The 71,145-nt window shown below is 48.7% G+C and overlaps 2 protein-coding genes across 5 annotated transcripts; both read right to left on the bottom strand.

Moving 5' to 3' along the window:
• Positions 1–15,116: 15,116 nt before the first annotated feature.
• SLC35B1 (solute carrier family 35 member B1) lies at positions 15,117–21,534 on the bottom strand (the record flags this gene model as incomplete). 2 transcript variants are annotated; one of them, XM_079725007.1, is made up of 9 exons in its annotated part: positions 15,117–15,280; positions 15,976–16,129; positions 16,297–16,403; positions 17,150–17,276; positions 18,836–18,993; positions 19,587–19,617; positions 19,911–20,041; positions 20,626–20,729; positions 21,416–21,534. In XM_079725007.1, the coding sequence occupies 9 exons, from the start codon at positions 21,517–21,519 to the stop codon at positions 15,228–15,230; spliced, it is 969 nt and encodes a 322-aa protein (XP_079581133.1). In that variant the 3' UTR covers positions 15,117–15,227. The 2 variants fall into 2 exon arrangements, with proteins under 2 accessions (XP_079581133.1, XP_079581134.1); XM_079725008.1 differs by lacking the exon at positions 21,416–21,534 and having other exon boundaries at positions 19,911–20,016; positions 20,626–20,657.
• Positions 21,535–24,980: 3,446 nt separating this feature from the next.
• On the bottom strand, positions 24,981–67,194 carry FAM117A (family with sequence similarity 117 member A; the record flags this gene model as incomplete). Of its 3 annotated transcripts, XM_079725912.1 has the most annotated exons (9): positions 24,981–25,281; positions 28,085–28,235; positions 29,620–29,821; positions 31,023–31,154; positions 31,576–31,686; positions 32,949–33,044; positions 41,476–41,645; positions 56,080–56,103; positions 66,999–67,194. In XM_079725912.1, the coding sequence occupies 9 exons, from the start codon at positions 67,192–67,194 to the stop codon at positions 24,981–24,983; spliced, it is 1,383 nt and encodes a 460-aa protein (XP_079582038.1). The 3 variants fall into 3 exon arrangements, with proteins under 3 accessions (XP_079582038.1, XP_079582039.1, XP_079582040.1); XM_079725913.1 differs by lacking the exon at positions 56,080–56,103; XM_079725914.1 differs by lacking the exon at positions 56,080–56,103 and having other exon boundaries at positions 31,594–31,686.
• Positions 67,195–71,145: the final 3,951 nt, after the last annotated feature.

The following is a 71,145-nucleotide window of genomic DNA, read 5'->3' as shown; positions in this document are numbered from 1 at the left end:
GTTACTGTGCCTGCCCCCCTTAAAACAAGAAGCACTTTCGTCACCTATTAGGCTGGTGCCTGAAACTTTCCAATTAGATTTCACTCATCATCACCAACAAACATTTCATTCTGTTAGCTGAAGCCAGCGAGGTTTTTGGTCCTTGGGAAGAATCAGAGTGCCCCACAGGCAACCCAGTAACCAGTTACAAGTAACTGATTCCTAGTGTCACTGAAACTGTTCAGTTCCTGTTCTTTTGACTTCAGATTTCAGAGGATGGCAGGGAAGAAAGAAAAGGGGTACTGCTTGGAGGGAGGAGCATGGAGGTGGGAAGGGGTACAGAAGGAGGAAACTGGACGCACGGACAACATACTTTAGCTACCTTACAATTGGGGCTAATCATTACAGTTTAGTCAGACTCTGCCTGGGACCTGGGAGGTGACTCCTCGGAGCTGGTGAGTCTGCACCAGCAGCTTGTCCAGGCTGGCCCTGAATCTCCAGAGAGCTAGAAGGACATAAGAGTCCTATCTCCATCTGTAGCCTGGTGTGATGAGGCTCCCATTCTACTGTGGGGACCATACCGCCCACCTGAGATGTGATCCCACCAGCCTCTGTACAAAGGACTTTGATTTGGTGTGGATCTGATTAAACGACTGTAGATGTCCTTGGAAGCACCGTGTGGAAGAATTTTAAACAGCTTCTCCTTTTTAATATGCACTTCCTCTTCAGTTTTAATTATTTTGTTCCTACATTTTCCCTTTCAATTTACTAAAATCTAGAAATGTAATTAGAGCAGAGGCTGGGCTCAGAGAAAGCTGCCAGGATTTCTACAGCATGATTAAATACACTAGGCATCCCTTTAGTGTGAGGCTGAAAAATAGGATTCTCATTATTATCTTTCCTTATCCAGGAAAGAATCAGTACCACGTACAGATATGGATTTATTGAAAACGCAGCACTAATTAAAAACTCACCCAACCTCTTGATGAGGTTTGGGGGGGAAAGTGCAGTTATTTAATTATTTCCTCCATTTACTGTTTCGTTGTTGTAACCACAACAAGCAAGAAACCCCCTCTTCTCTCCCCTCACGAGGGACTTAATGAGGCTTTTATCTGTGCAACAACAATCAAGCTTACAATGGCACCAATTCAATTCACTGCTCTTTGTGATGGTAGGAAACATACAGAACTTGTTTTCTTAATCCAAAACACAAATGACAAAGTGTTCTTTGGCCATCATGAGCCAGGTCTGGGCAAGGAATCTGTCCCAAAGACCCCTAGACATCTGGTATTTATTCTGCCAATGAGGATCTTCAGCTCCATTTTACAGTCCAATAAGCAAAGGCATGGTTTCCCTTGAAGGTGTAAGGGAGGTAGAGGCAGGCAGGAATGAATAGAAGATGAGTGCCTGGATAGGAGGTGGAAATTCAGGAAGGAAGATCCTTAGTAGGGGCATGGTCCTGTCTAAAGTGACAGATGACACCCCCTGGGATACAGATGTAAGACCACACTCAAGGAAGCATACCAACAAGAACACACTGATGAGGTTGTGCTAGGGCTGTGATGGGGTTAGTAGAAAATTGGCAGCGATGAAACATTTATTGATTGATTAAATTTCATAGTGAAGCAGCTGTGGCTTAATGAATGAGCTCCAGCCACCTCGGAGACTCAAGTTCAAACCCAGCACTATCGCTTTCTATATACAAACTTGGACGAACCTCGTTGAGCCCGTTTTTCCATATGAACAATGGAGAAAATAATGTTCACCATATCATAATGTTGTGAGGATTAACTGAAATAATATATGAACATAGCACAGTCCCTCTACACAGAATAGAATAGACCCCACTTATTTACGGATGTGTTACTGAATGTGGATTTGAGGGTAAGTGTTCACATGCCTGCTGGTCTTCAAGCCTCACTCTAATCCGTGTGCCATCCTTGCTCCTTTCCTTTATGCCCTTCTTTAGAATTCTTCAGGAAACATGGAATCAAAGAAAGCAGCACGGGTTTCTCGGCCAGAACACTGACACTTGCTAGCCAGGGTCCCTGAACAAGCTCCTTGACCTCAGGGTCTGTTTCCTCACAGATCAGTCAGGTTTCTGGTTGCAAGAACTGCCCCAACGCTGGCTGTATCAGCCCCAACTGGAATTTACTGAAGAAATACCTCTGGCTCCCAGAATTGTCAGGAGCTGAAGAATCAGTCTTGGAAATTCGGCAGAAACCAAGGGCTAGTGGAGGAAGAACAGCAACCTTCTTTAGTAAGACCCTCTGGCCAGGAGGTCCAACCGCTGGGCACTGCCACAAAGTACCACCACCAGACACATGGCTCCTGATGCTGTCATTGCAAAGGGACGTTTAACCTTCCTTCCATCTGTGTGCCTCAGGCTGCAAACCCAAAGCCCAGGCAGCAGCACCCTGTTGACTAATCCTAGACCACATCCTGGGCCCTGACCACCATGGGGGAGGGGGGAGGGGTGGTGAGGAGGGAAACGAAGAAAGGTCTTGCTGCCACGGTGTCCACGGTGTAACGTTCAGCCCTCCTTCTCACTGACGCTGTCCGCAGCAGGGTACTTATCCCAAACAGGAAGGGGGTCAGATGCTGGACCACCAACCCTCCCACCTCATCCTTGAAACAGGGCATTCATCATAGGGTAATAAGCAGCATCAAATGACACGTTTGTTCAAAAGTGCTTGGCATATAAAAGACATTCTGTTACTTTACTTCCCTCTTTTATAAAAGGCTTGGAATGGTGTGCTTATCTGAGGATTTGATCAATGTGCTTATAGATATTGAAGTTCTGAGTTTTTCACCTGGAGAAATGGCTGGGAAAGATCATGTCTGAAGAGTGATCAGGCAGAGGAGGAGCAGCGGGAAAGAGAAGAGAGGGGATGGCAGGTTTGAGTCCACCTTGTCTTTTTTTTATTATTATTATTTATGTCTGCTTTGGGTCTTCGTTGCTGCATGCAGGCTTTCTTTAGTTGCGGCGAGCGGGGGCTACTCTTCATTGCAGTGCACGGGCTTCTCATTGCGGTGGCTTCTCTTGTTGCGGAGCAAAGGCTCTAGGCGCGTGGGCTTCAGTAGTTGCGTCACACAGGCTCAGTAGTTGTGGCACACGGGCTCTAGACTGCAGGCTCAGTAGCTGTGGCGCACAGGCTTAGTTGCTGCAAGGCATGTGGGGTCTTCCTGGCCCAGGGTTCAAACCCGTGTCCCCTGCATTGGCAGGCGGATTCTCAACCACTGTGCCACCAGGGAAGCCCCCACCTTGACTTTTATTTTTGTCCTGGACTTGGCCACACAGCTCCATCTCCATCTTGTTCATCTTTAAAATGGTTCTAAGAATTACCTAAAGTCGTTGTTTCAAAATAAGTTTTAGAGGGTCAATATTTGCTTTCAAGAGAGAATATACTACCAAAAAATGGATTATATTCACTGTTATGAATTATTTTCAGTGGTTTCTTGGCCCTATTCTGAATGGGCTTGATCCACTACCTGTTGGTATTTGCCCTAAAATAACATTTACCTAAATGTAGACAAGTTGTTTAGGAAAAACATTTTTTTCTCTGCCCCCACTCAAATAGAAATTACTTCGGATTTTACAATTTTAGATTATCCTTGCCGTGGCTCTACTTTATCAAGGTGAATTGATTTCAACTGAAAGTTTATTCTGCATTAGAATCCTATTTTTAAAAGGGAATTTAATCTAAAATTCAATTATGGTAGGTCTGTGCCCAAATGGACAGTCAGGTAGCACTTGTTGAATGCTCCCCAGGTACAGAGCTATACGGAGGTAACTACAGGAGAAATCAAAAGAAATAGAAATAGTGTCCCTATTCACAAAGAGTTTTCAGTTTAGAATTTTATGTTGTCACTTTTTTTTTTTTTTTTTTTTTTTTTTTTTGCGGTACGAGGGCCTCTCACTGTTGTGGCCTCTCCCGTTGTGGAGCACAGGCTCCGGACGCGCAGGCTCAGCGGCCATGGCTCACGGGCCCAGCCGCTCCGCGGCACGTGGGATCTTCCCGGACCGGGGCACGAACCCGCGTCCCCTGCATCGGCAGGCGTAGAATTTTAAAATTTCAAACCCGGAAGGGATCATACTGATTCTCCAGCCCAGTGGTTTTTGAACAATGTTTGCCTCTCAAGCTCTGGGCTTCTGAAGATTTGCCTCTGGGGTTCCAAGGAAGCGGGGGAGCAGCAAAGGGGGTGGGGCAGTCCAGGCCAAGCCGGTCGGGTCCTCCATCCACTCGTTCAGGCCAGAACTTGGGCACCATCCTTAGCCCTCTTCTCCCCTAATACCTTCCCTCTAATCCATCAGGAAGTCCCATAGGTTCTAGTTTCGAAGTATCCTTTGAATCCATCCACGTCTCTCCATCACCCCAGTCCCATTCAAGTTCTAGCCAACATACTCCTTTGCCTGAACCACAGCGAGAGGGTCCTAACTGGTCTTCCTAATTCTTTTCTCAATCTATTCTTCACTCAGCAACCAGGGCCATCTAATTAAAACTGGTCAGATCATGCTGCACCCTTGCTTAAAAACTTTGAATAGCTTCCCATTGTACCAAGAGTAAAACCCAAACTTTGTACCACTGCTTTTAAGAGTCTCATATTCAACTATGTCCCCCGTTGCTCTTTTCTTCCCCATCGTCATTTCATCGTCTTCTGGCCATCTATCAATTCCTAGAGCCCATCAAGCTCGTTCCCTCCATGAGCATTTGTGGTTACTATTCCCCCTCCCTTGAACAATTTTCCCCTAAACTCTTCACATTGGCTGGTTCTGCCTCTTATTTCAGGTCTCAGTTTAATTTTCACAGCCTCAGAGAACCTTCTCTGACCACCTGCCTTAACTAAAATAAGGACCTTCTTGGTATCTTGGTACTCTGTTTACTTCCTTTACAACACTAACAATAATTTGTCATTGTCTTGTGTATTTACTTGTTTCTTATCAATCTCTCCTAATCAATTGTTGGCTCCGGCCTGTTTGTTTCTTTTGCTCTCCATAATGTCCCAGCATTCAGCACGGTGCTGACACATGGACAGAAGGTGCTCAGTACATACTGACTGAATGAATGTACCACAGAAAACCCTAGACTTGTCTGGAATGTCAAAGAAGGTTGGAAGCATGAAAGGAAGGTTAGTAGACAAAGAGCGTGGAGAAAGGGAATGAGGGAGGCAAGGAGGCCAGGCAGATAAAGACCCTAAGGCCAGAGAGAACATGGAGTTTTTGAGAAACTCAAGGAAAATTAGTGTGGCTGGAGTACACAGAGTAAGTGGGAGGGCTGTGGGGAGTGGGTCAGGAGGGTTAGGAATAGCCAGCCAGCATGTCTCCCCTATGAACCAAACCACAGGACTGAGAAGAAGGGAGGAGTGAATTCCCCAAAGGAAATTCAGGGCCCTCTTGGCAGGAGGAGGAAATGAATGCTGGGGGCCAACAGCAGACGACCATCACTCCTGGTTGTTCCTTCTACCTCTCTGGCTACTCCTTCTCAGTCTCCTTTACAGGCTCTTCCTTCGGCCATCCTTTGAATATCAGCTTTCCTTGGATTGTGTTCAGTTCCTCTCCTCTTCACACTGTCCTCTCTTGCCTTGAGATGGATCCTTTATTCTCACCGCTCCACTGCCATCCATCTGCTGAAGAATATTCCAAATCGATCTTGAGCCAGGTCTTTCTCTTGAGCTCCACTTACATATTCAACTATCAACCTGATATCTTCAGTTGGATGTACCATAGACACTTAATATTCAGCAGATGTAAAACCTGATTCTCCTCCGGTGCTCTCTTGCCTCACCAAGTAGCTTAAGCCTGGGAACAGGAAAGTGTCCTTGACTCCTCAATCCCACTTCTAGTTCAACACCAAGTTCTGACAATTCCATGCTTTAGTCATCTCCCAGTTCTGCCTACTTCCTTCTGTCTTCACTGACACCTCCCCAGTCCTTTCTGGGATTGCAGCAGCCTCCTCCCTGGGCTCCCAACCTCTGGTCTTCACCCTTCCAGTTCATGACTGCTCTGCAGCCCGAGTGAGATTTCTAAAAAGTCAATCTGATCGAGTCACTTCTTTGCATTCCACCCTTCACTGCCCTCAATATAAAAATCATACTCCTTAATAGAGGTGAAAGACTCTTTACCAGTGACCTATACCTTAGTCTCCGGGTGGTCTCTTATGCTTCCCACCGCACCTAGCAGTAAGGTTTCCTGTCACACAAAGAACTACTTTCAATTCCCTGAGTAAACCAAGTTCTCTCTTTTTGCACATACTGTTATCTGTTCCCAGAACAGTCTTCTCCGCAGCTTTCCCTGCCCCTACCCTCACCTTCCCCTGGTTAATTCTCTGCTGATTCTCCAGCTTCAATTCATCCATCTGTTCCTCCAGGAAGCTGTGCATGTCCTCTAGCCCTGAGCTAGGTCTTCCCATATTTCTCCTCTCACTGCAACCCCTGTATCGTGGTTGCCTGATTCCCTCTCTGTCCCTCAGTAGATGGTAAGCTCTTCGGGGGTAGGGATTTTCCCCTTTTTTTTCCTCTCTCTGTTATGTTTTCAGCACAGGGAAGCATTCCTAGCATGTAGTAGGTATTCGGATAAATGCTTGTGTGATGAATAAATGAATTAACTAGTGAAAGAAACATTCCTTTCAGGAACTTGGATCCTGTTGTTTCAGGCACAGAAGCCTTCAGGAGCTTCCTCTTCCTGCATCCTCTGTTTGGCCACAGGCTGGTCGGCAGCCTGTGAGAACCCTTAACATCTGCTTGAGAGGCTCCTTGACTCACTGCATCCACTGGGAGCCCAGTCTTCCCTTAAAAGGCCACCTTATCGGAAAGTGCCAGTGATGGCATTTATGAGATCTATTTTTATCTGTGTTGGAAAAGTCTCAAAGTTAATTCCCAAGCCAACGACGTGAAACTCAGGAACATGGATGAGCAAGAAAGCATCTACATGATGTCTCTGAGTCACAGCTTTGTTTTCCGTGGCAAGACTTCCAGTCCTCCCGGTCACTGGGCCCTTGTTTTTCAGGACTGGCTGACTCTAAAAAGCTGTTGATCCCCCATTCGTTAGAACTAGATCCTGCAGCCCTTAATGGTCTAGGAAATGGTGTCCCCTTCCTTAAGGTTTGCTTAACTCTGCTGGGGCCTTCAGAGAAGAACACAGAATAGATTGCCAGACACCTCCCGGTTTATTCAAACCAGCTTTCTACCCCCATTCCCAAATGGGAGTGAATCGTGGGTGATAGCATTGCTAGCAGCAGGAAGGAAGGAGGCGCGTGGCCAGAGGAGAGGGCTCCCGATGAGCCTGGCCAGAGAGCTAATTGGACAGAAGCTACAGAAATGAGAAGAGTAACCCAGCAGAGCTGGCAAGCAAGTCGAGGGCCTGTGCCAGGGAAAGGATTTGCTGTCAGAACTGGGGGAGACTGAGAGAGAGAGAGAGAAGGGAGGAGTATGGGGAGAGGAAAATGACACGAAGGACTGAAGGAGGAAGGCAGCAGGAGGGAAACGGGGAGCAGCAGAGATGGGAGGAACCACAGGTAATTGTAAAGTGAAGAGGAGGGAGGGGGCACACAGTTCCCTTTCGTCCACGTGGGGCCCTTTGGGGAAAGGGAATGCTGGAGAGTCAGGTGGAGGCCCCAGAGAGATGGTCAGTCACACCCCCCACGGCAGATTAGAAATGAGACAAGGAATGTTCTCACTCCCAGATTCAAGGTACCAAATCGGCCACGATCCCTGCCTCTGGAAATTTAGGAAAGACAGTTTTTGACAAAGGATGCTGGACCTCGGAGGACTCGAGCCGCTATTTGAGTCTCCTCCCCTTTCCCTTAGCAAAAGCCTAAACAATTCAGGGTCCATGCCCCACTGCCTCGCACCCCGATCTCCCCTTCCCAGCAGCACCCACACAGCCCAGGATCACAGCCCCCTGTGCGTCTCTGCCCCTGCTGGCTACTCTGGGCCAGGGACCAGCCTGAGAGCTTGGAGTCTGGGCTGAGTCAGCACTGCCTGTGGGAGAGATTGCTTCCTGGAAAGTCTTGCTTCAAAGCTTCTGGCTGGCCAAGAGCTGGTAGCGAGCAAGAGGCACACTGGAGGCTGGAGGACGCATCTTTGGCTTTCAAGATACCTCGCACCAGAGAGAGAATCACGGGACAGACATTTCCATAATCCCGCTGAAAGAGGGACTCCAATGTACTTCACGCGGCCCCTCCACCCTCCACCCTCCCCGCTTTGGAAAATCACATTTTTCAGGTCTCACAGGAGATTTCAGGGCCAAGATGGAAGTTCTGATTCCTGATTGATCTGGTTACTTCTCCTGTAAATCAGACAAAATATACGTTCTGAGCCTCAGATATCTATTTTCTGAAGATAGGTCCTTATTCGTCGGGGCAGCAAGAATGCTCCCTTGTGTGGGCACAGGGCAGAAGCCTCTCTTGGTGAAAAGGACAGCATACCATTAGCAGAATCAGCCGACTGCTCCAGGGGTCAAGCCCCCGCTCTGTCTCTGGGGGCTGCGATGGGGAGTCTAAGCCATCCTCACCCTTCTCTTCAACTTGGGAGTTTTGATCCCCCCAATGCAGGGTGAAGGGTCATTTTGATGGTCTCACTTTGGACCAGTGAGAAGAGAGAGCATTTTACTTTGACCCCCACAATTGCTTGCTATGCAGCGGGCACTCTAGCGGGTAGGCAGTGAGTGGGTGGCAGCAGCTGCCAGACACCTTCCCCTGAGGATGTATCAGTTGGTGCCAAAAGCCTCTATAAGCTCTTTCTGATCTCTGTGCCAGCGACTACGGGTCCTGGAAGGAAGCCAGGAGTCTACCCTGAGCCCTGCATTCTTCTCCTCCCCCTCATCCGCCGAGAATGAGGTGGGATGGCTTGGGAGCGCGCTGAGAAAGGAGCCGATGGTTCTTAGACACGTTTTCCAGCTGTCACACCTGCTAACGTGGGGACTCACACTCATGAACACGTGCACACTCAGCAATAAATTGTTGCAGGCTTTCTTGCTCCATCCGTCCCATGCCCAAAGCAGTGGGAATAAGAACTTCCAGCAACGAACGGTTGTTCCCAGTTTGCCTCCTTCTCCCTCTCTCTTTCCACCCTTCCACAAACATTTATTGACGTCTGACTGGCACCTACCCTGTGCCAGTCACTGTTAGGGGCTAAAGACACACGGACACAGTCTTGGGGGAGAAAATATATGTAAATACTAATCAGACACAAGACAGTGATACAGTGTTGCAATATGAGAGGTGGCAAACCGGTGGCCATAGGCCAAATCTGACTTGTAGACACGTTTAGTTTAGCTGGCAAGGAATTTAAAAAATTGTCAGAGTTCACATAAAAATCAATATTTCCATCTGTTTTTGAAATAACAGATCTGGCAATAAGCCGGAGGAGGTAAAACACCACTGTCCCCTTTAGCTGGGATGTGCTCTCCGTGTCATAGGCCACATACCCACCCCCCACCTCACCCGCTTCCCTGTAGAGTTAAACTGGTTCTTTTCGTTCATCCATGTTCGCTACCACCATCGTGCATGTGTTAGAATTTGGGACCCTTAGAATGAAAAGCCATCAGAAGACCCAAAGGAGGGAACCATCAGCTCTGCTCAAGGGAGTCAGGTCAGTTATCCCTTGAACTAAGTCCAAGTACTTTGTTGATTTGATGACTTGTATACTGTTTCTCCCCTGCCCCCATCGTCAGATGCATAAGGGAAAGGCTCCAGTCGGTTCCCTCCTCCAAGTATCTCCAGCCCACAGCAGAGTGCCTGGTACAGGGCCGACCTCAAAGCACACTTGTGAAATGTGTTGAATGAATGGAGCTGCTAGAAGCATCAGGTGGAAAAGGGAATTCCAAGCAGAGGGAACTGTGGGTGCAAAGGCGTGACAGTGAATAGTATAGTGGGAAGCTGCAAATAGTTGGTGGTGAATGGGGGTGGGGGTGGGGTGCCAGAAGTGTGAGGAGGGTGGGATGAGGTAGGGTGGAAACAGCAGGAGTTGAAGCCGGGAGAAGACTCCCATGGGACCCTGAAGGGCTTTTCAGAGTGTATTAGGAAGGTAACCACGGAATCTTGGAAGTGATTTAAGGAGTGAAGTGACAGGATCAGAGCCTTGTTTCACACAGATGACTCTGGCAGGGTGGTGGGGTGGGGAGAAATGGGAAGCTACAGAGGGAAGATGGAAGCAGCAAACAGGAACTTCAACTCAATATTCCCCTTTCTGAGGCCCTTGAAATGCCACTGGGGATCTATTTCAAGAAAATGGTGCCCCCTGCTGACTAGGTCTGGGCTTGCATCTCCCCCTGGCCAAGAGGGAAATTACAAAATGTTTGGCCCTGAACAAAAGTACCTGGAAGCCCTGGGCACAGAATTGCAAGTGGTGATGCATCTGAGAGTGCCTTCCTTTCCTAGAAAAAGAGGGGCCCATGAGAACGGGTGACAATGACTAATGCCACAAACTGTTGCCAGATAAATACAGAACACCAGCTAAATCTGAATTTCAGATAAACAAGACACAATTGTTTGGTATAAATATGTCTCAAATATTGCATGGGACATACTTATACTCAACAAGTATGTGCTGTTTATCTGAAACTCAAATTTAGCTGGGCATCTTGTATTTTTATTTGCTAAACCTGACAAGCTTAGATTAAGTGTGTTGGAGGGGCCAGGAGAAAACTAGAAATGAAATCGGATGCGTTACCCTCCTTGGGTTTCTCGGCAAACTCAATCTCACCCCTCCATCTAAACAGAGCTGGAGATGATACTTTCTCATATTTTATAGTGTTGCCCAGTTATACAATAACTCTATTTGGGAAATCAGTTTTCATTCAATGAGCCCGTGATTACAGTGGACCCCTAAGAGAATCTAAAGAGAGCTGTGGACCCTTTTTACAGCAAAACCAAACTCCTGGCTTGACATATGTGTGAGCACCTGTGTTACACACACATTTGTACGTTAAAATTTCAGGGAGTTCTCAGCCTTCGTGTAAGAGTGACGTTCCCTCTAGGGCTATGGTCTGAACGTGGCAGTTCCAGGGTCCTGAGTAGGAGGAAATGGTGTCTAGTCAGCCCCTAAGCTAAAACATGATGCTTCTGCTAGCTCTGGCCACGCACACGCCATGACAAAACACAGAAGTGGGCAGGAAGAAATATTGTGTCCCCCCGCACCCTTGGAGAACGCCTTGAACCTCTTCCCTCTTCCACCTCTCCCAGAAATAACAAGGAGTCGGGCATATTTGGACAGAAACCCCACCAGCCCTTGTGGACCTGCGCCTCAGCCGAGTGGAAGGCGCGGGGTGAAGCCGCTCCCCGTTCCAAGACCCTCGTTGCTCTCCTTTGCAGCCTTCCTGCCACGGCAGGCAGAGCGCCTGGTTCCCAGTCTGAGGACCGTCACCACCAGGGGGAAGTTCTCCCAGGATAAATTCTGGGTGCTCCGAGCTGGGTGAGGAAAGCCTCGGCCTGAACACCCTGGGAGCAGACCTTGGGGCAGAGGTGCCGAGTCCGTCTCCCTCCCGCAGCCCTTAGAGGAAAGCCTTCTGGCCCCACAGCCTGCTCTCCTCTTGACCCTGCAGAGGGAAGGCAGGTCAGGCAGATGTTGTTTTAGACTCTCTCAGAATGTCCTAAATGATGTAAAACCTCACTGCGTGTTGCTTCCATCTTTGTCAGCATGCTTATGCGACATTCAGCTTCAGTAGACTCAATCATGGGATACAAGCCCCAAATTGACCAAGGTGTTTCGAGCCAGCAATCATAGTGATATGCCTACAATGTATTACCACAGGATGACATTTTATGTTGAACATTTTCTGCAATTAATCAATTTTTCTTATTACCTATATAGTGGTATGATTTCCAACTATCATTTCTTTGGAAGAAGGATTCTTTATTCTGAGGTGGATAGCCTTTCCTAAAATTTTTGGACTTAAAGCGTCCTTTTGTAAGCCATGATGATATTAGATTTTTTTTTAAAGTCTTTACTTGAAAATATAAAAAGCCAGCATACTTATATCAGCCTCCCAAATTATTTGAAAATTCTACTGGATCAGGAAATCCAAACAGCTGGAAACCAGTGCCTTAGGCTTAGCTTGCTGACCTCTGACACGTGCTAAGTGGAGGCTCACTCTGGGCCCTGCTCTGCCACGGAGTCCTGTGACCTTCAGCCAATGCACTTTGGTGGACTTTGGGTTCCCTATTCCAAATATGGAGAGACTTGTTTTTGGCCTAAGCTCTCCCCAGGAGTGTTGTAAGGATAAAATGCCATGAACTAAAAGAGCTTTGGGAAAGAAGGAGCTCAATAAATATGAGACTGCTGTTCCTAAAGACAGCTGGTGTGTTTTCAGTGGGAAGGGCTGAATGATCCCGCAGAGACCCAGGACGATTTCTCTGCCAGGACATCTGGGGAGAGTGACCGGCACCACTCAGAAAGTGTGCAAACTGTTCCACCGACAAGTGGGACCAGACGGCAGAGGCAATGGGCCTCCTGAGGAGGTTGGCTTCTCCCCCTCCAAGGGCATAGGTCCAAGATGCAACTAGAACTCGGGGAACCTTGAGTTCTAGTTAATCTCTGGGACGTAGCCAGGGACCTACTGCAAGTTGCCCCCTTCCCTAACTTGTTTTTCCACTTATAAAAGGTGCAGATGCCTGCTCAGTCCTCTTCACAGGGGTGTTACAGGGCTGTGAGAAGATACATCCCCCAATCCTAAAGAACTCACTTTAGAGATTACACACAGTGAATGTTTAATTCCTGCCCCTTTAAGTCCTTTGAACAACAACATATAATTTTTCTTCCTTATAATGATTAATTGCAGAATAGCCTTCCCTATGGTTTTACCCCAGATCACATTTGTGTGTCACTCCACTTGCCCTAGGCTAAGAGGTGTACAGGAAATGGAAAAACCACTCTACCACGAACCTGAGCACAAACACCTCAGGAAGTAAGCCAGATCGTTTGGCCGAAATAGACATTAAGTACAGTACACCCCAAAAGCAAAACACAGTGCTTGGGGAAATGTGTGTCCTGGTGCCCTCCCTTATACACATAGCTGAGAATTAACTGCAGATGAAAGTCCTTTGATGCTTAGAAACCTGAGACATCAGGCTGCCCAGGGTTAGTGATCAACAGTACTTCTGTTTGAACTTGCCTGGTATTTCACGTTTAGCGGTACCATTATAACCTAGCAGAGTGTTACCAGCGCCGAGTCTGACTTGGCACCCTCAGTTCCTGTGATCCTGTAGGTGAGTACGCCACCCCGAACGAGCTGGCAGCTCACACATTTTAAAATATCTCGCAGTTGAGCTGAAATGACGCCTCCCTGTAGAGCCACTCACCTGCTCCTGGGCTCTCACTTGGAACTGGGTTGAAGCAGGAGCCCAGGGAGAAGCCAGGCGGTTTAAAACCCCATTTCCCACTTGGCGGTAGAGCCAAAGCTGCCTTTCCACTTCCTTTCATCTTTACGTGCTCTCTCCAGCTCAAGCCTCACCTTGCCCAGACGCCTTCCTTCGTTGTTAGCTCTGCATTTCTGAGATGCAGTGATTTATCTGCCCGTCTCCCTATTAGACTGTGAACACCCTGGAGGGTAAGTACTGGTCCTGCTCAACTTTGAACTCACAGCATGTTCGCAGGACATGTCACACAGAAGGGTTAGATGAATAGACACAGGACTGAATGAAGATACCAGACCTGGGCTCCTGGCTCACCTAGGACAGGATTGCTCTAGTTATCAGGTGAGGGCCATGCTGAGCTGTTGGAAAGCCTTCTTGCTCTTGGTGACTGGTATGAGGCACGCCTGAGACCCCTGGTTGGGGATGGCAGGGGGTAGAGGTGGAGGGGACTGGCCTGATAGCTGGGAAAATGTCTCTGGTTAGAACAACAGGCCCAGGTGAGGACTGCTTATAGGCCCCTGGCCCTGGTAACGTGGTCTCACCCCCTAACCAATCCACAGAAGACAGTTTGGAAGAACTATCAGTCCAGTAGGGAAGGAGCTAATTGATGCAACTTTCAGGATGAGAAACAGAGAAAACAAAGGGGTGGAGAAAAGAAGGAAGTTCAGCCGGTTGTATTGAAAACCTCTTCTCTCAAGGAGGAGCTCAAGATGAGAGGGGCCCTTCGGGGCACAGCTGCAGTGACCCTCGGGCCCCGAGCGAGTGAGACGAGTGCAAGTGAGGCAGGTCTTGAAAGGCTGGGCGGGGGGTGGGAAGGCAGCCGCGCAGGAAGGAGGCTGGGCTCCCATCTGGAGAGCCAAGGGGCTGGGGCTGCTGAACAGATGGAGTGAAGGTTGCAGCTGGTGGAAATGCACTTTCATGTGTAAAGTTTGGTCCACGGAGGATTTCGGCGTCCAACTCTGAGGCAGCACTGGGCACACGGCTCTGCCCCGTGCTCCGCCTTCCCCTCCCGCTGCCACACAGAAAAGTCGACAACGGCGGCTCTGTGCCAGGACTCAGCCACCGTGCCTTCCACCAGCATCCCTTTCAACAGGCAGGAGCTGGCATGGGGACACCCAGGATGGCAGAGGACTGCAATGTTTTAGCAGCTGAAGGGGGCAGGGGAATAGGAAGGATTAATCCAGCTTTCCCAGGAGGGGACCGAGAGGACCAAGAACAGACGCGGAGGTGGAGAAAGGGAATCAGACCTTCCAAAGCTGTTCACGACATACACACTGGGTCTCCGCTCTGGACTTGGCTGAGCTTTGGCTGAAGGGGAGGCACTGGGGAAACGTGAACACGCAGCAGGCTTTGAGGCTCTGGGCTCATTTCATCTCAACCTTGAGAGAAGCTTCTCAAGGAGAGAATATATCTGTAGTTTTTAAAGAAATATTTGCCCGCCAGAGCTTTAAGAGAGAAAGTGACTTTTACATTCTCTGGCTCTGACAGACAGTTACCTGTCCTGGCATATTTAGACCTTGGCCTGTGGGAACAGAAGCCACAAGCACAACAGCTCTTGGGGGAACTGGCCACCCAGCCAGGCTAACCACACCCACGAGGGAGCAGCCTGGGCCACGAGCACCGAGCTGTCTCTTCCCTCTCTCTTTCTTTCTTTACTTGTGCGAGGCTGTGCTCCTGGCCATCAAAAACAGAAACAGCCACTCTGTCTTGTTAAAATCCAAATGCTTTTTTTAGAGTATGTGATTTTGCTTCCCTAAAAAAAGAAAACAACAGCAACAAAAAATAGCCAGACTGAAACCTAGTCCTTTATCTCTATTGTGTCCATTTTCCCAAAAGATGTCACTGTTCGAGAAAATAACTTAAAATATTCTTGGAGTGGAGGTAGTCTCTCTCTTCCTAGTGCGATGTCTTCTTGGCTCCTTTCCCAAACTTGGCATCGAGACCAAGACCTATAGAGAGAGAGAACACGGGCTTAACTTTATGGGGAGAAATGAAGCCTACAAATGATTTGGGGGTGGGGGGTGGGGGTGAGCCTTGGTTCTCCAAAATTGGAGCTTTAAATAAAACTAGTTTTCAAACACTGGTTTTATAAAAGCTCCTCAGAGAAAAGAGATTGGTATCAAATGAAAAAAAAAATCACCAAGATACTGGTAATTACACGTATATATGAAATACAGCAGGGACTTCCCTGGCAGTCCAGAGGTTAAGACTCTGCGCTTCCACTGCAGGGGGCACAGGTTTGATCCCTGCTTGGGGAACTAAGATCTCGCATGCTGCATGTGGTGCGGCCAAAAAAAAAAAAAAAAAAAAATACAGCAAGACTGAAAGAAATTTAAGAATCAAACTTCTAAGCTAGGTCTCTCAGCTTACCCACAGCAGCATAAATGAGTAGGGAATAAGTATAATAATTTTACCCTGCTCAGTATCTGGGGAAAGCAGAATCACTGGAAAGAAATCACTCAAATGAAATGTTCCTTAGGAAAGCTAGAGTAGAGGTAATGCTTCCTTTTCTCTTTTAAAAAATTTTCTCTAAAATAACCTAATAAATTTCACAAGTATACAAGTAAATATTAAGGAAAAAGAATAAAGCTCTGTCACTGTCCCTTTGTGTGGTCCAGAGCTGCCCGCTCTACATGGAACTTACCCAAGAACACAAGCACAGTGCCCACCCACTGCATGGGGCTGATGGGGTTGGCAAAGAGGATCACAGAGGCCAAAATGGTGAAGAACTTTCGAGTTGTGGTGATGATGGAGCAGGTCAGGGGACCAAAATACACCACTGTCATGAAGATGAAGCTCTAGAGAAAGACAGGGAAAGACCAGGTCAGGCTGGTTCTTGGCTATCTATCTGCCAAGAGGTCTAAAGTCTGTAACAGGACATCACGGCTAATCTTGCCACCCCTCTTCTCGCAGCCAGGCCAGTCTCTTTTAGGGAAGCCAAGCCATCCTCCATCAAGGCACTCACCTGGCCCAGGGCACTAGTCAGGCCAAAGAGCAGGATGTTATAGATGATGGTAGGGTATCTTTCGGCAAAGCTCAAGAACTCCCAGAGCTCCCCAGTGAACAGGATTCCTAGGAAGAAACGTCAAAAGATGAACGGTGCACCTTGTGTGCCCATATTCACACACCTGCAGAGGCCTGCTAAAGCACTCTGAAGGAGGGCATGGAAAAACGTATGGAGTGAGCTTGTATTGTCCCATCAGGCATCTCCTATTTTTCTGATAAGAGAAACTAACTAAAGACTCTTCTGGGAAATACTTGGAAGTTAATGAGTTACTTCTGCCGAAGTGATAGAAAGCAGCAAACCTCAGATGCTGTGCAGATACTGATCCACACACCCCTGGCTCAAGGCAGCCCCAAGCACAGGTCGATTCCAGCCCTCAGCAGCCTCCTCTGCTAACCCTAGTGTGTTGTATGAAAAATACTCCATGTGCGCCCAGATGTGAAAAAAGTTAGGAAGCACTGATTTAAAAGCAAATACATCCGTGTTTGAACAATGTTCAGTATTCACCACATACCAATGTCTCATCCCCCTCAGAAGAGGGCGAGCTCCCAGGGCGCCCCAGCACTTTACTACACTACTGTGTGTCCTCCCATGGTCCCAGGCACAGGTCTACCCCTGACTGTGCCAGTAACAAGTAGCAAGCGGAGCCAACAGGTCAAGGTTTCTCCAAGAAGGCTTCTCAGGGGCTTGGACATAAAGGCATCTGAGAAGCGATAGGCAAAGTTAGCAACTGGCACCAGAGCTAGAGACTATGTGGATGAGGGCACTCTGCCCTCTGCTGATACGTAGGAAGAACAGCAGAACTGCTCCTTACCAGCTCCCAGCAGCAGTGTCGACCAGAGGTTGATGTTCAGCATCATGTGGTTGGAGCCTGTTTGGTAGTGAGCCCGCATGTGGTCCTGGGAAACGCCGGTCAGTCCATCCAGGGTGAGAGACAAGAGCTGGGAAAGAAAGAGTACAGCCTGCAGTGAGAAGGCCACCGGGACCCTCCCTAATGCAGGACACAGAACTCTCACCCTTCTGAGACCCCTCAGAAAAGCTGCTGCCTTCAGACAGAGTCCTCAGAACAAAATGCTGCCATCTGTCCACAGGCGGAGGATGGGAGAGACCACCTGAGCTCCCTCCTCCCCTCAGGCACTCAGAACGACAGGCGATCTGAGCCACAGAGATGTAAGGTGATCAGCGCAGGGCAGGAAGCCTACCGCTTCCCAACACGATGCCATGAAGTCTGGCGTGCAGGGGCCTAGAACGGCTCATGGTGAGCCACACTCATTCTTCCACTAAAGCTGGAGAGAGGAAATCTAGTCCCAGCACGTTAGCCTCCTGGCTTGGAGTATAGTGCTCCAGAGACTGGATTCTGTGGTCACACTGCCTGGGTTAGGATCCGGGGCAATGTAAGCCACCAACTCTGCCAATTAACAGCCATGTGACCATGGGCAAGTGATTTAACTTTTCTTTGCCTCAGTTTCTTCACCTGTAAAATGGAGATAACGCTATCTAAGTTATGAGGTTATTGTTGTAAAAATTAACTAGTTTACATGTAGAACACTTAGAACAGTGCCTAACACCTAGTAAGTAACAGCTACTATAGTAATTGTTTTTTTTTCTTTTTGCGGTACACGGGCCTCTCACTGCTGGGGCCTCTCCCGTTGCGGAGCGCAGGCTCCGGACGCGCAGGCTCAGCGGCCATGGCTCACGGGCCCAGCAGCTCCGCGGCATGTGGGATCTTCCCGGACCGGGGCACGAACTCATGTCCCCTGCATCGGCAGGCGGACTCTCAACCACTGCGCCACCAGGGAGGCCCTATAGTATTTTTTTAAATTAATTAATTTATTTATTTATGGCTGCATTGGGTCTTCGTTGCTGCGCGCGGGCTCTCTCTAGTTGTGGTGAGCAGGGGCTGCTCTTCATTGCGGTGTGCGGGCTTCTCATTGCGGTGGCTTCTCTTGTTGTGGAGCACGGGCTCTAGGCATGCGGGCTTCAGTAGTTGTGGCTCGTGGGCTCTAGAGCGCAGCCTCAGTAGTTGTGGTGCACGGGCTTAGTTGCTCCGCAGTATGTGGGATCCTCCCAGACCAGGGCTCGAACCCGTGTCCCCTGCATTGGCAGGCGGATTCTTAACCACTGCGCCACCAGGGAAGCCCTATAGTATTATTTTTAACCCTGGCTTCCACGTTCCTTGGAAAAAGCCACAGTGAGAGACACACTACTCCTTTCCTCTTTGCCCCCAGGTCTCTGGAACCTCACACCAGCATCTAGACACAGGCCTCAGAGTCATCGTTCCCCGGAAGGAGAGCTGACCCACAGTGAAATATTTTAGGCTCCCCACTATGGCCTTAGCAGAGCCAAGGGCTTTGCAGCCAGAGACAAAGACCAGAAATGTGGGGCAAGAAACATCACAACCTCCCTCAAAACATATAACTGGCCTTCTGCCTGCATAGGTGGGGATACTCCTTTGTTAAGATTACTGGAAAAGGCTTCCTTTCCCAACAGCATTGCATACCAGGAGCAGCTCTCCATAGCCAACTGTGTGTTCTTCTATCCCGACTACTTTCTTGGGTTTGTACATGAAAAGGGCCACTCCAGCCACAATTAGCAACACACACAGGTACTTGGCCATTGGATACTTCTTCTTCAAAAGGGTCACTCCAAGGAGCATGACTACAGGGAAGAAACAGAGTGGAAAATTCAGGCACCCATAGGCATTGATGAGCCCAACACTCTCCTCCTAGGAGCCAAAGACTCACGGGAAAAAAAGAATGTCTGAGGAGGAAAGCCGACAGAGGACAAAAGGAGGGTGCAACGCTGGCATCTAGACAGAGACGACTGAGCAACAAGGTTGAGCAAAGAGTATAAGGAAGGGGAGAGGTAGAGAACAAAGGTGAAAGTTCCAGGAAGGAAGAGGGCAGGGGAGGGGCCGGAGGGAAGAGTGACAGAGGCTGAGGAAAAGGGAGCTGATGGTCACATGGGGTTTAGGGTGTCTAATGACAACGCAAACACAGGGGACACCAAAATGACTGACTATGTGAGGCAGGTTGGGTCAGCCTCTGGCTCACAGTGAGGATTACCAGCTAATGAAGACCCAACACCACAGGAAGTGATAAAGGATGGGCAGGGGGAAGGGATGGAGGGAACCCGAGAGATGGCTATGGTGAGACGACAAAGCCCAGAGGAACAAAGCTCTAGCAGGGGAGGATCAAGCTCACTGCAGGAGGAGTGAGGAAGGAAGATGGCGACCACCTTCTTCTGCTTACCTGGGATGGGCTTGCACGATTTACCAAGGACCTGAAATTAAATTCAGCAAAAATAATGTCTGAGCGTCTTTGATGCGCCAGGTACTGTACTAGGTGCTACGATAAGATGAGTTAAGGGTGGGGCCTGCACCAGAGACTGCAGCCTCAGAAAGCAGCCCTACCACGGCCAGCCCACCACCACTCAACCTCAGATCTATGGTTCTTCACACTCTTAACTTCCCAAACACACCCTTCTTTTTATTTAAGTCACAGGCCAGAGGGAAGAATCCTTCATCCTTTTCAAGCAACTTCTGAGCCAACCCTCATTCCACCCTAAGGTTTCACCTGAGTTGGGTAGTTGACAAACTGTAGTGCTGAGTTGCTGGAGACCATGGCACCCAGATAGGAGACAGAACAGGCAGCATAGAGCCAGCTCCGAGTACGATCCACCCTGGCAGTGTCAAAAAACTGGATCACTGGGAGAAGACAAAAGAAACATACAAGAGAACGCTGGTGGGCCTAGGATGGACCACAGAGCAAAAGTCGAAGCCACATGAAAGGAATGTGCCTGTCAAATAAGATGAGAAGCACAAACTCTTTCTGTCCTCTTAGACTGGGAAATCTCTGAAGATTCTCCAACTCTCCAATCCCGCCTAACCCTAACACAAGACCTCACGGAGGGCAGGGGTGGGGGTGGGGTGTCCATTCAGTTCAAGGGACTAGTTAGCCCTGCTGCTAGCCCCCAGGGAACAAAGAGAGAATGCTCAAAACATGCTTGAAGCTGACACATAAAGGAAAATCAAAAGGGCAAAGGAAAAAGCTTTACGTATTCTCATGGGGATCTGGAACACAGAAGACCCATTCCCTGCACATTTCTGACTGAGAAGTTGATTTAATCTAAGGAAATGGAGTTTCACCCTTTTCCAAAGCCACTAGTTTCCTCAGTCGAACAGAGAGGCTGTTGCAAGCACTAAAGGGGCTGAGGGTGCTGAGAGTTAGACCTAATGCCTAGGATACAAAGGGGAGGGGACACACAACAGATTACTATCTAAGTACTCACAGATCTTGGCAAACACAGCATTGATCACGCATTGGATGAAGACCAAAGTTAAGGCAAAAGTGAACGTCTCCTGCTTGGCTCCCTCCCCATACTTTCCTCTTGTTCTAAGAATGAAATGCATGAGAAAGAGGGGAGGAATTAGTATACTTCCCTCAGTGCCATCTACTAATCCAGAGCCACTGAACGCTTTGAAATTTTCTTGCCTCTCTAGACGTAGGGAAAGTTTGGTAAGGATCACCGGGCTCATTGACATCAGGAGCTGATTTTATTGGATCTAAAAACTAGACATTCCAGGCTGCTGATCCCGTAGCCGAAGGGGAAAAAAAAAAAAATCCGTACAGGATGGAGCTAGAGGAAACGTGAAAAATTAGTTGGTGAAACGAGGTATCCCGGGCAGAAGAAGGGATTTGGGCTACAGCAGCAGGGCCGAGGGCAAAGGAATCCGCTACCTGCAAGCATCTGGAAATTCCAAAAAGGGGCCGGCACAGGTCATGGAAACCTAAGCCTGTACAACCTAGCTCCTTAGAACCAACAGGAAAAAACAGCAACCAAGGGAAGAAAAATAACCAGCTCCCGAGAATCCAGAGACCAACTTTCGCGTTTTGGAAACCTAGGGAGGTTCAGCGGCAAAGGCGGTCAGGACGCCGGGAGGGCGGGGCGGCGCGGGGGTGCAAAAGGGAACACTGGGGCCAGGGGCGGGAGGACCGCGAACCTGACCACAGGCTGGGGAGACAAGGCGGACTGGGCAGGGGGGCGGAGGTCTGCGTTCCGACCCCGGGGATCCGCTCACATCTTTTCCTGCAGGATCCCATAGTAGAAATAGCAGACAAAGACGCCGAGGAAGCAGAGCGGCAGGCGCAGCCGGTCGGGCACCAGGGAGCTGCTAGCGGCCATGAGACGCCCGGACGACCCGACCGGAGACCCGCTCACAGCCGGCAGCGGCGGCGGCGACAAGTCCACCCGGACATCGCCGACCGGCGACAGGGGCCTCATAGGAGCTGCATGCGACCGCCGCTAAGCAGGGCCTCTGCAGCCACCGCCAGAACTGCCAGCTCAGGACCGCCAAGGGGAAACTCTTCAGAACCCTGAACCCGCTTCCAAGGAAAGGACACCCACCCTGGGGCCTTGACCTCGTCCCTGGGGGCCAGAGGAGCCCGCTGTCCCGAGGGTAGCGCCTTACCCTCGAGACTTTCCGACCAGGCAACTCCGAGGACAACTGAGACCCGGAGCTCGACGGGATGGCCTAGGAGATAGGTGGACGTGGAATGATGACGTATAAGGATGTGGAGGTGACCAATTGGCTGCGCTGTGCAAAGGCAGACAGGTGGGCGGGAAGGAGGAGTGCGCCGGCCCGGCAAATCCGAGAGTCTCTTTCCCGGTCGGCTGTCAGGCTTCTGCTGGGTCCTGACGCCCGGAAATCGCAATGCAGCCTTAGCGCCCCCTAGCTGCTGCCCAGCGTCCCCGCCTGTAACCCCTCTACAAGAAAAGCGTTGCTCAAGGCCTGGCTTTTTGGGGAGCCGTCCTCCTCCTAGGGCACATCACTGGGCTCCCAAGGGCGGCAGAGCTTTTGTTTCAGCTCTGTCACTTAAAGGCAGGGTAACCTACGCATGCCACCTAAATCCCGAGCTACAGTTTTCCTCGTCTATATTATCTCACTAATAATAGCCACCTTGTCGCCTCTTGACTGTTCTGAGGATCAAATGAGCTGAGGTTGGTGAAACGGTTTTATAAACTGTAAAGTGTTCTGTGCAAGTTTAAGGTATTTATTAGTCATTACTCTTTCTCAACTCTAATCTTATTTCCTCACATCCTCAAGGTGGAAATGGCAGCTTGCCGAAGTGGATTTTCTTCAGGGTCTTACAACTCACCAATAAGGGAGCAAACCCTCCTGCATTGACGAGCTCCTTGTTGGAGCTCCTCCCTCGTCCCAGTGTTGGACCTCCACCTGCTGACACCAAGAGCTTAGGGCCGGACTGACCCCAAGGCTTGCCACTACCGGCCTCAAGCCCCACCGTAATCACTGGACTCCGGGTTGCTCTTTGGGTCGAGGCCCCTTCTCCCCTCCTAGCAGCCTGCTCCTTTGGCACAGCCTCACGCAAAGGAAGGAAACGCGGGGCAGCACCACACCCATCCCTCCGGGCCTGACTCACCAAGACTTTGGGGGTAGGCCAAACATCTTTCAGGGGAGGGGTAAGAAGTAGAAGACAGGGTCTGTCCGCAGCCCCCCGTGTCCTTTCTATAAGTTGGGGAGGGGGATCCCCACACATCTGCTCTCTTGCCCAGTGGCTTCCTTTACTGTATTAGCCGACGGTTCCAGGGCTCGGAGCTGGGGTTCCAGTCCCAGCTCTGCCTCTGTACCAGCTGGGACTTCAAACAATTCACTTGACCTCTGAGTCAAGTTTCCTCATCAGAAATTAATGGAAATATAATAACAAGCGGTAGAGTACTGTGCTTAGAAGCACAGGCATTGGATTCAAAAGATCTGGTTCCCAGTCCTGGCTTCCCCGCTTTGTACCTGTGTTTTGGGGGCAAAGTTTATCAATTTTTTTTTGTCCTTCCCTCATTAGTAAGGTGGGATTTACCACATCAGATGGTTTGTGATATTTCAATGACATTTTATGTAAAGCATTTTACAGTGTATCTGATGCTTACCTAGCCAATACATGGTAGTTGGGATAGCCTGGCTTAAGAGTTTGCTTTGAGGTTTTATGAGATAGATAGATATAATTGTAGTTATGATGACTGCCCTTGGGGTAGTGAACTTTTTACCCATACAGTGGGGATAATGTGTCTTTTGTGAAAATGCTTTGTAAATTGCAAAGCACTATCAGAATGTTCGGATGGTTATTCTCCTTTTCCCCAAAAGCCTAAGAGCTCTTACGGGAGGGGGGGCACTATAAAGCTGAGGAACAGTTTCTTCTACCCTCTGTGTTGTGGGTACTCACTGATGTGAAAAGAATACTCACAAGGAGCTAAAGCTTCCCTAAAACTGTGCCCAGAGATTCGATCTGAATGCCATTCCCTCATCTTGTTTTCCTTGCTGGTGCAAGGAGCACCCACAATGTCAAACTGTCTCCCCTTGGTCACCCTTATGTCCCTGCTAAAATCCACTCTCCCTTAGGGTGTTTTTCCAGACTCACCCAAGAAAGGATGACTTCCCCACTGACTCCTTCACCCCACCTCCACCACACTCTTCATTCTAGACAGACCCTCCCTGGCCCCACTGTTTCTATGTCCAAGTAGAGAATGCAAGCCTGCTGTCCTGAGGACACAGACTCTGGATCCATCCACCCAACATTATGTGTTAAGTAAAGGCTCCTCTTAAAGACAAGGATGAAGTGATTAATATGATACCCTCAATCTCCATCCCGCTCCCTCCCCCAAAAAATATTTAACAGAACCTCAAGCTGCTGGGAATACTTATTTATTTGGTCTATTAACACCAAGATCTGCAAAAAACAAAAAACAAACAAAAAAACACAACTTCTAAACACAGGATAATAAAACTTGAACATTAACATTCTTCTTCAATTTTGTGTAAGCTCTGCAGTATGGAAAATATACAAACTTCAAACAGCTGCAAAAATAGTGTCTTTGGGAGAAAATAGAGTTTCTACATCGATACAAGAAAAATAGGCATTTTTCTAATCCAACCCAGTCCTGGGGCAGGTGGAGGGTGGAGAGTCACCACTTGCCACCCGGAGGAATGCCAGCTCTCCCTCTCCCCTACTGCCCACCTGGGGCTGGGCAGGCTGGGCTGCTGCTTAAGACAATCTTAGAGTGAAAGCGAGATGAAAATGCCACTTAGGAAAATGCTTGGTTCCCCCTCTGCCAGCAGCTGGATTGGTCAAGTGTTATGGCCCTTTCGGGCTGCTTTGGTCAGCTCCTCCAATGAGAGGGAGGTAGGGGGATGGGACTGAGAGGATGGGGGAATCTATTCGGGTCTCCTCATCTGTGTCTGGGGAGGAGAGGTAAGGAAATCTGTGGTGTCCCCTCTCCTTTAATCATGGCCAGCTTGCTCCATGATAAAGACAAGGGCCCCATACACAGTCCTTCGGACTCACACCCAGGGGTGGGGGACCCAAGACCTTCTGGGTGAGTTTTCCACCAAGTGAGAGAGGTGACAAGAACACGGGTGTGACTTGTGAGCTGCCCAGCTGCTAGTGGAGAAGGCAGGTCCCCTCACATTTGAAGGGGCAGGGGTCCATGGGAAAGAGGACCCAGGGCTTTGACACAATAAATGAAAGTGCTCAAAGGCCAGGAGGGAAGGGCTCCTTCATCCCCCATCTCGGGGGAGCTCGGGAGGGGCCTGCCACCAAGGCACTGGTCTCCATGGTGAAGTGGGGGTGGGGCCCTCAGACCACCAGGGAGCTCTGGAAAAGCACGGGCTCTTCTGACGGTGGGGGGCGCTGCCAAGGCTCAAATGGCAGCGAGGAGGCCTTGGGGGCCTCTGGATCCTTCCGAGGCGGTGGCCTGGGGCTGGCCGGGGGAAGGGGGGATCCCGGGCTTGAGGGGCAGGTACGGAAGATGAAGCCCATTCCGGGGAAGAGGGGCTTCATCAAGCTGACCGGGCAGAAGGCCGAGCCGGTCGGGTTGAAGTGGACTTTGTTCTTGTCAGGACAGGAAGTCAGGAAGGCCAGGTCGGGACCTGGGGACCTGGAGGACGGAGAGAGAGACACAGACAACCGTGTGTGCGTGCACACAAACAGCCAGTGAGAAGGGGCGAGAGGTGTCACAGTGCCGGGGGAGCAAGGGAGCCAGGTCTCTGTTCCAACATGTTGGTAACTTGACCAAAAAAACGACAGGATGCTGAGCAACAACCAGTGCTCAGTAGGCCCCTCGGCTCTCCATGGTTTAGAAATATGGCTAAACAACAGGAAATCTACTTTAGCTAAAAACAGGAGGGATTAAAGCTAGACGGGAAGGAGAACTTCCTGACAGTGTGATTCTAGAAGAGGAGACCGAGAGATCTTTTAATTTGAGAGGTTTCATCACTGAACAGTGTTTTAGCGGCAGACACTTGCCTGAAAGCAGAGATCCAAGCAGAGTGACTTAGACTTTTTATAGCCTAAAGCAGGGTTTCTCATCCTCAGCACTATTGGCATTTGAGGCTGGATAATGCTTGGTTGTGGGGGCTATCGTGTGCATCATAGGATATTTAACAGCATCCCTGGGCCCTACCCACCATACACCAGTAGCACCCCACCCCAAATTGTGACAACCATTGCCAGATGTCCCCTGGGGGGAAAAGTATCCCCCATTGAAATCTACTGACCTCAAGAATCTAATTCTTGAGCAGATTTGAAAGGTGTGATTTTCAAAACCCTTGCTGGGAGGAAAGGACAGCAGCTAGACCTTATCAGGAAATCTAGGTTCTAATCCGCCAGGTGCTCTTGGCCTAACCTGCCTCACCTCTAACGTGGAAAGAATCCCTACCCTTCTGATCATGTTGGGGAAATGAACGGATTAGAAGAGGTCGGGTCAGAGAGTTCTAGAGTAAAAGGCATCCTTACGATGAAAAAGGAAGACGAATGTCTGGCCATGCTTCAAGGGTGAGGAGCCCTGAGAAGCTGCTAGTTATGAGGATTCCGGGCGAGAAGACAAAAGTGTGGGAAGATAGTCCAGCTCTGCACCAATGCTTCCCATCGCCTAACTTTTTCTTGAAGTGTAATGTATACATACAGAAGAATGCACTTAGTGTACAGCTTGACAAATCGATGACTATTTTAACTGTAGAATTCTAATCATTGCAAACCCAGGAAGAAGAGCGAGGCACGCAGAGGAGGGCAGATGTCGGCCCAGCGTGAGAGACGGGAGGAGAGGTAGAGGGAAGCAAGGCCCGTGTGCAGGGTGTGTTTGGAAGCCTGGGGTCCCAGAGGACTCCGCAGCGGCAAGGTGCCCCCTGACTGAGCAGGGCTTAAAAGAATCCCACTTTAGGAAGAGGTGGGGGATGGGCAGGAGAGGGAATGCTCTCAGTGTGCGCATGCATGCACGAGGAGGGTGACCCAGGGGAGACCAAGTAACACTCGAAGGACGTGAGGGCAACCAGCGTGACCCTGAACGGCTTGATTCCCTCCCTGGGAATCTCACACGATGGGCAGCCAGGAAGAGGAAAATGTGGCAGAGGAACCAATAAACACAAGAACTTCCCAGTAGGAAAGTTCATACAATGAAGAGACACCAATGAGCTGAGAATTTCTATCCCAGGATATCTAAGAAAGTAACTGATGGATCACCACCTCTCTCAAAGGGTTAACATAGGGGCAGGAAGCTGGATGAGATGACTTTAAACCTCTTCTGGCCTTACGAGCCTACAAAAGAATAAAGACAAGCAACAGCCTAACTGCCACAAGCAATTCCAGGTGGTAATTACTCAACCATACTGTGGACCGGGGAAGGGTACGAGAGCCCAGAGTCTGCTTAAGCTACGAGATCTGGCCTCTTCCCCCCACATGACCCCAGAGGATCGAGGGTTCTTGGAGAGAGGTGCCAGGCAACAGTGATGATGGGAGCAAACCCTCAGTGCCCCTGGTTTTCTCCATAATTCCCACTCTGGGTTATATATGTACCTCCTGCTGCTACCATGGGTTGTCCTCTCCCTTATCTGAGATACAGATGGAGCCATCAGGGCCCCACACCCTGTCCTAGCTAAATCTCCACGCACACACCATAACTAAACTTCCTCACTGCCGTCGAATCCACAGCTTCCAATGTGAATCGGCCCCAGTGAACATTCCAGTGGCAGTGGGAATATGATGAACCCTCTCCTTAGCTCCTGCTAAGGGGACTGTGGGGCACTTGGAAAGTTTTGGCTCTTGATTCTCCCTGCTAATGGGAGGGAACTGTACTAAAGAAATCTACTTAAGAATGACTTCTGAATTGTCCGGTCTGGTTTGGGAATATTCCATAGTCCTTACTTGCAAGGACTGGAAATTTCTGTCTGGGAGTTCATGACACTTGAACCACTGCAGCTGCAGGGTGAAGATTTGACTCAGAAGCAAGCAGAAAGCTTTTTAGGCTCCCCCTGCCACACCGGTGGGCATGAGGCGCTTCTAAGCTCTGCCTGAAGAGAATTACTAGTATGTTCTCTCTCTGATTATGGTCTAGCAAATTCTCACACCTTCCCCGGGGATGGAAAAAAATAGAAGAAACAAAGGATTTAGGTTTCAGATCTCTTTCCTTTCCAGCTCCTGCTGCGCTTGTGGCTGGCATGTGGGCAGAGAGCGGGTTTCTATGGAGCTCATGATAAGCAAAGACTTAGGTGCTCAGAGGAGGTAATGTCAACAAGTTTGGTCATGGAAAGACTGCAGTACTGGTCATCTACAGCTGACAATGTCTCCAGGACAAGAGGGAGTCAGACTAAAGAGAGGCCTATCAGGTGGGATGCCACAGGGCTCAGCCCGCATGCCTGTCCCTCCCTCGCACATCCTGACCCCCACCGACCGGCTGAGGTACTCACGTGGCCTCTTCAAACACCCGCACTCTCTCACAGCCTTCCGGGGGTTCCCGTTTGAAGACGTAGCTGTGATTGGGCCGAGGGGAGGCGGCAAAGGCAAGCACTGGAGACGGGCTGCCCTCTTCCAGGAAGGCTGGGCGGCCTGGAGGGGAAGCTGCAGACAGAGTTAGGCTGAGCCCCACGGTGCTCAAGGAAGGGCTCCGCTTTCCCGGACTCAGGCCTTGGTGTAAAGGGGCAGGACTGGGAGATACGGTACGGTGGGCGGCAGTGGTTATGTTAATCCAGGTTGTTTGTCTACACTCTACCTTAAAACATCTTTGAGGCAGCCTTACAAGAATACAAACCTTGTATATGTGTGGCTGATTCACTTGGCTGTACAGCAGAAACTAACACACCATTGTAAAGCAATTATACTCCAATAAAAAAAAAATTAAATACCATAAAAAGAGGCCCAATAAAATAATGATGATAAATAAAATAAAATTTTTAAAAAATAGAGAAAATAAAACCAGAATTGTAAGGGGAAAAAAAATACAGAATTTGTTATACAGGATAAAAAATTACAGTTGAACTGACAGAAAAGTTGGGTCTAATACCAATTCCATATTCCCCAGAGGTAGACTGCGACTGGAACTCCAAGTCTCAGACTTGAAACATCCCTATCTCTGCCTTCTTCCAAGACTGCACCGCCCTGCCTGCCAACATACCACAGCTTCTTCCTTTCCATGGTTTTGAATATCTATCCCTTCTTCCAGGAAGAGCTCTTGTACTGACTCAGACAAGCAATCTTTACTCAACCCAACTTGTGGAATAAGATTCCTCTCACTTTCCACACAGCAAATGTATTTTGCCTAGGTTGCAAATATTGACTTTATCTGTATTTATCTCACATTTATTCTTTATTTTCTATGCTCTGTTTACCTCGGTATTGTTAGATCATGCCTTTGACCAGCCTACCTCATGGGGTTGCTGTGAGGATCAAGTTAGGTGATGCAGGCAACAGTGCTTTAGAATGTCAGGATCATTACGATGGAGAGGAGGGGCTCTTATCTTGTCCTCTCAGTGACGCAGCCACGGCAGAATAGAAAGTGGAGATTTGGAGTCAGAAAGCTTGGGTTTCGATTTGGGTCAAACTGTGTGACCCTGGGCAAAAGACCACATTCTTTTATTTACAGCGTTCACACCCGCCTTGAGATGTATTGCTGGTAATGGGTCCGGTGGACACCTGAACGGGCTCGTGGGCTCTCCACGACGGCATGCTGAGCCTCAGCCAAAAAATGGGGGGGTGGGGGGGATTGCTTCTTTGGATTACAGTGAGGATTAAATAAAATTGTAAGTGCAGAAGCTTCATACACATTATAAGTTAGAATCTATATCAAGGACCACTACAACGGATGGAATATAGATGACTCCCAAAGATATTCTAGTTGGTTAGTAAGTAAAAGGTGCCTGGCCAGAAATTGATGAGAGTTGGAGAAGGGCACGGAGATGACCCCATACCCCACGTGGGCCCCGCAGCCTGGGCCTCCCCAGCTCACCTTTGTCACTGGGGATGGACGTCAGCTCCTCGGCTGCACCCTGGTGCTCCTCACGGCTAGTCTGGCCAGAAGGCTGGGGGGATGCCAGGGGCATGGAGGGAGAGCTGGCAAGGTTTCCAGGCTCCAGGAGGAGGAGGGGATGATCACAGCTGCCGCTCTGGGGGGGAGCTGGGGCACGGTGCCCGTCAGGGATTTCAAGGATCTGCCGAGGAAGAGTGGGGGTCAGGCTGGCAGGGCTGCGGTGACCTCAGGATCATCCCCTTGCCACTGTCCTTGTCCTCTATTCACAACACACGGTGACAGCAGGACAGCATCTCTTCACGTCACTGACTTCCCCACCAACCCCCATCTAAGAGACCCTGCCTCCTGCTTCTCCCAGAGTGCTTCACTCTTTCCCCTCATAGATAGAGCTTTATGACTACATATTTATTTTATGGTTTCATCAAGGTGTTGCCCCCACAAGGCTGTAAGCCTCACGAGGGCAGGGGCCTCCTGTGTGTCAGGCTCTGGGAACACAAAGGTGAATAACACATGGGGGCACAAGATGGGGCAAACCACCAGGACCCTGTAACAGCCACAGGCCGTTGCAGGACAAACGTGCAGATTATTACCATGTATTAAAGACACCCCCCCTCATTTTTTTTTAACATTCAATGGTACTTGTGTCCACAGCTCACCAGTCTGTGTGCACGTGTAAAAGCCTACATATACGCACATTAAAAATCAACCAGCAAGCAAATCATAAACTGAGGAGTGTGCCCATTAGAATTATATTAATATTGCCTAACTGGCATTCCCCAATTGTCCTGTGTCAGTATAACAATGTGCCTGAGACTGCAGAAAAGGGAGCAAATAATTCTGCCTGGGAGTGGAGCGGGGGAGAAGGCTGTACAAAGGCAACTGGGCATGAAGGATGAACGCATGTCACCAGGTGGAGACGGAGGGAAGGGACGCATAACTAGTACTGGGGCCACTTGACCCGAGGCACAGCTGGGTGACGCTGACAGTGACAGTGATGAGCGTGCCAGGAACACTGAGCTGCTGCTTTGGCTGAAGGGATGCCTAGTCCCTTCCTCCCATCCAGGTGCCTTCCTCCCAGCCAGGTGCCTTCCTCCCAGCCAGGTAGGTGCCTTCCTCCCTGCCGACCCCCGGCTCCTTCTCTTTCCACTCAACGCCCCAACGTCTTCCCCACCTTCACCCACCCAGCTCTGCTGTTCCTGTGGTCAAGTCCATCTGAGTCTAATAAACTCAATTTGTGTTCCTCCCATGGGGTGGTTGGGGCATGTTTCCCTGTTGACATGTGCACAGCCTGTGAGCCCCCAGACAGCACGAGTCCCACCTCCCTGTGTCCAGACTCAGCAAGGCGCTGCCTACCCGTGCATCCCGGTGCGGCCCCCACTCACCCGCAGCAGCTCCTCCTCACCCTGCTCTTTCACAAACACCTCCTCCAGCTCTTGGTTGAGCCCTTCCAGGCTCCGGTGCAGGCAGGGGCTCAGGCGCAGGACAGGGGACCCCGAGGGGAAGCTGGGCGGGGCCTGAGGAGGAGGTCAATGAGGCCATCACTGAACCCCGCCAAGCCCCGTGCGGTTATCAGCTCTGACCAGGGGGTGACAGTCACGTCTACACAGCGGAGCTAAGTGAGTAGAGGAGGATCCGGGGACAGTTACCAACTGCGATAGGTCCATTCAGTGGGGTTTTCTCCAGAAGGCAGAGCTTTGAGGGGTCCAGAGTGTGCTTTTAGAGTCTGCATCATGGCCTCAGTTGTGCAGGGGGTGGGGGTGGAGGACAGCAACATGCAGCACAGCAAGAAACCCTTTTCCAAAGTTGCACAAAAACTTCACCCGGCACCCACGTGGCCACAGGCCCTGCAGCTCAGGAGGGCTCAGAGGACCCGCCCACCCCACGGGGCCCGCCCCAGAGGGTGACAGAGGGCTGAGGGCTGGGGAGGAGACGTACCCTCAGTGCTCCCCGCACAGCATGGTCCCCCTGGAGGGGGGAGCCCCGCTCCTTCTCTTTCCCGCTGCGGCTAAGCTTTGTCCTCTGCAGCTGTTGCTTCAACTTGGTGATCTGGCGGCAGGGAGAGCGGGAGACGACAGGCAGGTGACGCAAAGCAAGAGCGCGCTGGGCCCTGCCTCCCAGGCGTGGCTCTTGCCAGGAGCCCAGGAAAAGACGCAAAAGGAAGATGGAAGCTAATCTTCCATCTCAAAACACCTCAGTGGTGTCGAAAACTGTGATGCCAGGCTCATCGGGCAAGCCGGACACCACAGTAACCAGATTATTGGATTGTTTGAAGTACCATGTATTCCACAGATGGCTCACGTTCCGAAAAATTAAAAATATACAACACTGAAACCATTTTTGTCTTTCACAGATTCCAAAGGCATGGAATACTACTCTATTAATAGAAATGGAAAATGATGTTTTTGAATTCACTCCTCAAAATACATTCACAGCTATCTCAAAGGCCCTGGGACCAAGACGGATGGAAGGATTTCCCCCCATTTCAAAGCAGACTGCGCTGAGCAAGGAGCAGCCTCTCCAGAAGGAATATCAGCTTCTGTCCCAACTTCACATCCTGTAACAATTATGGAGTGTCATCAACAATTTTAAACATTGTCCCAGTCGCATTTGTAATTCTGGACCTACTGGTCCTTAGTGTAAATACTCTGATAATTACAAATTGTAAATACTTTGTATTTCCCGCTAGCCTTACATACTTCATATTCTCTCTCTGTCCTTACAACCAAGAGGGCAGAAGCTACTGCCCTGTAAAGGGTGACCCCTGGTGAGTTGGCCCTCCTGGGGGCTCCCCACAGCATGCCAGGCGGAGCTGGGTTGGGAGCCCTGGAATCCAGTCTATGGCTTTCTCTTCTCACCCTCAACCCCTGTGGCCCTCATGAGAGGGAGGGAGGGCCAGGAAGAAGTGTTTGAGGACACATCATTATTTATCTCTTCTTTTAAAAATAAGGCTGGATGAGTAGTTAAGTAGTAAATGAGGTTGGGGGCTTCCAACTCCCAGAAACTCGCTCTCTTTCTCCAGTCTCTGAAACGCTTATCTGGATCCACCCTCAAAGTGAAGTGAGAACAATGGTCACCCGCCCCCGCACCCCGAGCTAGGCCGCTGGAGGCCTGCAGGAGGGTCTGGGCTCATGAAGCCAGGCCACCAGGAGGCTGGGAGGCAGCTATGAAGGCGCCATCTCAATAGGAAAAGGCTAGGTCGAGGCAGGTGAGACTGGAAATGTGGGTCCACTTTGGAGCGGATGTGTCCATGGTGCTGGGGGTAGACGAGAGGCAGCTTCCCGGGCCAGGGAGTCAAAGGGGGCAGTTACCTCTTTTCGGTGGTCTGTGCTGCCCCAGGACGCTGAGCGCTTGTGTGTACACGAGCTGGCCCGCTCACCTTCAAGCTCTTGCCAGGACAGGGGGGTCTGCAGGGAGAGCAACCCAGTGAGACAGGGCAGCCTCGCAGGCACACCGTTTCCCAGACAGAGGTGCTGGCTCCCTGAAGCCTTCTCTCCTCCGCGCATCAACCTCCTGGACACCGCCAGCCCCTTTTACTCTTTCAGGCTTCTCCACCTGCACCGCCTCTTTCCCAGTCCACATCCTCCAGGAAGCCTTCCCTGATGAGCCAATAAGGCCAACCTGCTCTTTACTCTCTCATAACTTTTACACATGGATTATAGCCCCAACTGTTCCAAGCGCTTCTCCCCAGCACTGAGGACCAGAATTGTCCCTCCCTATCCCAACCAGGTCCCAAAGAGCACTTTCTGGAGGCTCGGGAAACACTGGCATCCTTGATTCCCTCCCCATCTATGTGCCCAGCACGGGCCCAGGTTCCTGGGAGCCTAATGAAAACAAGTTACCAGACGGGACTCCATTAAGGAATCATTAATTGGTAAGACAGGAAAAAGCTCAACAGAGGTGCCCCATGCTCTATCCTGAAACGAAGCAGAAGACTTCTGTGCAGTGCAGTACCTCAAGCTTGTTCCGTGATTTTTCCCGGTCCGCAGAGGGTTAGGGTCCCCAAAGCCCTCCTGAATACATAGGGAGGGGAGATTTTCGCAAAGGAGGCAGCCAGAATTCTGAACTCAGCCCTGACTCCTGACCCCTCTTGGCTTTATCACAGCTCCTTCTCCTGGGCCCTGCTCTGCCCCTGTGAGAACTTGACTCTCAGTCCACCACCCTCCCTCCCCCACTGCACAGAAGACAGAGGACCCAGGATGGAGGCAGGGGGAGTTGTAGACCCACTTCCTGAGCCCCTACCAGAGGGAGGAAGCAGTTGGCTCTAAGCACGAGGCAGAGGAGGACACAGTCCCTCCCCCCCCACCACCAGCATCCCTACTTCCATTCCAAGGGAGGGGCCCAAGGGGGAAGGCTCTGGTGGAACCAGTTCCTCTCTAACTTCTTTGCACAAGCTGCCAAAACCATGAGGGCCTGGGAACTGTCTCCTCCAACAGATCCGCTGACCTCCCCCGAGAGGTTGTTACAAACAGAAAAGGGGGAGGATAAGAGGGAAAAAGCCCAACAGCTCACCACCCAACAGCTGTTAAGAAGAGCTCGGTGATGGCAGTCTGAGCGGGGCTGTGGGAGTAGGCTGCCCTGCACAACAGCTGCAGAGGAGAGGGTCCACGGGGGTGCCGAGCCTTCCTGCCTCTTCCTTCTCCCAGCTGCCCACCAATCAGGGCCTTTACCCGGCCGTGCGACACAGCCAGGGTGAGACAACTGCTGGACTCCCTTCCCTGAGGCCAGCACCGCAAGGGAGACCCTCCAGAGATGCGGCCCCACTATTCCTTCTTTAGCAAAAGGGCAGAGAGCATATCCTCAGGCCTATACCCCAAAGCCTCGAGGTGGAGCTGGCTCTGACAGTAGAAACCAAGCAGCTGGTCTACTTCCAAATGCCTATCAGGGTGTTGGCAGACAGAGCCTCAGAAAAGGCTGCTGCAGATACAGAAAAGAGAGAAGCCCACAGCCCCCTGAGAGGAGCAGACGCACGAACACTCCTACCCTCCCAGGGCTCCAAGCCAAACCTGTAGGTAACTAGGTCTGCTCAGCAAAGCTGAGTTCCACACAAGCTTGTCGTCCCTGGAAAGGTGGCAGAGACTACAGAGGAAGGGTGGCAAAGGCTAAGGTGTTGATGCCTGTTTCTCTTCCTCCGGGAAGATGCTGCACTCACAGGTGGGTGGTGAGAAGGAGGTAAAAGCAGCCACATTCAGGTTGCCACCGGTTCTACTAACGTCTCTTGCAAACTCTTCAAGTGCCTCTTTCTTCTGAGATACGCGAGGGGCTGGAAGGAGAAGTGTAGGCTAGCGCTGGAGGCTGGGATGCATGTGAAAACGCATGGCAGCCGGGATCATCACCTCTCTCAGTCCATCTCACCTCAGTCTGCTCGGCGGCATCTCCCAGCAACTATTGCCTTCTCTGTAAACTGTGGCCTCTGTAAGGCCATCGCTTTGCCTCCACACCCACCCCTGGCCATAGACATCACCATCTTACCCTCCATCCGTGGGCTCTCTGTCCCGCAGGCAAAGGTAGCTCCATCTCCTTTTTCTCTTCTTAGCCCTTGACCTCTAAGCCTGGTCTCCCCGCCTAAGACAGCCCGCCGTACCAGCTCTTCCCAGCGTTCCCATCAGGGAGCCCTTCCTAGCTGTCCACCTCCTGCGGCCTGCTGCCTCACTCTGCAGCTTCTCTGATCAGATGGGTTCAGGGTACACATCACTCATGGACTCAACAAAGAGTTACTGAATGCAAACTGTGTGTCAGGCGCTGTTTCAGGTGCCAGGGGCATAACAAGGCACAAAAGGACAAAAATCCTCATCCCCTTTGAGTTTACATTCTAGCTGGAGGCACAGTTTAAACAGTGATAAGTACTAAGAGAGAAATATAGCAAAGAAAGGGAATAGGAATGCTGGGCTGGGGAACATGATTTTAAATGTCAGGGAAGTCCTCAGTGAAAAGGGAACATCTGCTGAAAACATGAAGGAGATGAGGAGTGAGACATGTGGATATCAGAGGTGAGAGTGACCCAGATGGAGGAGACAGCAAGGGCCAAGGCCGCCAAGCAGGAGCCAGTCTGGTGGGTTTGAGAATGACAAGGAGGCCAGTGTGGCTGGGGCAGAGTAGTAGGAGACGCGGTCTGCAGGTGTGACAGGTTGAAAACGGCCCCCAGAGAAATCAGGTCCTAGTCCCTGGAACCTGTAAATGTTACCTGACATGGTAAAGTTTTTGCAGATGTGATGAAGCTAAGGATCTTGAGATGCAAAGATTATCCTGGTGGGCCCTAATGCCATTAAAAGTGTCCTTATGAGAGAGAGACAGAGGGAGATTAGACACTCACAGAAGAAGGTAAGGCAATGTGACCATGGAGGCAGAGACTGAAGTGACGTGGCCACAAGCCAAGGAATGCTGGCAACCACCAGAAGCTGGAAGATGCAAGGAATGGGTCTCTCAGAGAGCCTCCAGAGAGAGTATAGCCCTGCCAACACCTTGATCTTGGCCTAGCGGAATGAATTCAGACTTCTGGCCTCCAGAATTATGAGAGAATAACTTTCCATTGTTTTAAGCCACTAAGTTTGAGGTAATTTGTTACATCAGCCTCAGGAACCTAATACAGCAGGTTATCCTGTGTTTGAAGCTGTTTACATGCTGGCCTTGAGTATTTTTCAGGCAGGCACATGCACAGGTATGGGCTTTGGCCCCTCCAAGGTGACCTAGGAGGATCAAGAAAGGGACCATGCCCGCCCCTTATTTCCAGTGCCCCTGGGTGGACAGGCCCTTCCCTCCTGGGTCTCACCACAGACATCTGGGCCAAGGTCTCCTTGGAGCACAGAAGAGTCACAGCTAAGGAAGGTTACCCTTCAAAGAGTGACCCTTCATGGCACAATGGGGGTCAAGCCGGGCTGTGTGACAGCACCGTAAGTAGTTGTTCCAGGCAGTCCTCTGGAAGCAGGATAAAGCTTGAGCTCAGCAGGCCAGTCATGTTTGTCAAAGGGACTCACACACTGGAACAGATTTATTTTAACACCCTGGCCCAGGAGGAGCAGCTAAGGGAGAAGCAGGGCTACTTACTGGCCATGAGTGGCGTCAGCCAGCCATGCAGACGATGCTCAGATTATGCAAAACTGGATGTGGGTTAGAGCATGGAAGCTTTGCCTGGGATTCTGAAGTCCCAGAGCAACATGTGGGATAACTGGGTGAAGGCGAGGACAGCTTTGTAACAAGAAGGCAGGGGTGAGATGGAGCCCAAACCCTCCAAACTGGAACCTCTTTCTCTGCCCCCCACTCAACTAAGCCTCTACCCAGATTCTGAGACAGGAAGAGTCCTGGTCCTTGCTGTCTCCAGTGACCTTGGCTGGGCCCTGGGAACATAACCCAGTGTACCTATGCGGATGTGTAGAGCAGCGTGGTGCCTGGCCTAGCATGTATGCTCAGTAACTACTTGCTGAACTGAAATTCAGCAGGGAATCAGCCTCTTGGGACTCTGGCCAGAAAAAGAGGCAGGAAAGGCTCTGAGGGTGGTCTGCCGGCCAGCGCCGAGAACTCTAGCAGCAGGTGGCCAAGGCCACCATCTGTAGCCCTACGGTGACTGTGCAACCCTCAGATTTTCCATCGTGGACCCATTTTCAAATATTCTATGCTGATGTCAAACCATATACTGAACAACTGGTCCTGCTCACCGGTTTGGGAAATAGGCACTGTGCCCAGGCCCTCACACCCGCAAAGAAAGGCCCATCATAAGCAGACTGAATCGTGTGTCATCACCAAATGTGAGGCACTGGACTGGGAAAAAGAGGAGGAGAGCACACAGGTAGGGAAAGTCACAGACAGGGAAGAGTCTTCCCAAACGAAGCCACCTCCGCCTCTGCCCTTCCGGACACTCCACGAAGGTTGTCAAGGACTTAAGCTAATTTTTCTTCCCAAAGCGTAACTCAGGCCTAAAGAAAAAAAGTCTCTCATAAGGGCATCCCTACCTCACCTGGAGCCTGCAGACGAAATGGGGCTGGGGATGAGCAGAACAGGGGGCCAGGCAGAGCAGGCACCCAGGGTCCCGTCTGTCTCCAGGATGAGAACACCAGCGGGGGAACTTGGCTCCAACAGTCATTCCAGCTGTGGTAAGACCACTTCCTCCCTCCAGAAGAGCGCGAGAAGACTCCCAGCAAGAAGGCAGGGGGTAACTGCAACCACCAGCATGTGCTGCCATCTCCCAGCCCGGCCCCGGGCCCAGTGCCAGGAGCGGCCGGCCCACAGCACTTGATGGCCAGCTCTGAGTGACCAGCTGACCTGGGGGAGGGCAGTCAGGAGAGGGGAAAACAGATTCAGATTTACCTGGACAATCCTGACAAAGTCCTCCGAGACACAAAGAAACCTCCAGATGACAGTGACACCACACAAGAGCCTTCCTAGTCCTCGTTGACTGGCCCCTCTGCACCCAGCACCCACTGCACCCAAGCTGTTCCTTACACCCACCAAGCTGACCTCTGGGAGACCTGGCCATCCCGCTCCCATCACCCATCCTGGCTCAGAACATGTAGCAGCTCCAAAGCCCTCCTTCCCCGATGACCACATTCACACCTCCTTAGGAGAACCAATTTCCCGAATAAGATCCATCCACCTCTCTTCCTCACTTGCCCCAAATATTTGGGTGAGCCCGCTCTCCATGTCAGACTGCAAGTTGCTTGGGAACCACCCGTGCTATCCTTTGCGCCTGCCTAAGGGCTTAAAACACAGCTAAGTCCAGGGAGGGAATACTGGGACTGTTGGCAACCTGCTGCAATTCGAGAACCGAGAGCTTTTAACCCATCTTCTGCCTTGGGAGAAGCCTTGAGGACGCAGTGTGCTGGGCTATCTAAATGTCAGGTGTTCTGATATGAAACTTGCAGGGCTCTTGCCTGCTCTAGGGGGCTCAGAGCGGGGAGCCGAGCTGCTCGGCCTACACCATGACTATGGCTGCTGTCCTTACTGCAAGTCCTGCCCCTGGGAGTGCCAGGCTGATGAGGTCTCCAAACACACACTCTGGTGGTTGGCTGGGGTGTGTGTGGGGCTGGGTCAGGGGCACAGATAAGAGAGCAGAAGTGAGGGCCTGCCAGGTGCGGTGGAGGTACTTCACTGGTGTGGCTAGAAGAGAAAGCGCAGAAGGTGGGGGTAGGGGTGGGAACAGCCCCCCTCTAGCTCAAAGGAATTAAGGAAATGTGCTGGCATCGTCTATTTTTAGTGACTTAAAAGCTTTCAAGGACTTTGGTAGATCCTGCCTCCCTACCTTCCCTCCACGCTTCTCTGCACCCCCTTGTGTCTCCCCCGTAAAACCTCTTCCTCATCTCCAGTCCCTTCTGGGTGATGCAGCCATGCTCAGTAGGGAAGGAGCACCAATTTCTTTGGGAGATGTTGAAGGAGGCAGCTTGTGCCAGACCAGGGTGCTCAAGCAAGAATTTGAATGGAGCCCAAAACCTAGAAGCAGAAAATTCCCAGAAGGCCAGGAATGAAAGATGGGCAGAGCACATACTGGGGTTTGGATGCCCACGTTGATCAGAATTCTCCCACCTCCTGACTGCAGCCACAATATTGACAGGTTGCTAAGGGTTCCTCGAGGGCTGGAGCCCAGCCCAGGGAAAGAGGAAAGCTGCACAGCTCGGCCTTGCCAGACCCGCGGAGGCGCATCGCTGGCCTCTGTCTTGCTGTGGCAAGAAGCCCGGACTTGTTATATAAAAGATCTGGCCTGCAGCTGGAGCCTGAGCAAAACACACAGCCTAGAGCCCATGCCTCTAAACCCGGCCAGGGAACATCTGAGGCCAACCCTGCCTTGAGTTGACAAAGAGAACGCCATCTGAGGAGTGGGATGGAGGCTTCCTAGAAGGCTGGTAGCAGGAAATGACAGTGACGGGGATAAGGGGATAGGCAGGTGGGCTGCATGGAAGCCTGCCATCTGACAAAGGGAGATGTAATCATGAGCTTACACAACCAAAGCAACCTCAAGTCCTGCTCCTCCAGGAAGCCCTCCGTGACTAGACGCATTATTTGGACTAAACACTCTCTCAAAAGAGAAAGGGGTGTGTGCTCCAGGCACGTGAAGGGGAAGTATAACCTATCCTACTTGCCCTTTTCAGGGGACACAGGGAACAACAGTGTCTGGGGCTTCCGGGAAGTCGGCGTGCTACCTGGAGCGTGCTCTCCCTTCACAGTCTGTTCCTAGATCTAAAGAATGCCATTGGACTTCCCTGGTGGCGCAGTGGTTAAGAATCCACCTGCCAACGCAGGGGACACGGGTTCGAGCCCTGGTCAGGGAAGATCCCACATGCCGCGGAGCAGCTAAACCCGTGCACCACAACTACTGAGCCTGCACTCTAGAGTCCATGAGCCACAACTACTGAGCCTGCGCTCTAGAGCCTGTGAGCCACAACTACTGAGCCCACATGCCACAACTACTGAAACCGCACACCTACAGCCTGTGCTCCACAACAAGAGAAGCCACCGCAATGAGAAGCCCACGCACTGCAATGAAGAGTAGCCCCCGCTCGCCGCAACAAGAGAAAGCACACACGGAGCAAAGAAGACCCAACGCAGCCAAAAACAAATAAATTAATTAATTAATTAAAAAAAAAAAAAGAGTGCCATCAGTTTTAACTGCAGCAACTCCTGTTGGTCCAAGGTGGCATATTCCTATGAGAATTCCCCTGCTGTAAACTGTGCCAGACATGTGGCCCCATCTCATCCTTTGGCTCCCTGTTCACTGGCCTTCATGGAACCGACATCCAGATGCACCAAGGTCAAATCTTGTTCTCATTTCCTTGTTCCCCACTCTGACATGCCAAGAACAGTACTGGGCATTCAAACATTCACTAATAACATTTGAAAATGGATCTCATTTTAAAAATAAATAAAAGGGACTGGGAGATGTGCTCCGCAGAGGAGGACAGGGGAAGCGAGCGCACAGAACCCTTTCCCATTTGGCCGGCACCCCACCTCCAGTCAGGCGGGGCGGGCACACTCCAGCGACGTGCAAAGGAAGAGTGGCTGGCCCAGCATCCCCGAGGACATGGGCTGCCTCTCCTCTGGGCCTGTGTTCTCCCCACCCTGTTTCCTCTTCCCTGAGAACAACTCATTTGTTCTGAAGTTGAACAGGAATGGGCTTAAACTGCATCAAAAGGGAGAAGATCTGACTCTTAAAAACTTAACTGCTGAAAATGTTGAAGTCCTGAGTCAGATGAAGAGGTATCTTTGTAAAGTTTCACATATGAGATGACTTCTTGCTCAGGCTAACACTACCTTACTCAAAAACTGACCAATGGACTGGATGATTACAGAGATCCCTTCTAAGTTTAGGATCCTTAATGAAGAGGGGACCTGGGCTCCGTCGGACTCAAGTGGGTCCCCCGAGATCCCAGCAGGGATGCTGATCAGGGATCAACTCGCCATTATCTGAGAACTTTCCGCTCCTGTTGCTCTAGTGGGATCTATCCTGGCTCAACACACTCTCGGGCCACCTCTTCCAGGTGTCTGGGGAATGCATACTCAGTTGAATGTTGGTCTGTTTTAGCAACGTAAATCTCATTTATTAAAACCTAGGATAAATTCCAAAATCAACTCTTGTATACCCACACGTGAATACTCAAAGCCAAACTGATAAACCCAGATTGCCTTCTCTCTCCCACCAGTCAGGTGGAATGCAAACCCATTTTCAGGTAAATTTACGAAGAGAACCAAGTTGGTTAACATGAGATGATGAAAAGCTACATGGTGCATATGTACAGCCAAAACCCAGGACAAGTCACATCAATGACTGAGTATTGGTAAGTCGACCCAAGGCCTCCTCGGCCAGCCCACCGCCCCACCTTTATCCCTTATCCCATTAGCAGAGAGCTTCATTACCTGGGTGGCCTTGTCATTGGTACAGCAGGTGAAGGCCCCATCAGCATCTCGTGGCCACTGGCCCAAAAGGTAGGAGCTGAGGATGGTGTCCAGGGAGAATGTACGCCGGACCTGGGGTGGCTGAGGCCTACACACTGGTTTTTCTGGGGCCACGGAACACGGGACGCTGGCTGGAAGAGAGCACAGCCCGCACACCTGGACGTCAGCATGGAGGCAGCAGACACAGTAACCAACCTTCCCTCTTTTAGGAAGCCTCATCGGACTGCTGCATCTTCACTTATATTTACCTCCCTCCTACAGAATTTGAAGCAGCCCATAAAAGCACATACAGCATGATGAAAGCTCTCCTGACTTATCCAGCTGGTCTTTGTCACTGGAAACAATTTACACCATTTCACGCTGGACGAGGGGTTACTTTACACATGTCTTCTTTCTCCTGTTCCTAATGGACTACAGACTGTGAACTCCCAGGTCTCCGCACTGAGTTTCCTGAGAGCAGGACTGTTTCCCATCATTAAAGAAGAAACTGGAAGTGGACAAAAACCAAGTTTTCCTCCATCTTTTATCCTGCCTTTTATTTCCTTTTATCTCCTGCCTTCTTCCAGCACTGATTGCAAGGCTCCTATGTACAAATTCAACCCAGTTAACTGAAGGACTCCTCCTATTTCCTTCAAGACCATTAGCTCCAGGGAACCTAGGTGACTGAGACAAAGAGAATGACATAACTACTTTCAACTATCCAGGATCCAGGAGAATATCCAAATCTTTTGGTTCTCTCCTCTGTCTCTGACTTCTGGCTAAATAGAACAAAAATAAAGCAGTCACAAATCCACTTATTTTATTTTTACCTTGATTAAAGCTTTCTGGGGGAAGGTAAAAGTTGAAACTTTTGCTAAAATCTAAGCATTCTGGAATCATCTGTAAGTTTCAGTCATCTGGGTTGACCGTGTTTTCCGCAGCCACGTTCAAAACACACTACTATCTTAAGGTCTGTAAGGCTCTTTCCTTTAAGCAGAGCAAAATGCTTTCACATCTGTACTAATCTCTTGATAATTCATGTGTGCATTAAGCACAGCAAAAGAACTGGGGACTGTAGATATAAATAAACTTGAAGAGCTTTATATAAAAAGACACTAACAGGTTGGCAGGTTCCTCAAAAAGTTAAATATAGAATTACCATACCAGCCAGCAATTCAGCTTCTAGGTATATATACAAAAGAATTGAAAGGAGGGTCTCAAAGAGATATTTGTATACCCATGTTCATAGCAGCACTACTCACAATAGCCAAGGGGTAGAAACAACCCAAGTGTTCACTGACAGATAAATGGATCAACAAAATGTGTTCTATACATACAACGGAGTCTCAAAAAGGGATGAAGTTCTGATACATGTTATACCATGGATGAAACTTCAAAACATTATGCTACATGAAATAAAACCGACACAAAAGGACAAATATGGTATGATTCCACTTATATGAGGTACCTAGAATAGGCAAATTCATAGGGACAGAAAGTAGAACAGAGGTTACCAGGGGCTTAGGGGGAGAAGGGAATGGGCCATTATTATTTAATGGGCACAGAGTTTCTGCTTGCGGTGATGAAAATATTCTGGAAATGGACAGTGGTGATGGTTACACAACATTGTAAGTGTACTTAATGTCACAGAATCATAAACTTATAATGGTTAAATGGTAAATTTTATGTTATGTGTGTTTTACCACAATAAAAAAAAGGAGAGAAACACTAATAATACTATCTACATTCTCCAAATCCATTTAAATATTTACACACATTTTGACATAGTATAATCAATACGAAATGTATTACATGATATTCTGCTTTGTTCTACCCATTTCATATACCCATTTCCAAGTATCAACAATCTACATATCTGTCATTTTTAAAGACTACATAATATTCCACCAGGTTGATATACAGTAGTTTGCTTAGCCACTCCCAAATTACTGGACGTTTGAGAGGTTCCTCCCACCCCAATTTGGATATCATAAATGTTATTGCATGGATAACTTTTAGTCTCAGGTTTTACCTAATTCCTTATATATTTCTAGGTCATTTTCCTCAGCCATCATATAGTATGTGCTCCTTTAAAACAAACTAAAGGGACTTCCCTGGTGGTGCAGTGGTTAAGAATCCTCCTGCCAACGCAGGGGACACGGGTTCGGTCCCTGGTCCGGGAAGATCCCACATGCCGCAGAGAGCAACTAAGCCTGTACACCACAACTACTGAAGCCCACGCGTCTAGAGCCCGTGCTCTGCAACGAGAAGCCACGGCAATGAGAAGCCTGTGCACTGCAACGAAGAGTGGCCCCTGCTCGCCGCAACAAAGCCCACGCACAACAACGAAGACCCAACACAGCCAATAAATAAATAAAATTTTAAAAATAAATTAATTAATTTAAAAAAACAAATTAAAAATGACTTATAAAAGTAGTGTGGGGGGGCTTCCCTGGTGGCGCAGTGGTTGAGAGTCCGCCTGCCGATGCAGGGGACACGGGTTCATACCCCGGTCGGGAAGATCCCACATGCCGCGGAGCGGCTGGGCCTGTGAGCCATTGCCGCTGAGCCTGCGCATCCGGAGCCTGTGCTCCACAACGGGAGAGGCCACAGCAGTGAGAGGACCGCGTACCGCAAAAAAAAAAAAAAAAAAAAAAAAAGTAGTGTGGGGAATTCCCTGGCAGTCCAGTGGTTAGGACTCCACGCTTTCACTATCGTGGGCCCAGTTTTGATCCCTGGTCAGGGAACTAAGATCCTGCAAGCCATGTGTTGCGGCCAAAAAAAAAAAAAAAGGAGTGTGAATTGTGGAAAATTCAAGAAATATGCAAACAAACAGAAAAAACTGCAAATCTCCATACCCAGAGATAATCATGGATAATACTATGAGATATATATCCTTGGGGGCCCTGCCTTCTGTGTGTGTGCATGTATGTGTGTGCGTGTGTGTGTATGCTTTAAAATGAAAAACGGGATTATACTGTACATATTATTTTGCAATGAGTTTTCACCTTATATCATAAACACCTTTCCAAATCAATATATACTGACCTACAACACACCCTTTTAAATGACCTTAACACTCTTTAAACTCTTCAAAGGCTTTCTTTCAAAGACAGTGCTCATAGGCCTCATGCTCTGGTCCCACTTACCTTTCCTTTACACGTCACTCCTCTTCAAGATCTCTATGTCCTGGACAAACCACACTGTGCACCATTTCTCACCCATGCCTTGGGCCTGCCCTCCTCTGAGGTTTTGCACATGTGCTCAGGGCTGAAATGGGATCCATCCATCAGGGCCAGCCTAAACATCTCCACCTCCACGGAGCTTCCTGAGTCCCCTGGAAGGAATGTCTCAGGATTTTCTGATTTTTCCCAGCACTTTGTACTCTTCTAGTACTTCCCAGCCTCTATTGGATTACAAGTATTTGTAACTCCCAGCTAATAAACAACCTGTGGCCAAGGGCTGTCTAATTTATCTTTGAACCCCACACAGCATCTAAAGCATAGGGTTGGAGATCGGCAGACGCCTAAGTATTTGTATAAAATCAAAAACCTGTTACTAGAAGGGAGAGCCTGCCCTAATTCCACCTGGATTCTAAGTTTGTGTGCTTTGCACATCCATGCTCACCCTGCTCCCTGTGAGTAAATCCCCTTGAGCTGCTTGTCCCCTTTCCTGTCTCTGAGGCTCAGGGAGGCCCAACCTCTTTCTTCCCCTCCCTGCACCTGTCACCCAGAAAGTTAGTGACAAGCACGCTGGGTTCAAGCCCCAACTGCATCCGCTACACTGGCATTTCAACCACTCATTTTTCTATCCTGGGCTTAAGATCAAAAGGTGGCAATCTGGATACTTCTGGGAGATCCTGACCCATGCCTGCAGCCTGGCCAGACACCAAAATGCTGTCCTGTGGTTCTTCCAAACTGTCTCTAAGAGCCCACTGATGAGGCGGGGGCCCCTGAAGGCAAGTTTACAAGGTTACGTGACAGAGAAGCAAGGAGGCAGGTGGGAAAGCAGGTGAGCCAGGGACCGGCAGAGCGGCCAGAACTCCGTGATTTAACAGCGCCTTCACCGCTGTCGGAAGGAAGAGGTCTGGGACTCCAGGGCTGAGGGAAAAGCGCCGGGGAGAAAGATTTCTTGGGGCCACCTCTCCCAGCCCCTCAGAAGAAATTGCTGCAAAAACCTCCTTTAGAATTTTTTCCATCCTGAGACCCTAAGTATGCTCTTCTAAGTTTGTGTGCCTTGTACCCTAAGTATGTATAATACTTTCAAGTTTGTATAACACTTTCAAGTTTTGCCCCCTCCTCACAAAGTACCTGTGTGTGTACAGTCTTTTGTTCTCCTAAAGGGGCTCCAGAAAGACTGATAAGGAGACCAAGGCACAGAGAAGTCCAGTCTCAGATTGGACTTGGTCGCCCAGAAAGTCAGGAGCAGTCCTACATCCAAATCCAAGCCTCCTTCTTCCTACATCAGTCCACAGGGCTCTTGGTCCTTTTGCATCAGGAACACCTCCAAGGGTGCAGGACACCTGCCTACATACCTGAAGGAAGAAATGCCTGGCAGCCCCTTCAGGGAGGGGAGTAAGGAAGGAGACCACATAGCAATTTTCTGGGGGGGGGTGTTGGTTGGTTGGTGTTTTGGAGAAGCCTTTGAAACCTAGTGGGAAGGATTCTAGTGAACCATGCCCATTTTACATCTTCCCATTGATACCCTTCACAGCCCACCTCATTCGCGAGTTACAGGAGGAGTCCAATTTCAAGGGCAGTAATCAGAGGTGACATTTTACTCCCCAGCACCCCCAGCGTTGGGGAGGACCCAGGATCCTGGAATTTGGTATAAGAATCCAACCACCCATTTTGATCAACTCTACATCCAATTCTGACCAAAGTTATTCATAAAGACTCTGAGTGCTTCATCGGTTCTGACTTGCTCCTCCGTATACAAAAACAAAACAAAACAAAAACACGAATACAAAAAAAAAAAAAAAAAGGGAAGGAAGGGTGGATGGGGAGAAACCAAGTACCCCAATCCAGAGCCGGCTGCCTCTGACCCAGCCCCCTCCTCTCTGCTAGGCCTGCAAGGATGTCGCTGCATCTAAGACTAACTGGAGGACTCGCCTCAGTTTCTTTTCCTTAAATGAGACCGCTGGGCCTCAGACTTATTTCTGCAATGACCACATCCTAGCACAGGGTGCCGGCCCAGCTCCTGACCAGCCGCAAGGTGACGGAATTCCCTTCTGTCTCAAAGCGCTCAGCAAAGCCGCAGCTCCCCTCCCAAACCCCCACGTTCTTAGACCCTTTCAGGTGACGAAAGTGCCAAGTTTCCTTCACGCCCAGAAAATAAGGGAGGGGGGCACTTTAAAAAGATGAGATTTTGACAGGAAAACAAATCTACCACTTATTTAAAAAACCCCACCCTAAATGGTTTGGTGATGACCTGCTAATTTGGGCACCAGAACTGATTAAGGGTGAAACCAAGGTGTCAGGTTCCCCCTAGACGCAACACAAACCGAAGCCAAAGCCAGACACTGACGTGCTCTGTGCCATCCTCGAAGGGGCCACAGGCTGGAGCAGTGTGGCCCCTGAATACCTGGGAGGGGCTCAGGTGTGAGGGGTCTGGCTCTGACTGCAGCTCTGCCCTCGCTGTGGCGTGACTGCGGCCCACACCTCATGCCCTCCCCCCTCACCGGGCCTGCTCTCCCATCCCGCAGGCAGGAGCACAGTCCCAGCCTCAGTTACCTCTCAGGGACGTTGTAAAGAACAGAAGATGAGATGCAAAAAGGCTTTAAAGTCTTCATTAGATAGATCATGTCAAACCAATTACTGTCAGTCAGCCCCTCCCCACACCACAATCTTTTAGGACTGAAGGTGTGGGTGGGGAAGGAAGAGGCGACATGCAGGGCGAGTTCCAGCCACCACTGTCCCCTGGGAAGGCCCACAGCTTCAGTGTCAGAGCCCTTTCCTTTCCTAGTGTTGGTCTAACCCAGCCAGGACAGCACCCGGAGCGAATGACGCAGGCGAAAGAGAGCCGCTGGGAGGCGTGGGCATCAGCAGCACTGTCAGCACCGAGCACCTCCCTCAGTCGGGAACATCCTCTAAGAAATCTCACAAGTGAGTGCAGCTGAAATAGGGGCTCCTGGGCTTATCCCTCCCTTACGGGTGCACCCACCGGAAAGATGTGGGGATGGGGCTCTGCCCTGCAGTTGTGTGATTATGCTTAAAGGAGAAGTGATGAGAAGTCACAACGGTTGCCTGTGGTCGGAAGATGAACTGGTTTCATTTCTGGAAAGTACCCCTCTCAGATTTGGGAAACAGGACAATGGGCTGCCCTGTCTGAGAAGAGACGCCCCTATCATGACAGGCCAAGACAAAGCAGCAAGTTGCGGGGCCCTGGCTGGGTGGCTGTGGGAGGGTGGGGTGTCCTGTTTACAGCGCTGTGGGGTATTATCGGCCCATCGCATGCAGCAGGCTCCACAGCCCAACCACCTGGCGAAGCTCCCTGGCACAGGGCCAGGCCATTTCACCATGCAGCTGAGCAGTGGCGGATGCTTTGGTTCTTGGGCAACGGCAAATGGAAAAAACAAAACAAAACAGCACACACCAGAGATAAGAAGCCTTAGGTGCTATCTTCCGGAGCCACTTGGCCCTGTCTCCCAACTGCTACATTTATATTGGCTTTGGGGAGAGCGGGCTCTGAGTGGAGAGGACCAGCGGTCAAGTGTCTGCTGTGCCTTGGGGGACAGTGAATAGGGCAGAAACACACAAACAGCTGACGAGGGGCCTGGCACACCACAGTAGACTGACTGATTCCTTCAGTAGCAGATTCCGGGTGCCCACCACAAACCAGCCCTGAGATAGGCACTGGTGACACGGGAGGAGCCGGACAAGAAGCTGCTGACCAAGCTGAAGCGGGGCAGGCCGATGCGATACCTAAGGGCCAGGCCGCCAGCTCAACCTCTGGGGGTTCCTCCAGCCACTGACCCTTCAGAAGGACCACCATTCGGTCTCTGCTGTTCCCTCATATTCCTGGCTGGAAATCAGCTCAGGCCTGACCACACCAGCAAACCCCCACTGCGGGAACCCGAAGGAGGAGGGCGACAGCTCTTAGAAGGAGGCGGCAGGGAAAGGAGGAAGGCAGCAGAGGACACAGGAAGTGAGGCATCTGTGGCTGCCCGTCTCAACTCGGCCAGAGATAGACTGTGGGGTGGAGGCTTAGCAGCTTACAAGGAGAGACCAGCCCCTGACCAGAGGGTCCTGGCTGGGAATCTAGGGGGGCTACTTCACTTATTTTACTATCTTTGGGGCAATGCAGGAGGGAGAAATCTGGGAAACAAGACAAGGCTACTCTCCACCCATCCTCCATTAGCTTGAGGCTGAGTGACCCCCAAATACCCAAGAAGGACTACAGAAGGAAGAAGAGAGACAGCCAATGAGATTTCACAGGTGGCAAAAACTCAGCAACTGGCAGGTTCAACAAACAAGTTATCAGTCACTTCCTCATGTCACTGGGGTTTGAGCCATTATTAGCACTCATCTTCTTGCCTTCCCTCTTTAAAATAACTCTCATTATAACAGAAGCTGTACATATACAGGAGGAAATTAAAGGAAATTTTAAAAGTGCAGATTAGCAAAAACTGAAAAATAAAAACGATGCCTGCCGCCACTCAGAGATCACCACCTGCACATCCTTCCTGATCTCTCCCTGCGCACCTCTGTGTGCATGTGTATTTTTAATAAAATGAGATCCTCTTACACGTTTTTCTAACAATATGCTTTTCTCAGCCACTGATCTTCACTTCAGGAGAAGCAGTGAGGGAAAGGGCCACCCAGGAGGCTGAGGCAGGGCAGACGGTTAGACACGGAGGGAGCGGGCCCGGCCCTGCCCCGTCTCCTAGCTGTGATGCAGCACTTTTGTTGGGGGTGGGGGAGGCGGGGGGAATGATAACCTGGAGGGGAGCAAAGGAAAACAGGGATGCGGAATTTCTAAATATTCCCCAATACCAGATTTGCAGTAAGTAGGGGAAGTTCCTCCTCACAGCTTCACAGGGATTACTTTTCCATTTCAGTATGTGTGCTGGGATTAAACAGTGCAAGCAGTCTTCTGAGCTGCTTGCGGTCCTGCGCCGCTTAACTGCTTAACTCAGGGACATGTGGGTTTTGGAGGGAAGCTGTGGTCAAACCGAAATCCTCAATATGACTGTACAAGAGTTAGAAGCCCTCCTTGGAAAGCCCAAGGAGACCCCATCCATCCCAGCTGGGAAAATTAAACCTGGGGCTTTAAACACTTCTTTCAAACCCAAGCAATAGCTCATCTCAATCATAACGGGGAGAAGAAACTAAAGAAGTGAGATTAAAAAGAAGGAAGAAAAGAAGAGTAACAGCACATTTCCCTTACCAAGAAGGCTTACCTAAAGAGAAAAAAAGAAAGAGTGATATCTGTATACACATGAAAAACTTCTCAGCCAGGACCTCAATACTAACTCCATATTTAATATTAACTCTGTATTTAATACTGTCTCCATATTTAAGTGTGTAGCTCAGGTGAAACCTTTTCTTGCTGTGTGTCTGACTCCCCAGGATGCAGACCACATCCATGGGCAGCTGGAGAGAAGGGTCAGGAGAAACCCATTTGGAAGTGTCACTATGGGGAAAAAATAAGGAATACCCTAACTCTTCTTATCAGCAAGGAAGGAAAGGGTGATCCCAAAGCGTGTGTGTGTGTGTGCGTGCGCGCGTGCACGTGTGTGTATGAAGAGTAGACAGCAGTTACTTAGACATTTGTTCAATTCTCAAGAAGCTGCAGTTAGAAAAAAAGGAAGTGGTGTGAACTTTTCACCTTTTATCTGAATTCTATGAAGAGGAGTTCTGAAGGATTTCAACATTCTTAAAACAGGACAAGATACTAGCAGCTACTGATTGGAGCATGCTTTCCTCTGGGATCTATTTGGCCTTTGTTAAAGAACAGCATAAGTAGCCATAGCCTAGCCTTCTCCCCCTAAAAGCAATCCTCACCGCCTGGCTATTTGGGAGTGATGAATTTCTGGGTGGCTATAAACTCAGAGGACAGGCATAAACCCTTCAGTATCTTCACTTCAGACGACAATCTGATTCTTATCAAGTAGAGGAGAAATCATGATGTCCACTCCAGCTCTTTAAAGATAAAAGAGGCGAAGGAAGAACCAGAGATTGGGGAGGTTCATCTACAGTAAATCCTGTGAGAGGACAACTGTGACTGAAACCCTACTCTGATTTTTGTTCTGAATGTGTGCGCCCCACACACTCTCAGGGATTCTCTGGCTGGGGGCCCAGGAACACCCTCGTGGAGACAGGTGAACTGATTTCTCCAACGCCACAGAGCAACTTGAGACACAGGCCTTTCTTCCCCCACAGAAGACTTTCAAAGTGCATTTCCCCCCTTGTGTTTCATTGTCAGACCCAACTGTCATGACTGTCTGGCTGCCTTGGTTCAGGAACTTCCCCATGGACTGGAAGAGTTCTATTATTTTCCCTACTAGGAACCAGCACAATCAGACTTGGGTCTCGGGGACACTGTTTTACCCACTGGGCATGTAGGGCAAATGGAGGAAGACAATTGAAAAGGAGGGATCCCTTTTCTAGTGAGGACAGTGGAAATTGAGTGAAAGAAAAAAAAGGAAATAAGAATAGAATTATAGATAATGTTCAAATAGTCAAAATAATTTCTGCTTTGTGAACAAACCATGACTTATTTTTAGCTTCATCCAGCCTGCCTTCTCCCTGACCTCATGCAAACTGCCAGACAGCAACATATGTGTGAACAGCTGATACTCAATTTACTATCAGCCCAAGTCACACAAAATACCTAGAGTTTGACAGAATTTGATGGCCTCATTTTGTTGCCTTCCCGCCAATGATTCTAAAAGCCCAAAGAAAATTTCTGTACTCCTCTTTAGAACAACTCACATCAATACTCATGTCCTTCAGTGTTAGTTTAGAACTGGTTTTATGCAGCTCCCAAAGTAACAGCTCAGTCAGGAGGAGTCAGCAATGGATGCCAAAACAACTGGGAGAAACACTGTGGGGAACAGGACACTTACGTAATGTACCACATATAAGAGAATAATGTACTTTTACAAAGGGAAATGTGGTTGTCACCACCTCAAGTGATCCAACTTAGCATTACTAGTGATGGGCATTCTGACACTGTGTACCTCCTGAAGCGATGTATTATGAAGTACACAGCTTCACTCACGAAATGTTCATGCCCAAGATGTTTCACCTGAATCGAACTGGGCCCCAGACCTAACTTCCCACTTGCAGGAAATACAGGAGATGGAGGAACAAGTCAAGTGCCATTGAAAGGAATCAGTCAGAAAACTCCAGAATGTGGGACAGCTAGAAGGCTGTCCACACTTTCAATAAGTCAGTAATCAAAAAACCTAAAAACAAAAAGACAGGGATGGGAGGGGAATTTTAAACAGATTTTTTTTAAGACATAACCAAACGAGAACCTTGACTGGACCCTGGATCAAAAATAAGAACAAAAGAGCCACAAAGAGGAAATCTGAAAATGAACTGGATATTAGATAATATGGAATTATAGTTTCCTTATGTGTAATAATGATATTATCATTATGTAGAAGAATGGTCTTATTCTCAGGAGATGCCCTTGAAGTAACAGGCGAAGTGTCAAGATATTCACAACTTGTTTTCAAACAGTTCACCAGAAAAAGTGCCTATGGATGCACATATGTGTATGTCTAGACACACATATACATAATACACACAAGGAGGGAAGAGAGATTAGACAATTGTGGCCAAAAGTTATCAATGAGTCTAAGGTGAAAGATAAATGGATGTGTACTGGGCTTACAACTTTTCTGCAGGTTTAAAATTTTCCAAGATAAAGCTGTGAGGGGAAAAAAAAAAAAAAAAAAAGAACTGGCTTAATTTGGAATTTGGGAAGACAGAATTAACTTCATTCCTTAGCAAGGATCTAAACTGTTTAGCAGCTCAATCTTGGCAGGTTGTAGTCAAATTCAATTGGTTCACTGTTCTGGTCTTCTAATTTGGGGAAAGAGAAGGTGGGCAAGAAGAAATGAAACAGTCAATGAGGCTTACTAGGAGGCAAGGAATTGAAGGATGTAAATCAGTACAAGGTAGAATAAAGATACTAAGGGAAGGAGACTTTAAATTAAGAAGTGGCAAAAAAAAAAAAAAAAAAAAAAAAAAAAAAAGAAGTGTCATGTCGGGCTTCCGTGGTGGCACAGTGGTTAAGAATCTGCCTGCCAATGCAGGGGACACAGGTTTGAGTCTTGGTCCAGGAAGATCCCACAAGCCGTGGAGCAACCAAGCCCGTGCACCGCAACTACTGAGCCTGTGCTCTAGAGCCCGTGAGCCACAACTACTGAGCCCGTGTGCCACAACTACTGAAGCCTGCGCGCCTAGAGCCTGTGCTCTGCAGCAACAGAAGTCATTGCAATGAGATGCCTGCGCACTGCAACGAAGAGTAGCCCCCACTCGGCACAACTAGAGAAAGGACGCGTGCGGCAACTAAGACCCAATGCAGCCAAAAATATTTAAAAAAAAAAAGAAGAGGTATGTCATCCCAGGAGAAAGACCCAGATTGTGCGCAGAATTAAAGAGTTCCTATGATCCAGAAACACAGTTGGAGTTGGAAATAACCTCAGATATGCCCCACCAAGTTACCCTGGGCATCCATTCGCTCATTCATTACAGGAGCATAGAAACCAGTGAGATCCCAGGGAAGATGGGTAAAAATAGCTAAAGTGAAGGTAGCTAGATCCCAAGAGGAAGACGAAGTGAATTAGAATTTATGTCTTCTTCTGCATGAGTGTAAAGAGGAAGGGCAGAAGAGACTTTAGTCAGAAAAGGAGAGATTCCAGCTAGATAAAAGGAAGAACTTCCTGCTCACCAGAATGAATGAGGGAGATTGTAGAGTCTGCCCCTGAACAGCTCCAGGGAGAGAGCATTACATGCCCCCAGAGGTCTCAATATTCACCCCTCAGAAGGCAGGAGGTTGTACCTAGAGAGTTTGAGCCTCCTCTAGTTCTAGAATTCTCCAACTATTAAAGGGTAAGTAAGAGATGGCTACTGACCGATTCAGCTAAATTGAAAGCCCCAGAGCCCATGCTGTTATCCGGGGCAAAATTAGTTAAGGGGGAAAGAAAGGCACAAAGTCAAAAGGAGATATGCCTTTCCTAGGCTGCTCAGACAGCTGTGTTGCGGGCTCCCAGACCACCTCTCCCACTTCCTCCCCCAAGCAGGAGAGTATAAATAGCACTCAATTTACCTGTGGCTCGCCACAGGCAGAAGGGCTGGTCACGTGGTAACTGCCAAGTAGACATCAGAGCTCAGAGTGCAGGTTTGCTCACTTGCTACACCTCGGTAGGTCTGTCAGGACCTCTGCTCTGGTTCATTTTGCTCTGGGCTGGGGGGTGGGGAGGAGGGCTTAAAGGAGCAGTTACACAGTTATGTCCCTCGGGGCCATGAAGGTACAGTCACAGAACGTGCCTCGCCTTCAGGGTCTAAAATCTTATTAGGGTTAACTCTGCACAACCTTCAAAGCTTTGAAAACCTGCGTGGATCACTCTGTCCCACTTGCAAAATCTTCTCTGGTTATGTCCATCTCTTTACTTAAGTTCTACTGCGTCCCCAAAGGAAATACCTGAGAGACCACTACATCCCACCTAGTGATTCCCTACCTGGCCTCTGGCATTCTGGAACTGATCCACCCTGACCCCAAATCCCAGGCAAATTCCCAGGCTGGGCCTGGTGGAAAAACCCCAGTGTGTGCTGGGCAACATTCCAGGGCAGCCCCTGCTTTAAAGTCCTGGTCTTGCTGGTTGCTCAGATCTCCTAAGGGAGGCTCAAAGGTTATATAGTGCCTCCAGGGTAAACCCTGTCTGAAACACAAATTAGATGGTCCCTCTAGAAAGAGCCTTGAAAGGTGTGACCTTGGGAAGATTTTTCCTACCCTCACTGTCTGCCTGAGACCAATGATAACTTCACAGCAGAAGGATGCTTGTCAGGTCACCTCTCCACATGTGCTTCCGGGCACAAAGGAGGACATGGCAACAGTACCCCTGGATGGTGAGTCACACCATCTCCCCCACATACAACGGGCTTCGTATCTGCTCTTACATCAAAAGCTGCTTAACAGTAATGACACCTTCTTTTATAAGTCAGGTAAAGAAAAGGCTTATCCTCCTGAAGCAAGAGAAGAATATGATCCAGGGAAACAGTCTGGGGTGTTAATTACCAAGACCCCATCCATGCCTCTAAGAACTGGAAGGGAAAGCGCAGTGGTCCCAGTCCCCTCCAAACAGACAGCTCTGGCCATTTGCACGGCAGCTCTAACACAGACCTCTACACTGAAGACAACCCAGTAAGACTTGGGGGCAGCCTTCTCTCACCCTCCTGCAACTTGTCTGGATTCCGGAGGCCATCCACCGGGCGCTGATTTTGGGGTAGGACGGAGCCAAGAGAATACTGGAGACACAGCCTATACGGCTTGGTAACTGCCTCAGGACAAACAATCTAACTGTAGAAACTGGTGTAACAATACAGTAAATGCTCAGGGGTCTATTTCACAGAACTGGCTGGAATCCATGAAAAAATCCTTTGATGCTAACTTAACCACAGTCTCACACTCTAGGGCGGCTGCAGGGAGGCATTTTAGATAAAGGACACGTAGTAAAGATTCTCCAAAAACTGTTTTTTCTATGTTAAGAAGTAGAGTCAGACTCATTCACTTATCCCAATTCTGGAAGCTGGCGGGAAATGTCAGTAAGCAAAAGTGTCAGGAATAATTCAAGTGCCTTTAAGGAGCACAGATAGATGCAGAGCATGCGGTTTGGAGGGAGAGAATAGGGGCTGGGAACAAACAGTACTGTCTGAACCCCTAACTCTGCTTAGCGGTGATTACCAGATCCACCCCTTCTGGGGCCCTGTGGTTAGTGGAAAGTTTTCACTGACAAAGAGTGAAGCCCTCCCTTTGTGTATGAAGTTGTAACTCCTGTCCACTTGGTAAGACATGCCTCACTAGGCCATAAACTCCTGTACATTAACAAGGCGGTGGGCACAACAGACCGACTGGTACACAGCCAAAAAAGCTGTCTGGCCTGGCCCATAACCTGACACTGCTTTCTAGACAAAACTCAACTCCTTTTCCCCTTGGATCTCTACCATAAAAATGCGAAGTAGTATTACTCTATGGCTCTGGCACATGAGAGCCTTCCGATTTCATGTATTTTAAGAAAACGAAGAGAGTTGAGTGAAGAGCAGAGTGAGAGTTTTTCTCAGAATGAGGAAGCAGTTTTCCCTAGAAGGTACCTGGACATCCTGAATATGCTCAGTGTGGATCAGCAGCCTGCTGCAACCCTGCTGACCCCGCTGCCGGGTCAGTGTGGGGCACGGACTGGGCTCGGACACACGGCCGCAGGTGCCCAATGGTTCTCAGAATCTGATGCCAACCTTGTCCAGCTCGAGCAGCAGGGACAAGCTGCAGTCTCCTACCATACCAGTCAATACCTGGGCCCAAATCCTGCCTCCGCCTCAGTGTGCTACGTGAACTCAAGACGAGTCACTTAACTTCTCTGGGCTTCGGTTGTTCTTTCTGTTAAATGGGGAGAATAAGAGATGTTATAAGGATGAGAGAAGAAGACTTTAAAGAACTCCTGGTACAGTCAAATTAGTCTAGCATACATTCATTTTAAAAAACTTTTTATTTGGAAATAATTTCAAACATATAGGTGTAAGAATAAGACCAGTACCCAGAACATCCATATGCCCTCTACCCAGATTTGCCTATTGTTAAACATTTGCCCCGTTTGCTTTATCATTTGCTTTCTTTCACATGCACTTTTCCTCACATACACACTCATACACATGCTCTCCCCTACATTCACACCCAGCACCCACACATTCACACTCAAGACACACACACAGACGCTCACATCCAGATACACACACATACTGTCCTTTGTTGGGTTTTGTGTGGTGGTCTGTCTGTAAACAACCAGGAGGGACAGGAGGGTGGGAGGTTCGAGGCGAAAAGAAAGCAAGGGGGTGCTTCCCTGGTGGTGCAGTGGTTGAGAGTCCGCCTGCCGATGCAGGGGACACGGGTTCGTACCCCGGTCCGGGAAGATCCCACATGCCGCGGAGCGGCTGGGCCCGTGAGCCATGGCCGCTGAGCCTGCGCGTCCGGAGCCTGTGCTCCGCAATGGGAGAGGCCACAAGAGTGAGAGGCCCGCGTACCGCAAAAAAAAAAAAAGAAAGAAAGAAAGCAAGGGGGCCGTGCTACTCGGTGATGGGTCCACAGCCCTGCTTCCCGCTCCCTGCCTCCGATGCCAACAGCAAGCCCTCGAGTGTTCTGGTTTAGAGACGAACGAGTACACGGACAGGGACCAGGAAAAGTACTTGTTACATAAGGTAGTTGGTCACTTTTTTCCTCTGAACGAGAAAAACCAACAACAAAAGCATTTATATGAAGCATGGAAATAGCTTTATTATGTAGAATAATTTTTATAATATTTGTGATAATGGGGCTTTACCTTATGCAGTTGGGAAATAACTGGGAAAGGAAGGTTCCACATAAGCATATGGTTATTAGAACATACAAGAACTCCATACAAAATCTGGTTTTGTAAGAGAAATAAGGAGGTAAAAGCTGCCCATAACCTTCTCTGTGAAGCAGGTCAGGCAGTTCTCCATGACACCACGTCCCTAGTTGGAGCTTTCTCCTGAGTTCAAGTCCCTTCTGGTCCCCTTAGTGGGCACACACTTGTCTCATAAAGGCACTATCACGTATCACAACGACTCCACTCCCAGTTAACCTAAAGCTAGGAGAGGGAGACACGCCCAGGCAGAGTATGGCAGGGGTGGGGGAGGTCTGGACCAGCCGTCCCCTACATGGAGGACTGAAGTGTCACCTATGACACAATGCCGCCTGCACCTAGCCCCCCCACCACAGAAATGCACCATCCACATTTACTTCTGACTGCTTTCGGGGGGTTCCACATAGTCACACAGAAGAAAAACACCCTTTCCTGTAAGCTCCATCTTAAGAGTATCTCCCTGACATGGCCCCAAACTCAGTAACCATGACCATGACCCCACCGAGGCAGGAAAACCCTGCCTCCTGGGCCCTAGCTGTCCCTGGTTAGCTTCTCATTCCACGTGGAAATTGCATATCTACAACCAGTTGGAAACACTCAAAAGCTGCCACCACATCACACACATAATGTAATAACCATCACCCTCCAGTCAGCTGCACCAAGTGGATAGTTACTTATGGGGTGCTGAAGGAACAAACAGACTTCTCTGCAGCCCATTTTCCTCTCCACTTCTCTTCTGGTCAGTTAAACAAACGAAGTTTTGCTCCTGGAATACAGGTATATAAGCAGAAGGGAAATAGGTCGGGTGTGTGCTGGGCAGGCAGCAGAGGATGCCAGCCTGAGGGGAAACTCCCCACTGACTCTCCACACATATGTGGGAAGAGCCCTGGATCAGGAGCAAAAGGGCTTTATTAGTCACATGGTCTTGGGCAAGTCACTTCCTCTCGGGGCCTCAGTTTCCTTATCTGCAAAAACAAGCAAATGCCACCTGCACCTGCAGGACTGTGGCAAGGTTGAATGCGAAACGTTCCAGGGTACCGACTGCGAGCCACAAAGAGCTAAACATGCAGAACGCGTTGTCAAAACTAACACTATCCATACTCTCAGCTTCCCTGAAAAATGCAGATGAATTTTGGGGCCTTCCAGGGTTGGGATCCACAGACTCTTTCTTTCCACAGAAGCAGCAGCTTTAGCCTTCTCCTGTGAACACAAAACTCCCCAGGATTACGGTTCTAATGAGAAAGAGTCCAGGTGCTGCCTTCAGCATTAAGATGTGCACATACCACATGGATGGCCTCACATGGGCCTCCTCTCCCCAACTTCGAAATCCAGACGACATGATATTGTGAAAGCTCTCTGGTTGCATCCCCTCTGTCATGCCAAATGCTATCCACTCCACCCTCAACTCCAATTTGTGTGTCATATCTGATGGGCATGAGTTACAAAGACAATCCCCAAATAGGGGCTGGGCGTCAGGTTCTCGGCCAGCTTGCAGGTGTAGGGCAGGGAGCGCATGTGTTATCAGCCGCAGTTCTCTCAAAGCCGTGTGGGCAATCAAACATACATAGAGCACAGAAAACTCTTAAAGGGAAGGCAGTGTGGCAGGTTGGGGAGAGAAGGGGGGAGGAGGGAAGAGAAGCTTCCTTTCCTTCCTTGCAATCACATTTCCATTCTGTTCAAAGTTACCCACAGCTGAGCAGGTTTATAAAACCATTTTGACTAAGCCACCAGGCCCGTGGTTGGCAGGGGAACACAGGCTCCATGGATGACATTGTAGGTATCAGGGCTTGGGGAATGACAGTGAGCATCTCTTTCCAGCATTTCCCCCATTTGGTGGGGAAAAGAGAAGGAGAATCAGCAGTGCTTCATATAAAGGATGGTGCCTGGCTTGGGAAGGGGGGCCTCCTGCCTGATCATACCTCTAAAACCACCCTAAAGCCAATAGGCAATTCTGCTCCCTAGCCTAGAAAAGCTGCTAATTCAGATTTTGTTTTCCTGCTTTCCTTTGCTATACATTATAGCACTACTAGGAATTTGGTGCAAATCTACCTGGAGTGAAAGAACATCCTGCATTCATCTGTCTCCTTGGCCTCTCACCCATATCCACATATAAGCCTAAAGCCAGGTCTTCTGGCTCTTTTACAAAATCACAACAAAATCCTAAACATTGGCTGTTTCCATGGATCAACCTGGTAACTAACGGCCCAAGCTCACCCTCTGGCTTTAAGTGTGTGGGGAACAGAACCTACAGGCCTAGCGAAGACATCCATGGAAATGCCACGTCTTCGCCACCAGCTGGGCTTCGAGCCCAATGACCAGGATGAATGGGAGACCAGTGATTTGAAGAGAGAACACTAACACTTCGGGCAGGGTGGGGGGGCCTTGTAAGTAGCTAAAGAGAGGTATTATAAAGGGGGCACAGAGTGTCGGGGCCAGAAGTGGAAAAACCATTTCAAATGAGCCTGGGGAAGTGTGGTTCACTCTCCCCACCCTTGCTGCCTTTCCAGCAACTCCATCCAACAAGCATTTATTGAGCACAACAATCCCCATCTGCCCTGGCCCTCCCTCTGCAAAAACACTCAAATCTGTTCAAGCTGCAGGGTGAGTTCCATTGCACCTGAACTTGAAACATGAGGTGCCTACCTTTTAAAAAGGCAGGCACACAATTTCCAGCATGGGGCAGAAAGGACTAAAGAGATTTGAGAAAGTTAAAGAACACAGCTGACCAAACAAGGACACACCAGTGCCACTTTCAAAAGGGAAGGGAGAGAGTAAAAATTTAATTTAATGGTAGGGAGAATAATATACTGGCCAATTTAAAAAAAAAAGCCTACTAGAGACATCTCAGTAATTCTCTAATTAACCCTAACTAACACTGAATATTCCTTCATTCTATACCTCCTCCAGCTTGAATTTATCTTTTATTCACTGGTACACATGTTAGTAATTTGCTTTTAGAGTTGTATGTTTAATCCTACCTTTGCCTCTTGAGGAGGTTAGACCTCCATGCTCTCCGGCATGTTTTCATTTAGGATCAGATGATGAGGGACGCAAGCGGCAGAGCAGGTGGTAATCTAGACCTACGCTCATTAACAAAGCTCCCCCCGGAAAAGCCACCCACCATTTGCAAGATAGAGAGTACAGGGCCAGAGAAGAGGCACCCCAAACTTATCACCCTGCCTGCCAAATACTGCCCAACTCTAAGAAGCCACATTCAGGCAGGCTCTGAGAGAAAACTCCCCCACCCCTGAAGCCTGCCGCTTCAGATCGACCAAAGCCCCCGGAGGAGTCTTCCCAGGCCTCCCCCAACCTCCCCCCTTTTAGAATGTGCAGGTAAAGCTGAGCCCAAGGCACTCGCCACCCCTGGTGTCAGCTGTCTGGGGCTCAAGAGCAGGGCAGGTTAAGTGTCTGCACACAGTCCAGACTTCAGTTCCAGGTTCCCCAGGGGCTGGAGTTGTACGTTTTTCTATTATGAAATACTTTGATAGCATTCTTTTAGGTTCGTTGAAGCCACCCTTGATTGGCTGTGGTGCTCCCACACAGTAAAAGTCGATTGAGGCATACTCAGGGCCTAAGAATAAACATTTAAACGACTCCAAGCTGGGCATTCAGCTTTGTAGTGACCCTGAGGAAAAGCGTGGAGGAGAAAACAAAGTGCCAGGAAGAGTTTTCAAAACCAGGAGCTTCACTGAGGACCATGAGCCTGAAGCCTGGGTGAGAGCAGCCAGCTGTGCAGAGCTTCCCACCAGACAGCTGTTCCCAAGAACAAGAGCCCCTTCACAAGCTCCACACAACTGGAGAGGAACTGGAAAACAGATAATTTACAGCTTCAAATATAATCCAAAACTCTTTTCTCTCTGAGATCAGGATTTGTTTTGGACCCAACAATGTGACTAGATTTGGCTAATGTTTGGTTAATTCATAAACCAGCAAATCAAATAATGGAGGCCTCTGTGAAGACTCAACTCAGGCAGAGGTGGAAACTTGACCAGATTCCCCACCCAACTTTGCTTTGCTTCCACTCTTCCCTGCTCCCTCTTCTATCCATCTCAGAGAGGGATAAAACTTACTGACTCACGAAGAGACAGTCCAGTCTCACTAAACTAACTTGCTGGTGGTCACCCACTTGCACTCTGAAATGGGAAGGAAACACAAGGTTTTCCCTTCCAGCCCTTTCAAAGGGCTCCAAGCTGCCTGTGGAATAAGAGTAAGCCCAGGTAAGCCTAGTAAAGCATTTGAGCTAGTGTCATATAGCATTTGATATATATGATAGTGTCAATAAGAACTCAAAAACCAGACCTGCCCCCAGAATATGTCACACCCTAAAGTCTGAATCCTTTGGCACCAAGGCTCTATGTGAGAGCTGTAAGAATCCAGAGAATGATGCTCCATTAAGATCCAAGGAATAGGGATTCCCTGGTGGCGCAGTGGTTAAGAATCCACCCGCCAATGCAGGGGACATGGGTTCGAGCCCTGGTCCGGGAAGATCCACATGCCACGGAGCAACTAAGTCCGTGTGCCACAACTACTGAGCCCGTGTGCCACAACCACTGAAGCCCGCATGCTTAGAGCCCATGCTCCGTAACGAGAAGCCACCGCAATGAAAAGCCCGCACACTGCAACGAAGAGTAGCTCGCCACAACTACAGAAAAGCCTGCGTGCAGCAATGAAGACCCAACACAGCCAAAAATAAAATAAATAAAATAAAAATAAATAAATAAATAAAAGAGCCAGGGAATAGTGTGGCCTTGGTGCCCATCACATCATTCATTATAAACTAGCAGAAAACGCAGGCGAAGTGTTCTCTGGCTATTAAAGCCCACCAACCACTTTGGCAACGCTCATATTGCCACCACAACTATGACAATTTTGCAGTCCTGCCTCAAATTTTCTAGAGGACAATCTATATCTGGAACCAGAGACAACGAGGCCCTCTTACCGCCACCCCCCACTGTTGTTCTCAGCCCTTCTCCACTGACCTCAAATGGTTTAAAAAATCCTCGCTCTATGTGACCTAAGTGGAGAGCTTCCATATGTATGATCCTTTACTGTCCAAAATACTGAAGAACACATGGACGCACTCTCCTTTGGGTACCAAAAAGATAAAGTAGTTAGGCACCTTTGCCCCCAGTTTCAAGATGCCATCATTGGTGATAACATTTAAGAGTCAGATATTTCAGCAGTGCATTTTGCTGACCATGTGCCTAGTGCTAGCAAAGCTGTCAAAAGCAAGCTAGCAGTGTCAGGCTGGGAAGTGCCTGGTGTTTAATGCCTCCCAAACAGAAGCTGCCTCAATCACAGGTTTTCAAAGCACAATTGTAGCTCTTAAAGGATTTTAACTGCAGCCCCAAGCTTCATTATAGCAAGATGGCTCCGTGGCATAGAAAAGTTACACTCTATTCTAATCTCCAGGCTGTTTCAAACCAAGGACCATGGTTTGATGAGGGCTTCGTCTCAGAGCTTCTAATAAGCAACCTCCTTTATGTGGTTCCATACCTCTCTAGACACCCATCCCCTAAGGACTAAGTTCACAAGAGCACTGCAAGGAAAGGAGTTTAATAATTACCAAGAGCATTTAATAACAATGCTGCCTTACATTCATTGAGACAACCATCCTGGAGAACCTAACGGACATTTGAAATAAACCCTTCCTATGTCCCTGTGAGGAAGTCAGTATTTGAGGGCAGCCATGACTACCGCCAGCTCTCAATGATCTGTTCAGAAAAATAAAAAGGAGAAAAATCCAAAACAGGAGATAAGCCTAAAGTAATTTCCATCTGATTTTGAAATATGTTCACTGCAGTTGTGGGTTGTTAGATTTGGAAGGAGGGTAAGAGGGGAGGAGATGCAAATTTGCCTAACAGTTAAGCTTTTATGTAAATCCAAACTAGTTTATATCTACCGAACACATGTCACCTGACAAGGGTGGGGGTGGGCAGCATGGATTCACATGTGCTGGTCTTCTATAAAGATTGAGAACTGACTGGAAGCTGATGATCCCCCTTTCTTTTTCCCTGAAATATGAGTGGGGATACAGGCTTCTTAGTTTTCTTTACCCCCTTAGGATTTTCTGCAGAGGTGTATACGACGCACATTTGCAACTCATCTTTTTAATAGGAATACTGGTCAGGAACATTGCTGAAGAGAAGGAGTAGACAAATTTTTTTCTGAAAAGTGTCATGTAGTAAATATTTTAGGTTTTGTGGGCTATTCCGTCTCTATCACAACTACTCAAATTCTGTCAGTGTGCAAAAGCAGCCACAGTCAGTACCTAAATGAAGGCGCAGGGCTCCATGTGTCCCAATAAACCTTTATTTACGAAAACAGGCAGAGGCTTGGATCTGGTCTGCAGGCCACAATGCCAAACCCCGTTTAAGAAGAGTCCGGTGGGCAGAGGAGGTTCAGCACCCAGCTGGCCAGTGGGGCTGGTCCACTAGAGAAGGATTTGCAAAGCTGTATTGAACATTAGCTTCTGGACATGGATATGGAGACACTAAACAGAATAGGTAAGACTGGAACCCAGAACAATTCACCTCCTAGCCCCGTTTTGTCCATCATCAGTGGTCCTGGAAGAATATAAAAGTCAGCAGCCTCCAAGTGACTAAAGACATAAACGAGAATTTAATTAAAGGGGAAATTGCAGTAAGAAATTTATCCTGGGTTTCTGTTACCCACTAGTAGCTCTTAGCTTCTTAGAGTTGACCTTCATTTTTCTCTCCACTCTCTTCTACCTTCCACACCCCTCGCCCAGGCTTGTAAAAATGAAGCCATTCCTCACTTTATGAAGACATCCCTTACAGATGAATGGCCACAGAAGGTAAATCCTGCTCTTTACACCATAACCCTTTTTTTTTTTTTTTTTTTTTTTTTTTTTTTTTTTTTTTGCGTTATGTGGGCCTCTCACTGTTGTGGCCTCTCCCGCCGCGGAGCACAGGCTCCGGACGCACAGGCCCAGCGGCCATGGCTCACGGGCCCAGCCGCTCCGCGGCACGTGGGATCTTCCCAGACCGGGGCACGAACCCATGTCCCCTGCATCGGCAGGCGGACTCTCAACCACTGCGCCACCAGGGAAGCCCAACCCTTTTTTTTTTAAACAACATCTAATATACCTAGTCAAGAACACAACAGGGTGTGTGGTGGAGAGATAACTGCACAGCCCTGAGCACTACGTCACTTTGAGATGGGAAACAGAAACAGTGACGACACTTAATTGTTCCTAAAACTCCGTCTCAGCTCACAAGCTTTTTTAAACAGTTGGGTTTCAGAGCCCTGTTTAGAAAGCTCATTTTAAAAGATGAGCGAATAAAGTGCAAGGGGAGGCCCTGAAATTCTGAAACCTGCAGTACTGGTTTCAGACCAATATGGGTTTGCTCTTTGAAGCCTGAAAAGGCAATGGGCTCTGGCCAACAGTGCTCTCACCTTGGCTGGGTGGAGAGAATAACAACAATATAAGCAGCAGCAAACACTTCAGAGTACCTTCTACTTGCCAGGCACTGTTCTAAGCACTTTATAGCTACTGACTCATTTGATTCTTATGATGTAGATATCATTATTCACACTTTACAGATGAGGATATTGAGGCACAGAAGTTACTTAATTTCCTCTAAGCCACACAGCTAGTAAAAGGTAGAACCTGGATTCGACACCCAGGTAACTCTGGCACGCAAAGCCATTCTCTTAAGGGTTTATGACTGCAAGGCTTTTACTTCAATCGCATATATCCTACGGGCCCAGAGGAAACCACTTCTGCCACTTCTCAAGGCCGAGGAATGGAAACAATCTGAACACACATAAAGGTAAAAGTTAACATTCAGAAGACCTGACGTGCTCCCAAACCAAAGGCCAGGAACATTTCCTTAATGTCTGGCCACAAAGAACTCCACAGGCTCAGGCCACTCTTCCCTCCTCCTGTCTTTCCTCTCTCCTGCCTCACTGAAAACTATAGATAATCCCACTACAGACCAGGTAAGTGCCTTATTAGTGCCTCTGGGATACTAATAGGTGGAGAAACAATCCATCAGCCCAATCCATAAGCAAGAGTTCACCCAATCTGCCTTAAATCACCCAACAAATTGTGCAGAGCTCTAGCTTCCTATGTTTTTACCAGTATCTTAGGGTCCCTGGCCCTAAAAAAGGAACAGGCCATGTGAAGAACCCAGTCATCCAAAGCTACACTCTTCTTTCCACAGCGTCCACCAGTGTTTGTCCTTTAAATATTAGTTCTATAGTAGACACAAAATAACTGCTCTTAAAATATGACTGCTAATAGATTTCCAACTAATACACAGGCAGGCTTTCTGTTGATTTCTACTAAAAGCAACTAAGCTTCAGGTGCTTGCTGTTCTACTAACTTCCCTGGACTCCAAGGAAGCACAAACAAAACCAATAGGTTTGTACTCTTCTGGTTTGCTTTACAGCAGTTCATGATAGGCATGAGTTTATCTGGGCATTGCCCTGCTCTACAGATTCTAGGCATACTTTTACTAGTTGGTTACCATCTTGCTACCAGATTTGACCGAGTTTCTGCATTCCAAGATGCAATGCTAACATTTACAATGAAGTCCAGACAGACTTGGATTTTCTACTTCAGAGACCCTCTTAATCCCATTCCTACCTAGGAAGGCACCGTAGCAGCTATACTTTCAGGAGGGGGTGTGCTGAAACTAAGTTTAGTAATCACAAAAAGCTCAAGAAACTCTGGTTTAGAGAACGTCATTAACCATCAGATGGCAGGGACCATGACTTTTGTACATTTGGTAGACCCTGAGGCTTTGGAAGTGTGCAGTGATCTTTTCACATTTGGTGTGAATCAAATGCAAGTCTCACTTTCAGCTTCTTGCCAACCTCCTCATGCAAGTAGGTTCCTTTTCCCATTCCTAACTGCCTGTATTTGCAGGGGATCCATTACAACTTTTAGTGTGAAAGCAAGATTAAGCTTGCTCTTCCCTAGTTTCCCCATATCCACCACATTATTAAGCTGCTATTAAGACATCTTTTTGGTGCTGTTCAGAACGTGGGGGTATTTGCCACAATGTACTTGAATGTAGCCCTCACCCCACTGCCACGTTGACTGACATGCCCAGGACAAAACAGCCTTGATGGGGGGAGGAGGGAAAGGCAGGGGGCAAACTACTCAGATTCTACACCCACCCCCCCCGACACACACACACACAATGGTTGGAAGCCATATTAAGCAGCTCAGTGATCTGGGAACATACAACTTCTGGGCCAACCAAGAGGAATGTAGGGAATAGGAGCGGAGCGTTTGTACGGTAGTAAAAGCCGTTAAACTAACTTATTCCAACGGCTCAGAAGACATCAGCTCCAGGAGGTGGCAGAAAGGGAAGCCCACGTGAAGTGGTGGGAAAAGGAACTCTAGAGCTGCAGAACGGGATGCTGGTGCCAAACTCAAGTTGGAGAACTAACACATAGCTCCACGGGGCTCTCCTCCATGCCCCTCCCCCCTCCCGTGCAGACATCCAGTGCCCACCGGCTCCTCGCTCCAGCTCAAACCCTGCATAGGGCGCCCCCATCACGCGCCACTCACTCCTTCCTCACACCTCGCTGCCACCCCTGCATCTTCCACTCACCCCCACACGACACCTCTGCCCACTTTTCGGTTACGCCCCCAAAGCCAGCCTCCATCTGCCAGGTTCCTTCCCTCACCTCTCGGCCCCGACTCCTTGCACACTCTGTCCCGGCGGTGCACTCCGCGTTCACGGCTCCTCGCTCTTGCTCCTTCCGTCCTCGCAGACTTTGCGCGACCCCCTTGCTCTTCCTTCGCCCCAACCACTTCCCCCTCACACTTCTCCCCATACCCCTCCCCCCAGTCACGCGCCCCCCCTCCCCCAACGGCTCCCCTCGCCCCCCCGCACCCACTCCAGGCCCGACTCACCTGCGCGGCCACCCCCGTCCCGGCGCTGGTGAGGCTGCTGCAGCTGGAAGGGGACGGTGGCCCTGAGCGGCTGCAGCCCAGCCCGGGGGGAGCCGGCGGGGGCTGGGGGAGAGCAGCCCCGCCGGAGCCCCCCTGCCCCTCCGCGCCCCGGCCCCCAGGCACCTCCGCCTCTGCCGCCCACTGCGGCCCCCGCCATCGCCCGCCCGCCCGACTGCCGGCCTGCCTCGGCCCCACAGCGAGCCCCACACAGCCCCCCAACCCCCGCTGCTGCTGCTTATCTGCCCTAGGAGGTGGAGACCGGCCCCCCTCAGCCCAGAGCCCTCATTGGCCTACGGATCCCCAGACCCCTCCTCCCAACCAATCCTCGGCTTGCTCTTCCCATACCAGAGGATGATTGGTCGATACCCTTAGCGATCCAACCCAAGACCCCACCTCCACCCCACCCCTGCCTGCTGTCCCACGTCCGAGGGTCCGCTGATTGGTCCGTCCGGAAGAGGGCTGGTTTTCCGGCGCCGCCAATGAGAAGATGCAGAAAAGGGGAGCGTCACACCCAGTCCCAGGTAGTATGCAAATACGATATCACGTGACGTCAGGCTAAGCGGGGGCGGGACCGGGTGTAAAATGGAATCAAGCAGTAGTGAAATCATTATGGGGGGCAGGGAGGAGTGTCAAACTTTCAGCAGTTGAGTCCCGGCAAGTATGGAGAAACTAATAACTTCAAAAAGCCTTACTTTTGGTTTAACCTAAAAACATTAGTTTTGAATCCTCATAGGATCTCAACGCTGCTTGCAAGCTCCAAAGTAAGTTTCTACAAATTAATGCAAAGTTTTCATAACATTTGCATGAGATTTGCATTATATCCGTGAACTTAATGGCTACTGTGCCTCACGTGACACCACATTTGTCTTTCTTCGCATTTCCAAGTCCTTACTTGGTGTTGGTCCAACCTAAAAAAAAGCAGCTGCTAGCCTGTAAATTAAATTGAGACTGAAAAGGAGCAGACTCGTCCATTCTAACTCTAGCTCAGCAGAGTGGAAGGAACAACGTGACTGAGAAAGTTGTCCAAATTTGCACAGTGTCTCCATAAGCAAATCCTGGTCTTCCCAGTTCAATGCTCTCTGACCTACAAGTCAAAATGAGACTGGACGGTCCCCAAAAAGAATGCACGCAGTTGTGAAAATCATATACTATAATATACATGACGAGATTTGGGGAAGAAAAGAGGGTTTAAGTTACTATTTAAAATTATTACTCTTCAAAAGAAAAAATTGTTACTCGTGGTATTCATTAACCATTTTGTTCTCTTATATGGAAAAAGTGAAAGGCAATCAACCCTGGATTGTCTGTGATAAGGGACCATCCAAATAATTAGATAATTCCCTCCAGGTTTATATTTAGCCATGACATCTATTTTTGATCTTGCTACAGATTTATCTTTCTATTTCTGTTTTTGCCCGGCTTAACGTTAAAATGAAGGTATTCCCTGAAGCCATACTAACTAATCAGAGAAAAGGAGGTAATCTGGGAGCGTGCTGCAAGGCAAGGAGAGGTCATTCTTGGGATTAAATATTGAAAGCAGAAAATACCCAAAGTGGAAATTCATGAACTGGATGAATATTAAAATCAGCCTATGTACAGAGAACAAATTGAGGCAATGGAACGTCCTAAAGAAAGGTTTTCTTTGCAAAGAGTATATCCTTGCAGATTTGAAAAACTTACTTCGGGGTCTGACATTTGAAATCTTTTTTAGTGACAGGGAGATGCTGTACTCCTTTTCCATGAAGATGACAACTTTACCAAAGGCAGATAGGAATGAACAAACATTGATGAACTGATAAAAATTCAGTCTTTATAAACTTAACTCAGTTTTTTAAAAAAATCTTGCAATTTATAACATTCCTCAATTCCAATTAGTTCGAAGTGTTCGTATCCTTTTTTTTTTTTTTAAAATCCCCATGACAATCTGGAAAAAGAAAACCATGGATTCTTATTATGGTGCAAGTAGAGAAACTGAGGCCCCAAAAGGTGAATCTTTTTGATTCCTAGCTCAGATCTCTATCAGATCTTATTACACCACCCTGCCTCACATCTTCATTAATAAAATCAGTAATAGTAGCTGATAACATTCAGTGAGTTCTTTTCTCCATGCCAGGTATATATTAAGCATCGTGCATACATTATCTCATTTGATTCTCATCATGATGCCTATGAGATGGGTATTATCTCCTCTTCATTGAGGCTTCAGACTGAAGCAAGATTACTTACTGCCCCAGGTTATTCAGGCAGCCTGACTCCAGAGCTGAAATCCTAATCTCTATTCTTTTAAAACTTTATTATGAACATAGAAGGATTACTATGTATATTTTACATAAAGAGTCTCCAAAGATGCAATTTGGCTGAGATGTTAAAATTAACTCTTGTCTAGTACTTCACAGCTTTCATGTACATCATGTCATTTAATTTTCACAATAGGCATGTAATAGGTAGAATATTACCAGACAAAGATACTACAAAAAAAAGAAAATTACAGACCAATATTACTGATGAATATAGATGCAAAAATCCTCAACAAAATACTAGCAAACAGAATCCAACAACACATTAAAAGGATCATACGCCATGATCAAGTGAGATTTATCCCAGGGATGCAAGGATTCTTCAATATAAGCAAATCAATCAATGGGATACACCATATTAACAAATTGAAGAAGAAAAACCATATGATCATCTCAACAGATGCAGAAAAAGGTTCTGACAAAATTCAACACCCATTTATGATAAAAACTCTCCAGAAAGTGGGCATAGAGGGAAACTACCTCAACATCATAAAGGCCATATATGACAAACCCACAGCAAACATCATTCTCAATGGTGAAAAACTGAAAGCATTTCCTCTAAGATCAGGAACAAGACAAGGATGTCCATTCTAACCGCTATTATTCAACATAGTTTTGGAAGTCCTAGCCACGTCAATCAGAGAAGAAAAAGAAATAAAAGGAATACAAATTGGAAAAGAAGTAAAACTGTCACTGTTTGCAGATGACATGATACTATACATAGAGAATCCTAAAGATGCCACCAGAAAACTACTAGAGCTAATCAATGAATTTGGTAAATTTGCAGGATACAAAATTAATGCACAGAAATCTCTTGCATTCCTATACACTAATGATGAAAACTCTGAAAGAGAAATTAAGGAAACACTCCCATTTACCACTGCAACAAAAAGAATAAATTACCTAGGAATAAACCTACCTAGGGAGACAAAAGACCTGTGTGCAGAAAACTATAAGACACTGATGAAAGAAATTAAAGATGATACCAACAGATGGAGAGATATACCATGTTCTTGGATTGGAAGAATCAATATTGTGAAAATGACTATACTACCCAAAGCAATCTACAGATTCAATGCAATCCCTATCAAATTAACAATGGCATTTTTTATGGAACTAGAACAAAAAATCTTAAAATTTGTATGGAGACATAAAAGACCCTGAATAGCCAAAGCAGTCTTGAGGGAAAAAAACGGAGTTGGAGGAATCAGACTCCCTGACTTCAGACTATACTACAAAGCTACAGTAATCAAGACAATATGGCACAAAAACAGAAACAAAGATCAATGGAACAGGATAGAAAGCCCAGAGGTAAACCCACACACCTATGCTCCACTAATCTATGACAAAGGAGGCAAGGATATACAATGGAGAAAAGACAGTCTCTTCAATAAGTGGTGCTGGGAAAACTGGGCAGCTACATGTAAACGAATGAAATTATAACACTCCCTAACACCATCCACAAAAGTAAACTCAAAATGGATTAGAGACCTAAATGTAAGACCAGGCACTATAAAACTCTTAGAGGAAAACATAGGAAGAACACTCTATGACATAAATCACAGCAAGATCATTTTTAATCCACCTCCTAGAGTAATGGATATAAAAACAAAAATAAACAAATGGGACCTAATGAAACAAAAGCCTTTGCACAGCAAAGGAAACCATAAACAAGATGAAAAGACAACCCTCAGAATGGGAGAAAATATTTGCAAATGAATCAATGGACAAAGGATTAATCTCCAAAATACATAAACAGCTCATGCAGCTCAATATTAAAAAAATAAACAATCCAATCCAAAAATGGGCAG

The sequence above is a fragment of the Hyperoodon ampullatus genome (genome assembly GCF_949752795.1).
Source record: "Hyperoodon ampullatus genome assembly, chromosome: 19".
NCBI lineage: Eukaryota > Metazoa > Chordata > Mammalia > Artiodactyla > Ziphiidae > Hyperoodon > Hyperoodon ampullatus.
Note: the sequence above shows the minus strand (reverse complement) of the source record. Positions and strands in the feature narration are given on the sequence as shown.